Source organism: Zosterops lateralis (genome assembly GCF_965231275.1).
Source record: "Zosterops lateralis genome assembly, chromosome: 1".
Classification (NCBI taxonomy): Eukaryota; Metazoa; Chordata; class Aves; order Passeriformes; family Zosteropidae; genus Zosterops; species Zosterops lateralis.
Window position 1 is genome coordinate 70081804 of NC_139762.1, and position 71544 is coordinate 70153347.

General features: G+C 40.2%; 3 protein-coding genes across 3 annotated transcripts in view; 1 reads left to right on the forward strand and 2 right to left on the reverse strand.

The window, feature by feature from the left end:
- Positions 1-9232, reverse strand: part of LOC310919822 (serpin B12-like) — a gene marked incomplete at its 3' end in the record, with an annotated part of 9723 nt that extends 491 nt beyond the window's left edge. Inside the window, exons 1-8 of the mRNA XM_083879375.1 lie at positions 9014-9232; positions 5807-5886; positions 4089-4269; positions 2588-2701; positions 2101-2232; positions 1099-1216; positions 409-551; positions 38-208 (exon numbers count right to left, since the gene is read on the reverse strand). Of these exons, the coding sequence (XP_083735501.1) occupies positions 38-208; positions 409-551; positions 1099-1216; positions 2101-2232; positions 2588-2701; positions 4089-4259 (849 nt within the window). The 5' untranslated portion in view covers positions 4260-4269; positions 5807-5886; positions 9014-9232. The remainder of the gene's footprint in view (positions 1-37; positions 209-408; positions 552-1098; positions 1217-2100; positions 2233-2587; positions 2702-4088; positions 4270-5806; positions 5887-9013) is intronic.
- Positions 9233-12653: 3421 nt separating this feature from the next.
- SERPINB5 (serpin family B member 5) lies at positions 12654-27336 on the reverse strand. The gene is made up of 7 exons (XM_083879385.1): positions 27240-27336; positions 22046-22220; positions 19317-19454; positions 18210-18327; positions 16950-17092; positions 15362-15529; positions 12654-14135 (listed from the first exon to the last, which is right to left on the reverse strand). Exons 2-7 carry the CDS (start codon positions 22217-22219, stop codon positions 13743-13745), a joined length of 1134 nt encoding a protein of 377 aa, XP_083735511.1. The 5' UTR covers position 22220; positions 27240-27336; the 3' UTR covers positions 12654-13742.
- An 11409-nt stretch (positions 27337-38745) lies between these two features.
- VPS4B (vacuolar protein sorting 4 homolog B) lies at positions 38746-57636 on the forward strand. Its single transcript, XM_083865004.1, has 11 exons — positions 38746-38852; positions 41508-41619; positions 42991-43141; positions 44417-44484; positions 46162-46281; positions 46505-46661; positions 48101-48249; positions 48421-48502; positions 50540-50759; positions 53379-53516; positions 55334-57636. The coding sequence occupies exons 1-11, from the start codon at positions 38826-38828 to the stop codon at positions 55433-55435; spliced, it is 1326 nt and encodes a 441-aa protein (XP_083721130.1). The 5' UTR covers positions 38746-38825; the 3' UTR covers positions 55436-57636.
- Positions 57637-71544: the final 13908 nt, after the last annotated feature.

Here is a 71544-nt window from a genome sequence, read left to right on the forward strand (position 1 = left end):
GTCTCCCAGCTCTAGTCCATGACATGTACTGCCTTACCTGCTCCAGCCCACTGACAGATCCATCAGCCGCATCACCTGGAAGGAGGATGATCATGCTCAGTGACTTCTGAGCATAAGGGAGTTCAAGGATCTGAGCCCCCAGCTCCTCAATGTAGCCAAATTTAAATTTGCCTTTCTGATACATCATTTGCACAGGTTTCCTTCTGTTCTATTGAAAAGAAAATTACACAGTCAGTTAGGCAATACAGCTCTTACCCACACTTCTACCCAACAGGGGAGGCAAATTAAGTTCCCAACACACCCACGGCTTACTCACAGGGCAGCTCAGCCCTGGACATCATCATGCTTGCTGCAATGCTCACAGTATCTAAGGTGAATAATGTTAAGAATTTCAGAATGCAGAAGTACCTGATTCAGTTTAAAGTCCCTCTGAACTGTTTTTTCTTCCTCAAACTTGTGTTCCCAGGATGCTTTGAAGTAGATTACATTCACAAGCACCAGCAATGCATGGACATCAATCACGCCAGGTGCAAAGAGTTCCTTGATTTTACCTAAAGGGAATTTTGAAACACAGAAGAATTTGTTAGCTGTCATTAAGGGTCTGGACTGAGATTCTATTAGTGATCTGTGAACTTAGTTTTGGAAAAGCTCAGAAACACAGTTCTTGGTTTATTTGAAGGACAAAAACAATATTGGTAAACAAATGGTAGATTGCTGTGCCCTGTTACCAGCCAGGAAGGATGGGGAAACTGGGGGTCACCAAATTATCCCCTGGTGTTCTGAATCTGCATTTATGGCTGTTTGCAGGAGTAGTTTGTCTCTTCAAGACTTATAGGTATTATTGCAATTATCAGGCTAGGCATAAGGGTGGAAATAAAAAATATTTTACAGCAAATATATCTTAACTCATAAATCATTTAGCTGGTAACTTACTCTAATATTTCAAGAATGGATGGGAAGACAAACTACTGTTAAACAGTGTAAGAGTGAACACACAGAAATGTGGACAGGACTTTGCTTTTCCTACCCTGGAATTTCATTTGTTGAACCCATGGAGGAAGGCAGTGATAGAATGGCTATGGTTTTGCTTTGTTTTACCTTGTGTCTCACTTTCAACCCAAGCATTAATTTTTCTTCTGGCAGCTTCAACAGCACCATGAAAGTCCTCTGTTTGCAGCATTGCTCCATACAGTTCCTTGCTACACGTTAGAAATTGCTGTAAAGCAAAATAAAGATTATAAATTGGTCAAATCTATTAAGCACTTACTGCCTTTTAAAAGAAATCAATTGCTTAATAGTATTTTAGAAATGGTGAGGGACCTGCTGAATCCATAAGGCAAAAATTTCATTTTGGAAATGTCAAGTATCTCAAGTTTATTCAGAAGATCTCTGAAGAAGAGATAATTATTCTAATGCATAGGTCAAAAATGTAAATAAGTTAAAAAGAAAACTAGAAGAAAGCATCTTATCATGGAGAACTGCATAACTGAGGTTCAGATAAAAAAATTAAAGAAACAGGAAAAGTCCAAGATGAGTTGTTTGATGCTTAAGTATCAAAATACTTGACAGAAATAATTGACAGAAAAGCAAAGATGTGACTAACAAGTTAGCCATATCAAGAAGTCTCAAGACCACTCAGTCATTCTGTAGGAAAGGAGCAAGAATCTCAGCAGAGCAGTCCTGTGCATGAACCTGTACAACCTTGCTGGAGATAAACCCTCTCCAAGGCTACTGCTGCCCCAGTTGTCCCACTTGCAAGTCCTGAAGTAGGTGGTTTACAGACAGCTTGAATAGGCCATTTTCAGCTGTAGGTTCTCCTCTGGCTGAGTTCACACAGATGCCAAAAATGAAAAGATCCGTGCTTTATTTTTGCTCTATAGCCTTTAATATTCACAGTGTGGTTTGTTTGTGGTGTTTTGGGGTTTTTTTTAATAAAAGCATGGAAAGTTGACAGTCTTGTCTCTTTCCCACCAGCCTCTGGAGCTATAGCTCCATGTAGCACATCATGTGCTCTAAAACACTCACAACAGGGGCAACAGTGAGGCTCACAGTTACAGGGAAGCTTGAGGTCATGGCCACAGCAGTTAGCAAGTGACTTACCTGCAGGAGTTCAAATCCTTCTTGTATAAAGAGATTGCTGGCCAAGGTTAAAACATATTTTTCACCAAGGTTTTGTAGTTGTAAAAGCAGCTCCTGGAACACTTTATGGTTAAGGTCTCCCTCCTTGTTACACTGGGAGGAGCACAAACACAACAATTAAAATGATTCCTCTGTATAGCTTTGGTTGCTAATTTGCATCTTCATTAGCTAACACTGTAAGGTTTACTCCTGCTGTACTGATTTTTAAATCCAGCTAGTCCAAGCTTTGTAGCCTGATCCTCCTTCAGATAAGCTCACTGAAGGCTTTGGTATTGACTTACTGGCCCTTAATAAAATAAAACAAAACCTTTTATCAGTCATTTCCTAGAGGATTAGGCAGACTCCAAGCATGTGATCTTGACTCCCTCCAGTGGCAAACCCTAGTGTTTTACCCGCACTAACCTACCACGCAGTGAGGGCAGGCAGGGCTCCCCACCCAAGGACACACCTCTGACAAGGAAGGCTGACCCTCCAGGCTTCCTTCTGGCTCCGTTTCTGGGGCTGCACTCTCGTGATCATATCCAAGACTCATTCTTCCTGCAACTTTCCTGACATGGAGCACCTGCAAGTGAAGATGGCAAGTTATATCAATTGTAACTGGGATAAAACCATAATCCTTGTTTAAAAGCTTTGCTGTGCAGTATTGGATAAGTAGAGTAGATTCATGAAAGATATTTTTTCAGCTTCACTCATCAGCTCAAATGACAGACTTGAACTTGTTCATACATTCATGTTCAGACTCACTTTTCTATGTTAACAAACCAAGAAGATCTTGCACTTAATCCCTCAAAATGTTACTCTTTGCTACCTCGGAATGCTTATATTTGATTTGTGTTTTCATTGCTATGTTTGATTTGTGTTATACAGTTGTCTTAAATTTCAAAACAAAAAAAGAAAAGAAACAAAAATCTATTTTCTTTAAAAACATCAAAACTAGCCTCTTGCAATAATTATGTTAATTCTTGACATTAGCATCAGCTTAAGAAATAGATCAAAAATCACAGTGCTCTTAATCCTTGCTTCTACTGTGCAAATACATCACTGAAAAATTTTCAGCAGCTTTTCTATTATAATAATGTTGCATCATACATAGACTTTCTCAGGGTTTTATGGTTTTCATTTTATGGAGAATACTGATATTGAGCAGCTCTCATTGATTTTCTAAAATAGGCAGGAGTCCCTGTCTAAAGGATTGATGTGGCAGGGTTCTGGTAGCCAGGGGGCTGCAGGGATGGTCTCTGTGTGAAGAGAACAGACTGAGACAGTGTCTAGACGGGCAGAGCAAAGGTCAACCCACCACACCCTGGTGAGAAGCTCTGCCTTAGGATTATTGGTCTTTTAGCACTCATGGTACAGAGAAGAAAGAACAAAAAGAAAAGATAAGAAAGGCTGAAGAAAGCAAAAATTCCACTGCAGGAAGTAAAGGCACAGTGGCTGGAGAGGTGACCTTCTTCACCTCCTCCTTGCCCACCTCTCTTTGGATAAGACTTTGACTCTTGAATGTCATAAGGGACAAGTGAGCTAATGCTTTCAGCCACCCAGGTGCAACCCCTTCAGGTGTCTGCAGTTCTCCCCTCTGCCCACCCAGACTCCCACTCTCAGGATTCTCATAGCAACCACAAGAGGAAGTGCCTGCCCATAATTCTGAAATAGAGCCTGATATTCTGCCAGCAGGCTTAGGGAAAACCAGAGCATCCCACTGTGCTATATCACCTCCCCTCAGTCAGCCCCTGCTCTCTGCTCTTGCAGGGGGTATGATGAGACTCACACCAGCAGATGGCAGGGATCATAGTGCTCCAAGCACAACTGTGAAGGCAGCACCTGTGCCTGCTCTTGTGCAGGTTTCCTGTGAGACACTTGCATGTGTGCCATGCTGGAGTGCCCAACATTTCCATTAAGGGAACAGCAAGCAATGTGGGAGCACCTCACCGTGGTTCATTCATACTCACTTCTTCTATCTGAGCAGCAGTGTTGTTTTTTGCACCAAGATGGATCAGGGCCAGGGCAACAGAGATGCTCATTGGAGAGAAGACAATATTTGTGTGCTCTGCAGTTCTGTTGAGCTTTTTGTAGAGATCGAGGCAAAACTCAGTAATTGGTCTAGAAATGGAATCCATCATGAAGTGGCTGCTGAGTGGGAGTACAAAAGAATTAAGAAATTTAGTGCAGCTGGTCTAGCTAGACCACACTATGAAGCATATGTCTGCCCTGAGATAGTCCAATAGCTGGTTGTTGAACATAACAGATGTTTTCTAAATCCTGAAAGTTTTAATCAGCCTTGCACAGATCAGTCTATGACGCACAGCAGGAGCAAAGACACAGAGGGTCTGCAAAAGGGACCCATGCTCACAACATGTGTACATTCCTCAGAAAGGATGCTTTTCTGCCTTATCCCATGCTGTGTCTTATTTCAACTTATAGTATTGAAATTAGACAAGTATGGATTAACAGTTTCATTCTCCAAACTAGTTTGATTCATCAACTCTCTGCTCTCTGCAGACCCTTTGACACTTGCATCAACTCTTTCCTCTTAACAGCATACATTAGTGATAGAGACTTGGTGACAGAAACTAATCCTGCATATAACAGGTATCTGTACCTGCAGTATCTGTAGTAACCAGAGCTGTGGCAAGGGGGTTTCAAACAACAGGTTTCTAAAAATAAAATCACTATTAATTAAATGTCTTCATACATGAAAAAGGGTCATTAACAGCTAGGGAAACTGAGCTACATATGAAAACACTAACAGTTTGAAATACACTTGTAACTTCTCATGAATTTTCCAGGAGTCAGAGATTGAGGCAGAATGCACAAATAAAATAAAATAAAATAAAATAAAATAAAATAAAATAAAATAATAAAAAAAGCCCACATCACTTTCAATATCAAACATTTTGGACAAATAGCACTGGTCTGTGTTCCAGAATGATTCTTTATTTAGGAGAAAATACACAGACACAGTATGGAGACACGTCCTTCATGTCTCCTGTTGCACAGATCTGGCTGTCTCTACCTTTCAGCCTGCACTGGGACCAGCATGGGTCAGGTCCAGAGAAAGCTGCCATAGTTCCTGTCTTTTGGAAAAAGGAGTGAATGCACAGCCAGGTGTTTCTCCCCAGTGCCCACATATAGCACAGCAGGCACTCTTCCTCAGCCCTGCCTGCCCTGAAAATGCAGTCTGCAAGGAGAGGTTACATGAGGGGCTCCAGTCTGTGTCACCAGAGGTTAGAGGTGGGAAGAGGCTGGTGCAAAGCTGAACTTCAGGGTCTTTGATCAGCAGGGCACTTGTGCCGCCTGTCCTGGGCTGTTGGTTCCCCTTTGAGACTTGCCTTGAGCTCTCTGGGGAAGGGATTGCCTGGTGCTGGAGACCTGCAACCCATTCCAGCCAAAACTCTCTTGTCAGCCTCCCACTGAGTCCTCAGTTCTTCTGCCACAGCTCCCTCCCTTCAAAGACAGCCTGACCTTCACGGAGTTTTCTTTATGCAGAGCTACTCAAAATGCCTTGAACTGTTCTCAAGATGCAGCATGCACACTATCTCCAGCCCAGCCATGAGCCAGGTGTGACTTTGCATGGAAAGCTGGGACTCAGGTGTCAGAAGCTGCCAGGGCATTGGGAGTTGATTTGGCTCAGCCAAGACGCAGCATTTGTCTGTGAAACCATTCTCACCTGCAGCAAGTGCCAGACAATGGGAATGAACTCAGCCCACAGGAAAACAGACTGAGCCTAAAACAAACTGCTGCAGAGGCCTGGAAGAGACGAAAATGTAAAGTTTCTGAATATATGAAGGTACAACATGTGGCAAATGCAGGTGCTTCTTGCCATTTGACTAACTTGAAAAGCACTGCAACAATCAATGCTTCATCCAGTTTCTAAGTGATGCTCTGTGGAAAGAACCTGTGATGATGAAAGAAAAGTTCATAGATATTTCATACTGAGACTTCTGTTTTACCCTGAGTCCAGAAGTACTTCACATAAAGACCTAACACAAATGGACAAAACAGATGAGAAACATCCAAAGGTTTCTTTGCACAGACAAATTAAAGATGGGGTTTATCTCACTAATTCTAAATACAATTGGTTTAGCTCTGCTATTAGTGTCTTTTTATGTAATAAGGTTTTAATTTTCCTTTTAATAATGCAGTTATCTTACCACAAGACATTGCACTAAATAATTTATCTTTCCTTCCACCTTCTTATCCTACTATCCACAACCTTCTGAAAAGAAAACTCAGCGCATCCTCAGTGCTGAAGTCTGTAGTGCTATACTTCCACATCTCTTGAAAGATCTGAAGTGGAGCTGTGAAGTCAGACACAGTGAATGTAGGGCATGAGGCACTTTGTAGGTGTGTCCCAACTTCAGAATGAGTCAAGGAGAAAAAAAAAAGAGTTAATAATCTTACTCAGTAGGAAGAAGGCAGCTCCACCTTGCCCTGCAGGGAAAGAGCTGAGTGCCAAGAATGGAGGGAGAGCCCAGGATCTGGGAACAGGTTTTAAAGTGAGTGTCTGGCACACTGATGTGGCCACTCCTTTAGCAAAAGCAGCTGGCTGTCACCAGGGAAACATCCAGGTGCAAACACTACAGCCAACTCCATGGTTTTGTGAGCGGGAACTACTTAGAGAGCTGCCCTAGAAATCCAGAGGAAGGGAGGGCAGGTGTGGGCTAGTGGAGGAGCTTTCTTACTGCATAATGAAAGGATTTAGTGAATTTTCTTAATCTAAAATGAGGTGAGAACGAGTGTATGAATGATTCCACACCACAAAGCCTTCTGTGTAATCTGTGCAATAATTCAATCAGACTTGGAGCTACTGCAAGGACCACAGCATTTGGAGAACATCCACATGGTGGACAGCAAATGGTAATGTCACTTTTAAATAATCTCGGAGTGGTGAGGAGAGATGATACAGGATCAAAAGAAGTGTTCCAGGAAGTTCCTAGCTGCTGTTCTGCACTAGCCAAAGCACTTGCACTGAGCATTATTAGTAGTGCAGAACCCCTGATGACTGGAGATCCTTTGCATGATGGTTCAGCAGCTTTTAACATAGTCTGGCAAATGAAATCACTGGCACTGCAGTACGTGAGCAAGAAGCTATCCAGGAAAATTGCTTTCTTCAGAAGAAACCACTGCATACCACAGACCTTGTAAAAATTACAAACTTCCTCCATGGCTGTGTGAAATGATGAACACTCCTTTTCTGTAACTATTCATGATCTTTCCTCTCTTATTAGTTTGTTTTTGGCTAAGTTTAGATGAAATCAAAACAAAAACTATCAATGAATAAAGAAACCTGTGCTGAAAGCTGTTATAATTAATGGTTATATTAGATTATATTATTCAGTCAACAGGAGGAGGCAGTAAATAGGGTGGAGAAGGTAAGAGACCTTGTAGCCTTGCTGTTAAGGTAATTCTGTATTTCATACAAGTTAAGTAAGAAGGAACCTGTTTTGCCTGATGCCACATGATAATTCCCATTGCATGTTTTAATTTTTCAATCTGCATCCCATTAAGGTGCCTTAATACACATTCATTTCTCATACACAGAGGAAAATAGAATTGGCAGAAATTACATGGCCTATCCTAGAAAAGGACAACATGACAGATAATGCTGTCTCCTCACATGAAAATTGGTAGAAGTTACTTTCTTGTTTTTCATGACCATTCATACAAAAATACGTTTCCAAGTGTTTCTGTGCTGATTTGGAGTGAAAGGGACCAACAGCACATAGGAAAAATTAAATTTCCTACAATACAGCAATTCTGATCATCCCTAAGTGGCACAACACATGCTTTAAATTAAAAACCAATACATTTCAGTACAAAGCAGCTTTTCAAGTGAAATGGTGCCAAGTTCATTTCACAAACAACCTTGCCTCTCAGGATGCTACTTTTATGCCAGAAAGCTTTTTCCTGACTGCTTTTGTTAGTTTGCATCTTCTATTAGTTAGTTTGTATCTTCTATTCCTCCGTCTCAGCCAGTTATTTCTGCATAAACAGACATGGATGTGCATTGGCCTGTTACAGGCTGTACAGTGGCAAGTTATTTGCTGTGCCTGTGTGCAGCTGCACAGGCTCCTCTGCAAGCTTCTAAACAGCATTGCCAAACCCAGGAGCTCATATTTTAATAGCAAAGACTAGCACCCCCACTAACAAAACAAAATCTGAACACCACTCCACCCTTTCTCTTTTATAGTGTCATCGTTTAAGAACATAAACAACTTCCCTTGTAGTGGGGATCAATGTAAAGGGGAAATGCCTTAGAACCCAGTCAAAGAACTGCCTGCCCTCTCTCTCATCTAGTGAACTTTTCAAGGCTTTTTCTTGGACCATAGAAACATGAGTAAAGAAGGAAAATGAAGCTGTATCTCTCATCCTGTGGGTCAGGTTGCCCAGGTCACCAGTGCCATCACTTTATATAAAGCTTGTTTCTACCAGAGTGAGTAGAGGTGCTGTAAAAGAGCCTGTCCTTCATCCTTCAGCCCTTCTGGAGATACAGGCAGAAAACTATCTACTTTCTTGTACAAGCCACTGAACTCATTAGTCTTGTGGCAATTAGACTTTACTGGGTGGACAGAGAGGTTTGGGGGAAATTTCAGGTTCAGAAGCCTGTGAAATTTAAGCAAGAATCTTTAGATGTGTCCCTACAATCCTCATTCTTGTCCCACTGAAGACCAGCTAGCTTTGTGTGAGCTCTTGAGCCACCTGCATTTTAGCAGTGTGTTTTGCTGCCTGCAGCCTGTAAAGGTATCTCTCTCTCTGCCCAACATGTAAAAATCATGTTTACTTTACCAGCCAGTAGAGTAATTTGAATCAGAAAAAAAATTAAAAATCACAGTTATTTTGGGAAAAAAAAAAGAAAGCAACATAGAAATTTTACCTTCTTGCCTGAAGAGGTTAAATGAAGAAGACAATAGCTGAGTTCTGGAGCACGTTCCTGTGAATACTATGTTAAAAAAACCTCCCACTCTCTTGGGAGAAAGTTCAGCCTCTAACCAATAATTGCTGATAGCAGCATCTTACTGTTTCATGCAAATGCTATCAGCATGAAGTTTCCCCACAGAAGAACGGGAAACCTATATCTAGCAATATGCTATTAGCATTTCTTTCAAGCTGCCCAACAAGTCTGGCAGGCAATATCTGCTGGCAACATCTCCTGATTGCAATGCCAAGTCACTCTCAGCTGGAAAACTGGTCATTAACCCTAAGAAGACCCATGACTGCACTGCTGTGCTTAGTCCCTTTCAAATCTTGATGGGGTCTGGCCTGGACAAAGGTATGTGCAGGGCTCATGCCAAGATTGCTCGGAGCTGAGCTTGCTTGCAGACATAGAGCAAATGAATGGGAAATGCACGAGCTTTATGTTGCCTACAGCCATCTCTCCCTCTCAGGTAAGGAGTTGGCTTTATGTGCATGGAAGGAGTTTAATTAGGGAAGGGAAGGAATATTTCCTTGAACTGTAACAGGAATCCCCAGCCAGGGGGTATTCTTTTAAATCGCTGGAGTTAAGAATAAAAGAAGGCCAGGAGTGGTTGATCACTGAGGTTAAGTCTCCAGCATAAAGCGAAAAGGAAGTAAAGAGATGGGAAGCACTGAGCCAAGCTAGCACAGTGTTTGATCTCTAATCAGTACCACTGAACTCAGCTGCAAAACTGGGTTATGGCAGCTGGACTCTGAGGTCAGAGCTAAACTAGGGTTGTATATGTTTGCAACACTGAAAATTTTGTTTTCTTTCTCACCTCTTCTTTCTTCCTACAAAGCATAAAACTGGCTTTGGATTCATAGGATAATTATGCAATCAAACGTGGTAAGCAGGAAAGAGGAAGAAGGCCCCCCAGCACCATCTTTCCCTACCCACACTTTCCTTCTAGTGCAAAAACTGGACCACCCTCTTCTTTAGGCACAGCACCATCCAGCTTTGCTGCTCCCCACTCCTCTGCCAAGGTCTCAGCCCAGCTGGCCAAGTCCCAGCCCTCCAGTACCCATCTGAAAACAGGAATCCATAACCAATACAAGATACATAAAATGATCATTCTCATTACCTCTGTTCTTTTCCTTGGATTTTTGTTTCCATTTGCCATTCACTTTCTGGTTTCTGTTTTTCCCTCCTGCATGTTTCTGTAGTGCTCCTTAATCTTCCTTCTCAGTCTATTTTTAAATTTATTTGTTTATGAATGTTGCCTTACCATGTATCTTCTGATGCTTTTCTAGTCCAAGCTTCTTTTCAGTGACGACCTAAATGTTTTTTAGTATCTTGAAATACTTTCCTTCTTCCAATTTCTGTGGTTTCTTCTTTCCTCCTATATTGACATCATTCCTCCACTGATTTTTTTGCTTGCTCTGTCATATATTCCCTCAGCACTTCCCTGACATCAGCTTAACTGCTTTGCCTCAGGAAATGTCAATGTAGGTGCAAATTCTGTCTTTTCTGGGCCCTTAGGATAGTATATTCACAAAAATATACTGCTTTTCCAGTGGGGCGAATTTGCCCTAAGTTTCATTTTTCAAGTTTCAGAACTTCTCTACAAACCACTTTTGCTACCACAAGACATTAAGATGTGTCCCTTCTCAACCAAAAGCTGGGAGTAAGGAGCAGGCAGTGGCTATGCAGGTGAATAAGTGATGAGGTGAGCAGGCACATAGACCTGCAGTTTGCAGCTGCCTGCCAAAGCCAGCCACAGCTTGTTGTTTTCCATCGGGGCATCATCCCTCACTGGATAGTAATGCCCTGTTGAAAGGTGAGGTGGGGCACCTTGTCAACCTGAGCAAGTCCTCAGCTATGCTCACTCTCTCCATTGTGACCAACACCTTCCAGCACGTAAGTTCCTACACACAAACTCCCACACACGTTTTCCCATGTCCTCCCATGTGATTTCTTGGCTAAGACCCAGAGGCCAGCAATGGGTAGAATGAAAATCATAGATTGTAGCATGGTTTCTCAGAGCAGCAGGAGCCTCGTGGATACTCCTCCCTCACAGGTGGAAAACCTTCAAACTGGGACTGGCAGAGAGAAGAAGCAGAAGTGAAAAATGAACCTGAGGTTTTCATGGGCAAGCCACCCTGTTGATAAATGACCAATAAGAGGGTTTGGCTTATGTGGGCCAAGACAGCTTTGTATCTCTAACATCTGCTTGTCTTGCACAGGCTGGGATACCTTGGAATTAGTCAGGAGGTAGAGAAATACGGGCCCCACCCTGAAGCAGTCTTTCTCTCTGCTTTCATGGGATAACCCTTCCTGGCCAAGCTATCACAAGGAGAAGAATGCTGTCATAAATTTGTGCTGTTATAAATTGGATATGCCAAATGGTCTTATCAGCATTTAAACAGACTACAGCCTCCATTAAATGAAGACTGGCTCCTGAACTGGAATGATTTTGGAACCTGAAAAAGTTGAGAAAGCAATGATCGAGCTTTTCTCCTTTAGGAAATCTCATCCAAGAAGGAAAAAAGGGTTGGGACAATCTGCCAGAGGTTTTCACCAATCTAGCAGACCAGCAGAGCTGTAGCAGTAAGTGTGAAATAGCTCACTGGACAACTGGAACCACCTGACAAAGAGTCAGAGCCCAAAGACAAACTCTAGACAGAGGCAACCAGTCCCTCTTCTCTATGCATGGACTGCCTGTGCTTAGTCATCACCCCCATGCATGATGTCCTGACCCACCTCCTACAGCAGAACCAGTAGAAGCCGCAGTGACAACACCCTGGTTACATCTGACCTCCCAAGCAGATGAGACAATGATGGGGTGTATCAATCATTTCCAGTCATTCAAGTATCACTGAAGTTAAGTCAGTAAAGATCTTGGCATCTATGTCCTTCTCAGACAGGATGGGCTCACTTTAATTGTGGTATTTTTTTATTTTTCTGACCACTATCCTTGTGTCAAAACATGGGATACACATCAGCAAAGACCGCAAGAAATCTGCATGGTCTTACCTCCCATTGTTTTTGATCCAAGTTAGTCTCCTCAGTACCCTCAAAAATATGGTTCAAAGACCCCAGTTAACCCTCTGGCATTAAAATGCATTAAAAATCATTGAAGGTCCTCAGAGGAGACTACTGAATTATAGTGACTAAAGGTTTCTTATGGGCTGTTAAGTTCAAGAATCAAAACAGAACTCTTGTCTCTAAATTCACAATAACCAGTGCTCTGATGCGGAAACTATGCATATTAGGGGTTGTTGCATGTTCTCATTTAGGGAGCTCTTTCCAGTTTCTTTCAGACCTCAGGCACCAAGAGGACTTCTCAAGTAAAATGTTTCCATCTTTTGAGGATACAGAATTCTGCATTATATCCTGACCACCTAGTAACATAGTCCTTACTGGGAACTATCATCATGTAATTCAGAAGAGCAATCCAAACATTCACTTAGTTGCTTTTTTTGTTATTTTGACTTTGTTGCCTAAGTGAATCTGTTTATTTCCATTCCTATAATTTATTGGAAGTCAGGCGTGAATACTGACACTGTCAATGAACACACAGACTGACACTAGAGGTATTGTACATTTAACACAGGTTTTATAGTGCTTTATTCTGAACAGTAATTAGGTAAACGAGTACTGAACATATGCAGCAGGCAGCCTTTAGATAGAAATTAAACCTGATTACCATAATCTCGTGTGGAATTTGAAGACTAGTAATTACAATGTTAATTTCACTGAAGTCGAAGTCCTTATTTCTTTCTCATGCTTTAGACATTAAGTAACTGTAAGGAGTTTCCTTAATGCTAAATCCAGAGCTAGAAATGGCAGATAATCTGTGCATGAGAAGTGTGGCACTTCCAATATTAATCCAACTGTGTCCTATCCTTGATTTGCATAATGTTCTTTTCCTTAGGGTATATACTACAAGGTTCCTCGTAGCTGCAGTGAACTTGTCCCATCTTTCATGGCTGAAGGGAATGAGTCAAAAAAGGCCACAGAGCAGAGTTCAACCTCCCCAGTCTGGGAACTTCATGCTGAAGAGTCTTCTGGGGACACATACTGTCCCCACAATTTTTGCCTCTGGTGTCCATAGACCTCGGTGCAGCTGCTGTTTCACAGATGCAAATTTTGATGCCAGCCTGAACTGTTGTAGCTACACTGCAGAACTTGTGGGTTCTGGCAGGGTCTGGTAGAACACCCTGGAACACCAGAGTGTGGCCAGGTACAGGGGGAGAGCTATCATACCACATGTCCACATTTCCCCTTTTAGGCATTAGGAATCCAGAGAGTGTGAGTCATGAGAAAAAGAGGTTTCACTAGGGAGCAGGAATGCAGCTCTTCCTCCTAGAGCCCTTTCCAGCTCCTAGGCTATCTTAAATCAGGCTCTCAGTTCACTTCATTTGGGGAAAAAGGTATCACAGAGGAACAAAATGTTCTTGTTGCTGAAGCTGGGATACTTCTCAACAAAATACAGTGTGTTCTTCACAGTGGAAATTATTCCGCTACAGAGGACAAAACAAAAGGAGAGAAACTAGTTCTGCTGCATATGTGGAGTACATTGTATTACTCAGCCAATATATGAACCTCTTAGGTTTCCTTTCAAAGGTGATAGTCGAGAAGAAAAGCTTTACAGGATTGTGCACCACCACAAATGTAATTGTGCTTTTTTGTAATAAGCGTGCCTCACTTAAGGAGAACAGAATCGACCTGAAAGAATCACGTTGCGAGTTTTGTTGTGTCTAAACAAAAAGATAAATGGATGGTCAGCTTTAAATTCATCTTTGTGCTGCAGAATCCGATATCCTGGTACCTCTCGGGAGTCGCCACCTTGTTCATTTACTTCCAAGGAGACTTTATGGATGACCTTTGACACGACAACACCTTTTGTCTCACACATCTCAGAAAAATCTGATGCACTTTCGTTGAAGATATTTGTCATTCCCAGGCTTTCCAGAAGTGGTTTCAGGTCATAATCACCTTCCACACTAAACTTTGGAAGAAATACATTCACTTTGGTGTTGGCCATCATGCTGGGATTTGTCCACTGTAATAATGTCTCAGGGGTCAGTGCGTTTTCCAGCTGAAAACATAAATGAACAAAGGAAATTAGTGAGCAGTCCGAGGAAAGTGAAAGGAGAAAAAAAAGAACATTCCTGAACTCTGCACTCCCATCAAGCCTCCAAAAAATAAAGTCCAAAGGCAATTTTTGTATCTGTATTCACAACCATAGCGTTCAGGCTTAACATACTCTCAGTTACATTGATTCAAGTATGATTTAATCCACAGGACAGGCCTCTGGAGGAACTCTTCTGCATGTGCATGCTCTGGCAAGCTTTTGATAAGCAATTCACCTCAACAGCCATATGAAGGAACCTGAGGAAGACAGTCCCTACCCAGGTTACACCCGGCCAACTGGCAGAGGTCCAAAAGTCTTTATTCCTGACCCTACAGAGTAATGAAATTGCTGGTGTTTGGGACAAAAAAAACCAAATCCAGAGCCTGATCTCAATCAAACATGCAGCTGTTCAAGTAATTTTTTTAAAACTGGAAATGGAGGAGGCAGAATGTGGGACCACAACAAATTGGTATCAGGAAAGGCCTCACTTACATTTTATGATAGGCGTGTTCTGTAATTTACTCCAACATATAAAAGTATCTTACCACTGCAAAGACAGACTCTTCCTGCCTTTAAAAATTGTGGCCAGTTGCAGCAAATTACAAAGGAGACTTGAGTGATCCTTAAGTAACTTTTAATTAATATCTATTAATTAATATTATTAATTACTTAGTCCTTAATAAACTTTGAAGAGGGGTGGAAATATGTAGTAAAATTTTCATAGAGAAATTACATAAGAAATTGTTGATCTTTAGGGAACGCCTTATTAATTTTCACGTTTATGTGCAATTGTAATAAAAAATGGCTCATTTGCAGGCACCTCTACTCAAAATTAAAATTTGGAGAAGTGTAAGACCTTAGTAAAACAAATCATGGATATGTGTCAATTGAAAAAAAAACGAGGATACCAGAAATATGGGCACCTTCTGCACTTTACTCTGTCTTCTGTGCACTCCCTGTGTAGAACAAAACCTCATTTACAGCCTCACACTGGACACAGTGAAAATGATGATGCCACAAATATGAGAGGAGGAACAGAGAAGCAGAATGAGACGGTCAATTCACATGAAAGTTAGTTTTTGTCTCCTTATGCATTGCTTCTAAATAACAAAAACCTTCCATGAACATATGGCATTATATGAACTGTTTCCAAGGGAAGTATCATAGCAATTCTATATTTTTTCTCTCACCTTCTCCAAGCCAGTGCTCTCATCTTCAATCTCTTTGGGCAGGAGAATGAGCATGCTTATATGTTTGTTAAGGCAAGGGAGCTCAAGGATGGCAACATTTAAATCTTTTACATAGCCCAGGCAAAAAGTAGCTTCCAGATTCATCATCTGCACTGGTTTAGTTTCCGTCTGCAAAACATGGAGGAAACAATCCATCATTTCTTTTCATTTACAAATAATATGGTGACAGAGGAAAGTTTGTAAGCTTGCATGGAAGGGATACATTGAGTTACCACCAGAGAATTTGTTGGCTTTCACGGGTAATGAAAGAAGCAGTGAGATACTCTGTTGGCTTTTTACAGCTGGCAGCTTTCCAAAGAAAAGTGGAACGGAATTCTCCTTAATACAATAGCAACATATGGGGGATGTACCTCAAAAGAACAATTTATGTAATATTGGTGGCCCTTCATGGCTTGTCACTGAGTGCTACCAACTATACTGTCTACAGGGCAATGTAATGCTAGCAAGTGTCAAGCACTGAGCACAGCTCAACAATGAAGGTCCAGCTGTTCATACCAGTAGCTGATTTTTTGGTTCAGGAGTTGAGACAGATTCAGAAGAAATTTCAGGCTTATCTAAACCTCTAAGTCTTTGCTTTTGAATGAAATGAAACACAACAGAACAAAACAAAACAATTTCATAGGGAAGACTTTAAAACTGTTCAGTCCACATGAAAATGTTCAAAATTCAAATTCAGTAGAAAAATGTTACTTCAGGAAAAAAAAAATCTTGAGATGTTTCACTTAAGAATTTTAGTGTTGATTGTGTGACTTTAAAAACTTTTTTAGCTGGAACTATTGGCTGATGAGGTAATTTATGAATATTTTCAGTGAACCTGAAACTCTGACTTTGCTTATGCATCTCTATATGTATGTGTGTGTATATTTGGAACATAATCGCTAAATCTCGCAAATGTTCTGCAGCTTTGTATCTTGGCTGTAAGTTATCTGATTACAATATTCATCACTGTCACAGACTCCTGAATGCATCAGCCACAGGTGCTGCTCCCACTCAGACCTCACGGCTAAGCAGGACTGACATGCAGAGGACTGCAGTCCTGAGCCTGACTGGAAAGAGGGAGACTGATGGGATGACATCTCTGAAGAGGAAAACACCAGGACCAGGCAGCTACAGGATGTTCTCAAAGAGGTGACACCACTGTACACATTTCACCACCTCAGGAAATGCAGTGTGCTTCACTTCTGCTGGTTTTTGGATGCAGCCCCTGGTACCTGCAACCTTCCAATCTCTTGGAAAAACCTGCCCATGAGAATTTGCATCTCTTTGCAGACAATGGCTGCTTCTGACCACTTGTACTCATGTTATCTAAACATACTCCCAGGACAGTCTGGGACCCTTGCAACACTGTGTAAGATTAGATAGTCTAAGAATGCCATGGTAATAAATATTTCTCATTTTCTCTTGCTGGGATTTCCTTAGCTAAAAGTTTGCATTTTCGTAAGAGGAAACAGTACCTTCCTTCCTTCTTCTTCTTCCTTTTTTTTTTTTTTTTTTTTTTTTTTTCTTTTTTTTTTTCCCCAGAACATACCTTGTTGACTTTAAAAGGACATTCTTTGATCTCTGCCTCTGGGAACTTCTTCATCCAGTTTGTGACAAAATAAGCTGCATTAACTAGAAGGATCTGAGTCTGGTCACTTACACTATCTTCATTCAAAACATTCTCCATTTTTCCTGTGAATGAGGTTAAGATGGTTGTTAATACAAAAACCCATTAGCAGTATATATAAATTGCTTTAAGTGAATATGGTAACATTTCACTGAACTAAACACACTTGTGTGCTGCATCTCACAGATGAAAGATTTTCTTTCTAATGGAAAACTTCAAAAATGAGCACTTACTTAAAACTGCAGTTTAATTTTTGATGTGGGATTTGGGATCAAGGCAAATCTTCCAAATTACACATTTTGTTGGCTTATATTGCACATAATCAAAACTACATCTCCTGCTTTTGTTCAGTACCTTAAAGAAGGTACTGAGTTTTCAGTGAAAAAAACACTTTGTCATTTGGAGAGCAAGACTTGAAGGGAAGTTTCAAATGAGCAGCTACTCTTTCCTAGACTGATACATGAGAGTAAAATAACCAGGATAACAAAAAATGCTGCTCTGATTATAGTTAATATCCAAATACTGCTACAGACTTCAAAAGAGTTGAAGCACTGCCATAAATGACCCTGAATTCAGAGGACTGGGAAGGCAAGTCGTGTCTTGGAGCTGCACAGGCAGGGTGAGGTGCTTCCCCATGGAAGCCAGCCTGGGAAGGACCAGACTCCAGCATGGTGTTTTCATACTTGCACCACACGAGGGCAACAGGTGGCAACCAGCCCAGGGCCACCTCTGCTGGGGCTTCCACAACATGGCAAATGAGAGACCCACATCTACCTGCTTGTGGCACCCTGGCTGGTAAAAGCAGCTGAGATATTAATTAACAGCCTGGAACTCAGAGTCCAAGGAGTACTTCCCATTACAATGAAGCTTTTGAAGGAATTAGAGGGTTCGATGTTTTGGTTTTACATGTTGTGATGCTTCACAGCCAGGACCTGTCATTCTCCCAAACCATCCTGCTGCAGTCAAATGTGAGCAGCTTTCCTCAAGGCTAATGCAAGGTCAGTCTCACATTTCCACCTTCAGAAGTGCTGCAGCAGTGAAATCAGTGCTGCTAATCCTCATGAATCCAAATAGTAGGCCTAGTCCTCTTTCAGTATGTATTTACTCCTAAAGAGGTGTCACAAGGATAAAGATCCTTCTCCAAAGAGGCAAACAGCATTCCCAAGGTTAAGCTGTACCCACCATCAGTCAGCTCTGAAAGGGATTTGTTGATCTTTTCTCGGGTCTCCTCAGTTTTTTCTTTGAACTCCACTAATTCCAGTTCAGATGGAAAAGGCCTCTTTGTGGAGTTGACAAAGTCCTGGAAGACACAAGTAACCACAATCATGCTTGGTTAAGTGCCATTGGGTAGTTGAGAAGTCCATTACTATTTGAGGAAAGCTATTAAATAACTCCAGGAGACAACAAGGATGTACACCTGCATCCAGAACATCACTCCCAAGGTCGTCTTAAGACCAGTGGTGTTACATCAGTAAAGTAACTTTGATATTGCAGGAGTGACCACGTTGCCAGAGTTTACAGGATAAAACAACCCTCAGTCCAGGCCTGAGCAAGACTGAGATAGAGGCCACAGTCTGCTCCCATCATGTCTGTCCTCACCAGGGAAGACACTTATTGCTCTGGGCCCTGGCCTTTGCTGTAGCAGAGGCTGAGCAGCAGGTGATCTGATCACAGCACCACTGCATATGTTGAGTTTTCTTTTAGGCTGATGTTATCCTTGCCTGGGACTCTACTCAAGGACAACTTTGAGGGGAAAAAAAACCCACAGACAGAGCATTCTTCTCAATTTTTTGCAAAGTTTGTAAGTTAAAAGGCCAAACACCACCTTCTTCATTTGTGTTGTTTCATAGTCAAAGTTCTGCCTTCTCAGGCAGATTAAGAAAACTGAAGCTTATGCAGTAATTACTTGGGTGTGTGAACTGGACACACACTTGCACCACCAATTTTTTTACACTCATTTTCACTCATACATGCAATGCAAAGACTTTGATGTGGCATAGAAGTTATGTTACATTCAAAACCAAACTCGCTACTGACCTAAAGCATATTAATGAAAGAATTAAAAGTGTTGTAAGAGTTGCACAGCTTGGAGTCAAGCAGCAGACTCATCCATCCTCCTACAAACCTTTATGGCAGCAGACAATATTATGCTGTTTATCATTTGAGTCCAGTCAACCAACAGCCAAAAGTACAAGAACTAATTTTAAATAACATTGCAGTCTGATACCATAATCCATCAAGATGATGGCCAAGCAATTCATAACACCAGGGTGTTCCTGCAGTACTTACTGTGGTAGGATTGAGAGACTTGTCTACAAAGAGCCGTTTGACCATTTTCAGTGCAAAGAAAGAGCTGAGTTTGGAAACATCTGAAGTTATTGTTTGAAACCCAAAAGAAACATCTTTGACATCTTGTAAATGCAACACCTGTTAAATGAACATGACAAAAGACTAAGCGTCATTTATTACTATTATTATTGTCTAGACATTCCTAACAGCTAAGCAAAAAAATAATGCCAGTTTTTGTGAGCTGTTGCTTTTTGTATTTAAGCTAATGACAGAGCCTTTCATTGTTGTTATTTAAAAATCATTTATGTATTTGACATGCTAACATAAATCTAAAAACCTGATCCTACCAGAACTTTCACCAAATGCATTTCTTTCCTACAAGCAATCCAAATAAACAACAGAGCTGTTCATGCTGGTGATGTGACTTACTAAAACTCCATAGTATGGAGTCATAATGTTTTTGCTAAACTTACATTCACATGCAGAATCTGAAGATATATGAAGGTCCTAGATAATCTCCTTTCTAGAAGTGGGCTACACCCTTAAAAATGCTTGCCAGATCATCAAGTTTTCTGACTGCTGTGACTAATACATGACATCACATGACATTTCAGCAAAAACTGATCAGATAAAGATAACTGTGTTTGGTTTTGTAGACACAGTAGAACTATGGGTAGGGCTGCTGACCAACACATGGCCACCTTCCAGCAAGTCCAGTTCTAAGAAATACTGGCTAATGAAGCCTTTGTTTGAAAGTAACCCTATAAATATGAATTAAACTTTTAATGCCTACTTATTACAGGATCTTTGATGGTGGCTGTCTCATTACAGAAAGCCTGTCCAACCCTCCTCACCTGCCTCAAATTCCTTTATGAGGCACAGCTGGCACTTGAGACCTTCTTTTCCTTTTGTACATCACTGCTGCTCTTTCTCCCAGAACACACCTTCACAGACAAAATTGCTGCTCTGCCTTAGTCACCCTTCCATGTCTTCCACTATCCTATTGCAGAAGGCAATAAACTCCCAAAACAGTTCTAGAAGCACAGCTCTCATAGACAAACTCCATTTCCTTAGAAAGAATGATCTCAACTTTTTTCCTTCTCTTCCAACAGTTTTATTTCTTTTCATGTTACATGCAGAAGATTCTGTGCCTGGGAACTAGGTTGGAGGAGAAAGCTACTGCAGCTTCTCTACCCGGAAGAATTTTCAGCACAAGTTTGTTGACTGATGTTCCAGACTACAGGGGCCCATCTGGCTCCTTTTTTATCTAGTATTTAAAACCCAAATACAAACTCAGGGGAAGGCAGGAGCTAGAATAGACATGGAAAATAAGAGATATTACACTTAAAAGCATAGCAAGCTCTTCTTAGCATCTGTAGTCAGCACTTTTTAAATACCACTAGAGAAATATGAAACACCAGTGTGCTTGTGTAACAGAGCTCCACTTTTGGATGTGCAGGTTAACTTGTTATTATGGAATAGTTCAAAGCAAATTGCAGACACAAGTGAAAACAAAATAAGGGCAGGGTAATATTTTTAACTTTCCCATCATAAAGACAACACTTGAATTTTGAAATGCTGAGAGAGCTTCAGGGTACCATTTAAATTTTAATATTTTTTTAAAATTATGTGTGGAAAAATGTGCAGTGCTTACAAGATCCATCCCTGAAAGCCTTCAAAGCCAGGTTGGGTAGGGTCTGGAGCAACCTGGTCTAGTGGAAGATGTCCCTGCCTGTGGCAAAGAGATTTAAGGTCCCTTCCCACAGAAACTATTCTAGGATGCTAGGATTTTCATGGACATATTGCTGTGCAGCTCTGTGAACAGCACAAGACTCCCTGTAATCTGTGCCATAAGTAGGGGCACAGAAGGCTGTGCTCAGGGGTACTTTCAAGTGAAACTACATGGAGGAATTTCCAAAGGAGGGGAAATACATTCAAATATGTAGAGAGTCTTTCAGAGCCAGGTGATAATCAGCATACAAATGCATACTTAATTTGCATTTCATGCACCTTGAGGAAACTGCAGAAACCATGGAGACCCTCACTGGGATAAAAAGAATCCAGCTCAATCTCTGCTTACACAGAGGCAGCAGACAGGGCTGGAGGGCTGACTCCCTGCTCCACAGGGTGAGCTCTACAAACTGATTGAATCAAGACTGCCATGCTGGATCATCATGCTGGAAACCCCTTGAACATCATGCACTGCTTGCAAGGAGAAACGTGGATGAAATTGTGCCCCTTCTACTTCATCCACCTCCTCCACGCAGTATTGTGGGAGAAAGGGGAAAAGTCAGTAATAGGGCTGCTACACATACTTGCTGCTGACAGCAATGGCAAAATAATTTTCAATTCTATAAAGCTTAAGCATTCTTGAATAATGGAAAAAACAGTTATCTAGAAAACACAGTGATCTGGACAGTGACTCATAGCCACGAACACTATGCTAAAAGGAGACAAGGCTTTAATGCTTGTCTTTAATGCTTGTAAGCACTCTGCTATGTCCACTTCCACCTTATACATGCCTGCAAAGATTTTTCTTTCAGAGTTTCAGCCTTTTTTTGTGCAGGGCCATGGAGTGTGGAACCATTAAAGAAATTTGGATGCATGGTTTGAAGTCTGTCTTACAAGAGAACCAGACATCCAGGAGAAGGTTAACAAGAGTTAATAAGAAAGACACCTATAACAGCCATATAATTTTGCAGCTACAGAACAGGTTGCTAACAGCTTACCTGTTTCATCTGGTCTGCAGTATCACCTTTCGTAGCTTTATATGCCAAAGCCAGAGATGTTGAGGTACACAGTGGAGAAAAAATAATGTTGGCTGTTTTGTCCTTCTCACATAGCTTTTTGAACATATCAACTGCAAAGGCAGTGTTTGCTAGTTGCAGAGCGTCCATTGTCATCCTGAAATGGAAAAGTGAAAAGAGAGATGACTCATGTTGTAATTCTAGTTCCTGCTGTGGTGGGGATGGGTCAGGGCACTGAAAGAGGCTCGCACCAGTATCTGGATTGGATTTCTGAGGAGAGAAGAGGTTCAGTAATAGCCATCATTTTCAAGTGACAGCAGGCAATGCTATGTGTTATATAGAGCCAGTATTATCAGAAACACTTGAGAAAATGTGTGTGGGTCAGGGTGACCCACACACACTGAGTCAAATTGGAACATATATGAATTTAATCTGGTTTTAATTGTTACTCTTAAAATGTGCCAACTCAGAAGATAATTCACTTATGCTCTGGGCTCTCCTGGCTCTCAGACAGGTCTTTAATGGTCTCATAACTTCTCTATCTCTTGCTTCATGGCTAATTGCCCATTAGACCTTTAGCTTTGGTACATGTCTGTCCTCTTGGGGTTGATTCCCATTATCCCTGGCCTTGCTAGAAGTTTCCAGAAAGCTGCCTCGTCCTGTACATTGAGATTATTTTAGAAACTTGAAGGAAGCCTTCTAAAAAATACCAGTGTGCCCACCCATCACTTACACTGTTTTAACTCAAAGGTTTTCCTAGCCACTCTCAGTAACTGCAGTTGCCACAGGGTTGTTACATGACCTGTACAGTCAGGAAAGGCAAGGCACAATCATTGCTGTCCATGCTCTGGGAAAGCCAGAGACCATTCCCATCTTCCAGGGTGCTTTCACATACCCAAAGTTGCACTTCAGTCTAAGCACATTTGTGTAGATTCAGGCCAAGAAGGGTGAACCCCAGAATGTCTGTCAATAGCACAAGTCTGGCTTTAGACCAGCAATCACACAGAAGATGACCCCTTTGGCACAGTGAATTTCACACTTACTATGCCCCCAATACCATGTATCCCTAAAAAAAAGGAAACTGTTGAAATTGGTGCTAAACAGCTCCATCTAAGCTATTGACAGAGACAGAAAGGAAATGGAAATTTTTGCATGTGTTATGCTGCCCAAATGTAGCTGACCATCTGACACCATTGTACAGAGACACTCTAGAGCAGCTGTGGTACTTGACAGTAGTAATGACTTCCAAATAATTTGTGGTAGTTATAAATTTTTATAACTATTTTTTGTGAGAGTAACAGAACAGGCAGGTCATTTGCCCACAACGCGGTCAAGAAAACACTTTTATTTACTCGTATGACCTGTTTGACTACAGAAGGCCTTTTACAAAATAAATGCCTTCATTTTTATTTTAATTAACTTATACATGTTCTTGGATTTACTAGGTAAGTCAATTGTTTTACTTGACAACCAGTTTGTTTTGGGCTAAAAGATGCAGTATAAAAGGTTAGTGAAATGCACTGCATTTAATCAAGTTTAAAAAAAAATATATATATATATATATACTGGCATTAAACCAAGGCTTTTTAAGTCAGCATTAGAAAAGCACACCTAACCAGCCCTGCACTCTTGCAAAATAATGTGACTGCTGGTGTTAGCAACAAACTGTTTGCTAACAAATCCCCTCCCACTGAGGGAAGAAAAAAAAAAAAAAAAAAAAAAAAAAACACAAGAAAAAGAGTTATCTTGAAGACAGCAAACATTGAACATATTTTATCCCCACATGAAAATACAGAGGAGTATGCTTTGCAGCATCCAGAGGTTTTGTCAGACTCAGAATTCAGAATGGGTCTGGCTAGATTTGTTTCTCTTCCAGTACTCTGGCAGTCTCTGGCAGCTGCTTGGTAAAGAGAAGTTTTCCATGAGAGATCCCATTTTACAGCATCAGCAGGTATCGAGCTGATGTCACATCGAGGTTCAAGAAACATCTGAGATCATATGGGTGTAAAGAGAGGACCAAGTGCCAGCCTAGCACTGCAACAATCCACCTGGTTTATGTAGACACAATTTCTCAGGCATGAAAGCAACTAATTACCAGAAAACTCAAGCTTTTAAGGGAGGAGAGCTTTAGGCTGGACAGTGGCAAAAGACAAGAACAAGTTTGAAGGACTGAGACTGCTGATGAGGGAGTAACTTGGAAGAACAGGGCAAAGAAGCAAACATAAAATCATTCCTTAAAATGCCTCCCTGCAATTGCTCCTCACAAATGTGATCTTTTGTGCTTGTGCATGTCTTAAAAAAAATTCCCCTGCATAGGCTACCGACCTTATCTTTGCCATTAACTCAACCATTCTCACATGAACACACAATACACTCCTGTACTGTGTCTGCTTCTCAATCTCTCTCTCGCTGCCCCACCCCACACCATCACCACCCCCCAAAATTGAAGGCTTGGGGCAAGTATTAACTTCACAGGTATTTCTTACTGAGCAACCGATGGAAAATTACCCAGAGAACCAAGAATGCGTCATTCAGAAAACATCTACCACCCTCAAAAAGACAAATCATACCAAAAAAATCTTATGAGTCATGCACCTGAAAAAAAATTTAATTTGTCAATAGAGTATATATATATTAGTATTATCTGGCATGATATTGTTCTATTCAGGCCTCTGGATCTTCCTTACATGCTAAAAATCAAAATGAAATAATAACCAATTAAAAATACCCCTTGCTTTTTTCTGGCTTGATCTTAACTTTGAGATGTAGATGTACTACCTGTGTTTCACTTCCTTGCGTTGCAAGACATTCAGAGTAAGAGAATAAAATAGGAAATTTTGCATAACTGAATTAAATTCTTCTTTATGCCAGTTAAAAGCTGCTCTGACCTCATTAGTATCTCTGATACTGTTCATATTGGATCATTTTTTGTAAAGTTTCAATATTTCTTTTCAGTGAGAGAAACAGGAGGTATTTCATGGTAAACTTTTTATGTACTTTTGTTCACCCAGTAACTGCTGATACTCCCAAAGCTTCTTTGGAAGAGAGTGAAACTGCTTCTGGTAGTGGCAAAGCTGTCCATTTTAATTTCTTTATTTTAATGGTACAATTGAAATAAGGACCATTCAAAATATTTTGTTGGGGAAAAAAGCTCAGCTGCACCCTTAACCTTAAATGATTGGCTGGATAGCAAAGAATAATCTCTATTCCACCATTTTTTCAACTGGTCAGTCAGTTTTTTATTCTTCATTTATTAATTACTATTCTATTCTATTCTATTCTATTCTATTCCAACGTTCATATTACTGAAAAGAATTTACAGTATTGAATATTAAAAAATCTTAAATCTCTTTAAAGCCTTGAGCACCCCAAGCCTTGCAAGTCCAGTAAAGCCAGTTCCAGGCAAGTGAGAAGGGTTGAGGCTCCCAGTGAGAGCAAAGCCCATTAGCTGGCCATTAAGAGTCTCAGAAATCAGACTTAGCTCCTGAGTCAGTAATCACAGGGAACCCTCAAACAGGGAGGAGTCAAAAAACTGAAAATGAAATTTAAAAAAGGCCTGCTGCATGGGCTCTTATTGGGTCCCTCCTTTCCCAGGAAAGCAGGGTGTCAGCATTTCCAGAAAGGCCCACAGCAGTGGGGCATCTTCTAAGCACTGGGAGCCTGCGATCCATCCAACTTTATTTAAAACTGTGACTGTCACAGCGTGAAAGAGACATTTTCAGATACAGAAGGGAGCTGAAAGGTTATGGAACCAGTTCAGAAAAACGTGATTTAAACTTGTTTATTGGTATAAGACACCATTTTTGCTTAGTCACTCTTGGATTCAACAACTACAACAAATTCCGCCCAAAAAAAAAACAAACCAACAGAGAGGCTTTTTTTCTATCTGCTTACTAAGGGAAAATCTAAATATAGCTTATATTTTAAAATTTAATCACAAGAATAGCAACATCTGTGTGCAAATATCTGACAAGTCAAGTTAGTAGTATGGTAGGAATATCTGATAAAGCAGAACAAGTATTTATTTTATCCTTGTCTCGGTTAAGCGGTCTTTCCAGGAGAAGATACCTGTGGCAGATAAAACACAGACAATGCTGGCCATCCAGAGCTGAGGGGTACTTTGGGTTTTTATTTCAGGAGCTGTGAGTGCCAGTGCTGTAGTCTCTCCAGTCCAAACAAAATTCCAAGAGGATGAATTATGTGAAACAACCCACATGCAAATTTCACAAGTGAGGCATTAATATTGAAACTAGATCAAGAGTTTAACATGATCCCACTTCAGTTCTTACTCAGCAAACACAAGATATAAAGGAAATAAAAGATTTCTGTGAGCCTTTTCTTCTTCTACAGAAATGACAACTCTCCACCTGACAAAACACCTGGATTAAAAAAACCAAGACACAATTTCCTCTGAACAGACACCGAGGAATGCAAGACAACAGACTGATGTGGGACCAGAGCACCTCATATGGCTGAGGAAAAACCACTGTCAGCAACATAGCAGGGAAAGTCACTCCAGGAAGGAAAGACAAACAAGCCACTACAATATGCTTTGTTGTACTTCAGTGGCCAATGAACTCTTCAAAAACTAAATGGTCGCGCTGAGAATAAATTTGTAATTACTAAGCCTAAGCTCCTGTCCTTCACTTTAGACAAGTGTGGATTAGTCATTTGGTTATTAACTCAGATCAAACAGAACAGAGCGTATACACCTCTGCAGAAAAAGAGAATATTCCTCTCTAACAGAGGCTTATAAATGAAACTAAATCCTACTTTGGCACATGGAGGATTTTCATGGCACCATACACAACTTGCTTTTTCTGATATGGGAATAGCCATTTGCAATAAACCACCATATTTTAATAATTTCTAACACCCTTGCTGTCTCACCTGCCAGATCTTTTTCACTGCTTCCAATGGATCTTTTGGAGAAAAAAATAAAAAAAAATTTAAAAAATTAAATATATATAGTATAGCAATTAGAGCAGTTTTGAAATGCAACCAAAACACGGTCGTTTGGGAAGGCAAAAAAGCTTCTTTAATTCCACGTGTACATTTTTTGTACAAATTTCCTTATCCTACTCCCTCCACACAATTATATTTCACATAAGAGATTTGTTAACTATTATCTCAGCATAAATTAAAGTATCAGAGAAAGAAAAAATGCCGTACTTACTTTGCAAGGCTATAATCCTGGTAAAGGAATCAATGAAGTGAGCCCAGCACGAAGAACCAGCTGCCCGTGCTGAAACCTTGCTGAGCAGAAGACTCTGTTACTTGCCTAGTCATTGACACCACTCCCACTTTCCCAACCTCAGTTTGTGCACACACACACTGCCTCTCACTCTCGCTTTTTTTTCCCCTCCCTTAATCATTCTTCGTGGCAACTCCTACATTGGAGGAGCAAAATGATTCACACCAGAGTTGTCTTTGCCTGCCCAACCACTGAAGACAGCAACAAGCTCTGGCAGGAAAGAGCAGCCCTGTGTGTTGCCTTCAGCAAGCGCAGCACAAAGGGCACCAGACAAGAACGAACGAAGGAGCGAATGCAGGAGTTGATGAGCAATTAAAAGACCTTCTCAACAAAACCAGCACTCCAAGAAACTCCAAATGGGATTGCCGCTATTTGCAGAAAAATTGTAATAGTGAAAAAGAGATCCAGAAGAAAACCAAAACATGTAGAAGTGTGTGGCTGGGCACTTTGCATCTGTATATGCATTAAGACAGTATCTTAACTCTGCCTACGAGGCATATGTGTGTGTTTGGCTGCCTAAAAAGCCCAAGGTCAAACTGGAGTTAATGATGAAAGGAAAACATCTTCATGTTGCTGTAAAGCAAAGTTCCCTCCCATAAGCAGCCAGGTCCACTGCATGGGATGAGCCCTCCCTGCTGCCAGATGTCCCCAGAAGTGGCAGGGAAACAGAGAATCTCACCCCTTCCCTTCCCAAATGGGCACCACTGGGTTCATGTACAACAGCTCACATTAGTACTGATGAACATGTCAGGGTGGGAAAAGAAAGGGAGAGGGAGAGGTGCTGGTGCCACCCACCATCACCAGGTGTATTTTCTATAATTTGAAAGATGTATGCAGTCCTTACCAAGAAAGAGATGTCCTACTCCTGCTCCACACAATCCCCTGATTGGACAGCCAAGCTTCCCACAGTGGACAACAGCAGCAAGTACCCCCTAGGAAGCCATGGCTGCCCCTCAGTCCCCATGAGAAAATGGCCCCACACCACAGGCACAGCTCAGGTTCACACCTCAGTAACCCCAGATAACCCTGCACATTTTTAGACCACAAAAAGCATAAGCAAGATAATTGAATTTGCTTTCAGGTTTGAAGTGCTGGTGTGCCCAGCTGCCCAAATGAAAGGGGTAGGACACCAAAAGATGCATTTTCACTAGCTTGGTACTTCCTTGGTGACAGTGGGAACTGGGGAGATGGTATCTCCTTCTGGAATAACATGTTTCTGTGTTGCTTTGAGCATAAATCAGGCCACACCACTGCATCCTGATCATATCCTACCCATGTTTCCTTCCAAAAGACTCCTGAGCTCTTATTACCCAAATGATTTTTTTTTCTATGATGCAGATGGAGTTCACCTTCCATCACTGCCAGACAGCAAATTTAAAATTCATATCCTTTTCCATAACTGAATTCATAACAAAGACAGGGTGTGGATGTGTTTAGGCAATTAAAATAAGATACAAGCCAGCTGGTTAAATTGTGCCATCTGGGGCATCATTGTTATGTATCTAATTAAGCCTTCTGTGAGAGAAATGTTTATGAAAATACACAATAATTTTTGGCTGCCAGACTATTCTCAGATGTCTGCAGGTAATCTAAAGCCAAGTGTTGTCATCTCTGCGGAAGCAAACCTTTTTTCAGACCCAGGTCTAACAAGTATGGTCACTGTGAAGTGGCTCAGAAGCTTCTGGATAAGCTGCAGGGAGGTGGACAACAGGCAGTCTGCCTTTATAGAGACAGCCCAGCTCACCAGAGCCATTTCCTTCTTACTGATAGGCAGGAAATACAGATACAAGTATGTGCCTCAAAGGGCTGGACAGTGGGAAAGGGAAAGGGCTCTGCATTGCCAAGATAGAGCTGTGTAAACATCACTTACACTCCATTGAGTAACTGCTCTGCAATGGCTGAGATATGGCAGCATGTAGCAGTACAGAATCCTTCAGTCTGACCTAGTTAGTGCTGAGAAATTAATTAATTCTGATAATGGTGCCATGAAACTAGTAATTACTGCTGCAATTGTTATGCAGTGAAGAAGTACACTGGCTCTGGTAACTGACTCACAGGGCAGATTTTCTTCCCCTAAAAAATGGACAGTTTGGGCTCACTTGCTCTTGGAGGCAATGTTAAAATAACTGTGACTTCCTGCTAGCTACTTATTCAGATATATGGGAATTGCTGGTATATAACTGGGTGTTACTTACAAAGAAGATGTGTAAAAGCAGAAGATGCTAACTTGAAAAATAAGAAGATGCTGAATCTCGAGTTGTTGAAGTTTGTATAGGACAAGAAGTGATGCAGTTGTCACTGTGTCCATGAACACTCTTCCTCAGTCTGACTGAGTAACAGCTACTTGTATCAGCATCCCCATGTCCTTCATTTACCTTGCACTAAATTGGTTCTGTTCAGTTTAATCTCAAAGTATTTTCAACTCACACCAATTATGACCTGTTTTTCTACCACCAAAATAAAAAATAAAAAAAAAAAACCAAAATGAAACAACACAACAACAACAAACCCCAACAAAACCAATAATGGGATTTTTCCTTACAAAAAATAAAAACTATTTTTAAGCCCTCTGTGAATTGGACACCTCCTATAAAAAATAGGTAAGACGAATAAGGTAAAAGAATAAGGTAGAAACAATGAGGATGTAACATGGAACACTTTGAATCTTAAAGTGTGAATCCTCTAATACAGACAAATTACAGTCTACTGGCAAAGTAATAAATGAACTGCTGTCCTCCCTCTTCCAGGTCTCAAGGAAAAATCCAAAGACATTGCTGAATGCTAGGATACAGCAGTTACATTTGTGTGCCAGACTCTATTGCAGAAGGGATGCAACCCACCAGGTGACTCTCCTGTTACTCAGCCTGCTCTCAGTCCTCACTCCCCTGGCTCTCCCTGCCACACCCTCCTAGGAACGCTGTTCCTACATGCTGCTGGAAAGGAAAAAACACCAGCTGCCTTCTTGCCACGCTTGAAGAAAGCTCATTTGGCGGGGCGGGGGAGGGGGGGGGAATATGCTTGCTGCTCAGTACAACATGAAGAACTATTTCAATTATTTCAGAGGCTCATAGCATCCACTGTAGTCTTTATTTTTCCTTCCTCCTAATCACTCTTAGTGCACGTCTGATTGCAATTAATGCCAGCATATTTAGAAGACCACATGTGAACTCAGCTACAAGTGGGATTGAGTAACGAATAGAGCAAAACTGGTGCACTCTTTCTATGCTTTCAGTCATGAAAGATCTTCTAATCGAGTTACAGCTTTCACAATAAGCTTTGGATCTTGCAAGGAAACCAGCAGTTGGAAGTTATTTGTACACTTTTGTTTTGATTTAGTGCCCTATAGCTTTAACACAATTAGAAATATTCAAAGCGTAAGAAAGACTGCAGTGTCTGTAAACAAGTACACAGCAGAGCTTTTCATCGTTTTTACATAGCATAGGTCTATATTACTATTTAATAACACGAATAAGCCAAAGTATTTTTCATTTCATAAGAAATGCTAGTAAAATATCACATTAACCACAAGTTAATTTGAAATTAAAGTAACACAGTAACAAAGCATTACCCTATGGTTCCATTGAAAGAGACATAAACTGAACAGCAACGAAGAGCCTATTTTGTTTTCCCTCCCAAGGCATCTTCACCAATGCACGTAAAAGATGGTGTCACGTAGCAACACACAGAACCAACACATATGGCAGCAGAATAGTTTTCTTCAGACACCTCTGCTGACGTAAAAGTATTACTCATCAGTGGTTACTTCTAATAACAGACAGGAAATTAATTTCTTATACTTTAATGCGTTCACTTTTGTGCTGAGTTTTTTTGGTTTGGATTGGTTTTGTGTTGTTTTTTTGTTGTTGTTTTTTTTTTTTTTTTTTTTTTTTGGTGAGGCTCTTCTGAACTCAGGTATACGTTTCATTGGGGAAAAATAAAACTTAAATAGGCAACCAAACAGCTGACAGATTTCAGTGAGTACAAAGCCCTTAATTTGGTGAATAGGAAATGAATTTTTGTATATGCTGAGATAAGGCTGTCGAAGATTTGACTATTTTCCCTAAAGGTGTTGCTCCCACCACATAGCAACAGGCATAATGCTTAGGGTAAATCAACTTAATAAAGACACAGATTTGACTGACTACTTGGAATAGCCTTGCAATATAACTAGGAATTGGAAATAGAAGGGGAAATTAATATATGTAAACCAGACTAAAAACTCTGACACATTACTCTGAAACTGTACAAAGATCAACTTCTGTGAAACAAAAGCAGAAAGATAATGCTTTGGATTAACAACTTCTCACCAAAACACCTGTGATCCATTCCTTACATGAAAAAAACCCACCTTGGAACCCTGTGTGCACTGCTGGTTCAGGGTGCCATCTCATGGGGACAAAGATAATTGTCTGTTTCTTTTATTGCTGGTGCCCATTGTTATTGCATCAGCTTCTTTTGCCAGGCTGAAACTCTGATTCAAAATTATCTGACCTATGTTTGTCCCAGAAAAAATGCAAACACACTCACATTTGTCATGTTTTCTCAGTATGTTTTTCAATTTGGTTATATTTTCAAATGTTTGAAGTATCACTCTCTAGTATTGTTTAGTCAAAATCACTTTACCACAGGAGTGCTGTTATTAGGAGTGCTTTCCCTACATATCCTCAATTTCTTGTGCTTGATTATAGGTTCATGGAAGACCTCACTAGTGAATTATTGGCAGCACAATAATCCATCAGTAAATTCCAAATGGAGCATAGGAGCAATTTTAGAATTATCTGCCTTCAAATAGCAAAATAAAATCTGTATGTGGATAAGATTACTCTTGTCAACGTGGAAACTCTAAAGAGGGAGGAAATCACATTGACATAAGGTAAGTTAGCAGAAGTATCTTTCCCAAAAGAAGCTAAGGGACCAAGCAGCTCCCTCCCCCAGACACTAAACTAGCTTTAACTCAAGATTCAGCAGATTCTGGAAGGGATTACATGACCTTCACTGCTCACCATAGCAGACCTGGACTCTGACACACAGTTTCTCTTCAGTTCTGGGGTTTTTTGGGTTTTGTGGTTTTTTGTTTGTTGGTTTGTTTTGTTAGGGGGTTTTTGGTTTTTGTTGGTTTGTTGTTGTTGTTGTTGTTGTTGCTTTTTGTACTGCTCCCTTAAGTGCCTCCTTATCAGTATAGAGGAAGGAGGAATGAGACTTAGGGAATTTTTCCCTCCTTTTTTTAATCCATTGTCATCTGTAGATGAGTCACTTTCTTCTGTAATCCAAGTAGTTAACTCTGTGTGATTAATGTAGGTGACATATTTTCCCAGACTTGCTCAGTTCAGGTTCGCAGCCTGAATTTATGCACATTCTAGGAAAATAACAGCTTAGAATTAATATTTGCTGAATATTCCACTGGAAATGGGTGTGACTTCACAGGCTGAATTTACTCCTCTTGTGTTTTCAGGGTAGGATAAAGGTTTATCCTTGCATGCAGCTAAGACAAGGGGTGAACATGTTAATTCTTGCTTCTCCAGGTGAAAAGCAACCAAACCATCGTGTGGATTCTTATGCAGAACTTGGAGAAACACACCCTGCATGTTGTCTGTGTGATCAGTAAATTACAGAAGTTATACCTGCAAACCTATCTTGAGTCCTGGTTTTAAAATTTACAAATAATGGTCCAAAACTCCAGCTAATGCAAAATGCAAACTTAGTGCCCATGAAATGAGGCAGCTATTCCCATAGTCAGTTAATTCAGTTCCTATCACCACTGATCCAGGACTGCAGGACTTGCATCACAAAACATGTAGAAAAGAATATTATATTAGCCCATGATAGGAAAAGTATTAAAATGCTGTAAAATGTGAGATTCAGTTATATATTTTACAAAAGGAAGTTCTAGGACTTGATAATACAGGTCTTACTTTCCCACTTATATTTACCCAGGCAATAGATAATCCACTGAAAACTAGTTTTCCTCAGTCCTTCTGAGATGTAATGGTCTCATTAAGCTCTATGGAAAAAAAATTCAGAGGATACTGTATGTATAATACAAGCTAATAAACTTACCAGCACAATAACATTAACATTTATATAACAGGAGTAGGGCATTAAATTTAATAAGACTAAAATGTAATAAGGTAAGATGCCATTACTTGTGGTAATGCAAATACTTCCCTATTTGTCTGTGTAAGGCCAACATTCAAAGTCCACTGCAAATGTGGCTACTGACTTCAGTAGGTTTTGGGTGAAAAAAGGGCAGCAGACTTCCTAGAGACGATTGTATTGAAAGGTGTGAAGAAAGCAATTGTACATGTGGAAGCTCTCTAGACAGGTTATGGTAAAATAATAGCCTGGTTCCAAGAGCTTCCTGCTTAAAATGAAAATTATTCTGCTAAGAGTGTCTTGGATCAAGAGAAAGTTAAATGACCTCTCTATCCAGTTTATTGCTCCTTTCCATACAAGACCTAATTAAAAGGTTTGGGGATTAATAAACAGTGATCCAGTAGGGAAAATCTAGGCCAGAAATCTAGCACAGACTACACAGCTAGTGTAGTCCCAGACCAGTTCTCCTTCCCTTTATCACCTTAATCATTTAGACCACAAGCCATTAAGTTATGTTGGAAACACTGCTCTCTACAGTCACATAGGCAAAAGCCACTTTGAATTTAGCATGATAATAAAGTCTGGAAGTAGAGGCAGCCCATCGGTTTTAAAACTTACTCATGCAGATGAATCTCTGCTTTGCAACAGCCAAGTTCAGTTATTCTGCTATATATTGGAATGGCAAAAGTTATTCCCTTGTCATCTGTTTAGAGAAGTCTGGTAATACTTTAAAAGAGACCTACTAGAGCAGAACTACTTTTATGCTCCTCACTGCCTAACACAATTCAGATTTCTGGTACTCTGGCAACAGTAAACACTACAGGCTTTCTATTGCATAGGAGATTCATGGAAAGAAAATCTGAGTCAACTCACAGATTTGTGTCTTTTTTTAAGACAGTGAGACACATGCTGTGACAACCAGCTGGCTTGAACCCTTTCATAACACAGGTTGTAGAACCTGAACTACCAATTTTATGAGACCCATGATTTCTCTTTGGGTTACAGCATATATTTTTGAAAAATCTGGCAGTGATTAAAACAGACCCCCAGGTGATGAGAGCATCTACAATATCCTTAGGAGTTGTTCCAATTCTTCTACAGGTCATCAAAATTTTAAATAAAGGCAGTATGAAGCCATCTAAAGTGCACAGTCCAAACCTGAACATTTCTAAACTCAAAGAAACATTGGCTGGGGAGCACTTTTTAAACTTTTAGCAATAAAATCTCTGAGGTGAATAGGGCTATATAAGGCTGTTAAGTCCTGTGACTATGAAAACATTTCAAAAAGAAATGCTGCTGCACCAAACTCAACAATGCATAGCACAAAATCCCTGAACTCATATATGTGTAAAAAGGCTGCCAGCTTCCAGCTGGAAAAATTGTGTATTTTAAATGAAAATAAGTCAACCAATACAGCCCTGAGGCCACATCTGCTCCACTGTACAAAAAATCATCATCGAAGAGATTTTATTCCATCCAATCTCAACAAGTTATCAAGACATAACAAATGAAATGCTATGCAGAAAAGACCTAGGTGAAATGTTTGTCCTTGGTCTCTATATAGAATGTCCATGAGTGTCCCTGTCTGCTGAGTTCAAGATGAGAAAAGCCTCAGAAATCTTATGCTTATAGAGGGCAAGTATTGCCCTTGATGATAACACATGCAAAGCTGAGAAAAATACTGTTTCGGATTTCATTTTTATTCATGACAATTTCTGCTGGTACTCATGTAACAATAGGAAAAATGTCCTGAAATTCACTATGCTAAATGTTGTTCAAAAAACATAGTAGTAGCAGTGGACTGTGTATTTCACAACTTAAGAAAATAAGCTACATTTTTATTTATAGGTTCTGTCAAAAGATCAAATTAACAGTTTCAGGATGTGCCCTGAATTATACCTGCAATAATTTTCTCAGGCTATTTTCATTTTGTGCTGGATTAATCTCACCATGAACTGCAAGAATATACATCCTAAGTCATTCCATTGCCTGGAATAAACTAACTTAGTCCAGAAGACAACACATTTTGTATATATACACACCTGATTTGAAATCAGTGTGCCTTCAAGCATTTACATATTTTGAATTTCCAAGTCCAAAAACTAAATCAGAAGTAGAGTGAAAATTAACATAATTAAGAAATATGAATAGTTTAGATCAAATGTGACAAATTTAAGGGGTTTTTTTCCCAGGTAGGCACCACCAGACCCATTACCGTCCGATGCCAGGAAATATTGTCACCATCCACCTCAGACCCATGAGATGGGGTAGAGTTGGAGGACCATGAACTCCTCAAAACCCAGTGCTTCAAGTCTTGCCCCAAAGCTTATTCTTGTCTCTAATGTCATAAATGTAACATGGTTTTATTTTGTTGTCAGTCTTTTTGGTCCTGAATACAGCCTTGATTCTTTCCTTCCTAGGCTCCATGGCTACACAACACCCTCTCTGCACCCAGAGCTCCGAGTGCTTTAGGAATAAGAGCTCTCAGTGGACAGCTCTCCTCCATAAGGCTGCTGGGGTTTCAGTGCTACTCAAAGTGGTTGAGTATGGCAGCCATCTACCTGGGAATATGACAGCAGCAGGACTCCCACAAGCACTGTAACAGGCAGAAAGATTCCCAAAGAGAGCCGCTGGCTTGAAGTGCTCCTGCTTTTCAGCCCAGCATGTTTCCCAGTGCAGAGAAGGGACACAGCTGCACCACGAGCCCATTGCAGGTCCTGTCCCAAGCAGACGAGCTCATTATGTGTACAGCAAACTGGATCAAGGTGCCACAATGGAATTTGGACAACCTGAATTTTATTTGCTAGGGTTGCTACTGACAGCCTTTGTTACCTAGGTCAAATTTATCTAAGCAGATTCAGCATCACTTCATCAGCTGAGGAAATACAGGAAAACAGAGGCTATATTTTCCTACCTTCCTTTTCTTGTCTGTCTGCCCTGTTAAGGTCTCTAAGGCAGTGACCTCCCTTACCTGCATGGCTCTGGCGCCATTTAGCTGATGCCAATCTCACCCTGATGGTAACATTAGTCATCCCTGGCCACCCCTCAGCTGCCACGGTGGAGGAGAATCATAGATATGACACCCAGTTGTGCCGTAGGCATGATTGGTTTTATTGACGTATCCATCTACTCTTGGCCCAAGGTATCCAGGCAACATGCACTGTGGGCCCCTTCCCTCCAAACCAAGGCATGGCCAGCAGGAAGCATTCTCCACAACAGCTTACTCAGCCTTAGGAAACACGGGACATCCTCAGTGCCGGTGCCACGTAATGCCATAGCAATGTGAGCAATAATGCCCCAGGCAGCTATGGGATGAACTTAGCTGAGGCCAGTAGGTACCCATATGAACATCTTGTTTTATTTTCATTATGTTTTATTTTCTTTGCACTTGGTTGTACACAATCATTCTTCGAATATGGTAACACAGAAACTTCGGCACTGGGAAGTATTAGATAATGTGACTGTACTTGTCCCTCAAACTGAAGTAATGCCCTTAACATGACACTTCATTAGCTTCTCAAGAAATAATCTTGATGTCATTACTCAGCATTCATCTAGTCTTTCCTCAGGCAAAACTAGCTTCAAAGTCAAATTATAGCAGGAATATTATATGAGTAAGACTTAAGTAAGGAGTGCAAGATTTAGCCTGTTATCTGTAAATGACAGAGGTGTCTTTTCTGATTTACTTTCTTTAATCACATTTGCAGAAACCAGTCATTTTTTCTGGAGTTTCAGAAGGTAGTTCGGTGCGACTGGAGAGGCATATTTGCACTTTTGTGAGGTACTTATTGTTTTAGGCCTCAGTCTAAAACCTAAAAATAACATTAAAGAATTAAAAATCATAGGTACAGATGACACAGAATTACTAGCATCAGGAACGTATTTGAGAATACTCTGTCATTCTAATCAGAATGAGAAGGTAAAACCATAAAGGAAATGATACCCAGAGGAAATATCCTGTTTTAAATAAAAAGGAAGTTAGAAGTAGCCCAAAGGCTTAATGATGGCATAATCAACCATGAAAGAGTGAAAGGGATGGTTTTGCCTAATCCTTTGAAGATGGAATAAGAAAGAAATGGATATATGATATTTAACCCAGTTTTCTTGAGCCCCTCCCACCGTTGATGCTATGCTTGAATCCTTATGACTACACAGCTATAAGGTTCCTTTAGAAATCATCATTTCTCCTTTCACTTTGGCCAATTTCACTTGTCTTTAGAGCCAAACTCTCTTTTCCCATAGCCCGATTATGTGACTTTTTCTTTCCTACACCATATCTTTACATGTTTGCAGTCCATCCAAGGAGAACAGCTGTTACTGACCATGTCTAAAAATCAACCAAAGCATCCTCAACTCATGAGGACACTTACCAAGAGATTCACCACGACCTTCCCTGGTACAGGGGGAACTGTGGATGTGCCTTTTCCCCTTGTGCCCAGAGTACACAGCCTACCAACCACATCAAAAAGCTTCACCAGACTTTTATTACAAAATAAAATCAAAAAAGTTACACTGGAATAATTAAGTCAAAGCTGCACTGTAGTAACTTGGAGGTACTTGGAAGAATGGGATTTATTACCGTGAAGTTTGCCAGATACTTTTCTTGCCCTAAAGGAATTAATGTGCCAGAGGGGAAGATGTGGCACTTATTTATCAGACGTCCCTCCGTCCGTACAGCAAGGTGGCTTATCCAGAACTGGTTTGTAGCTGGTTGTGTTGAGTCACTTCCTCCTCCCCACTCTGTAACCATCGCACGTCACCTGATCTGCATTACTGACCCACGGCTGAGTGACACCGGCTCATGACTGTCATGACTGATAAAACAGGATTGGGCCTGTTTCATCCGGAGAAAAGAAGACTGAGAGGGGATCTTGTTTAATGCACATAAATATCTCCAAGGCAGGTGGCAAGAGGATGGTGCCAGGCTCTTTCGGTGGTGCCCAGCGACAGGACGGGGAGCAGCGGCCCTAAACTAAACCACAACCAGTCCCACCTCACCATGAGGAAGGACTTGTTTACGCTGAGGGCGGCAGAGCGCCGGGACGGGCCGCCCAGGGAGGCCGTGCACTCTCCTGTGGAGAGATCCCAAGCCCCACCTGGCTGCGCTCCGGTGTCACCGCTCCAGGTGGCTCTGCCTCGGCAGGGGGGATTACACTGACCGCCCTGCAGCCCCTCCCCGGCCCGACCCCCCGGCGGCGAGCGCGGCCCGGGGCACCGGGGGCGGGCCGTGCGCGGGGCGTGCCCGGAAGCGGAGGCGGAGGCGGAAGCGGCGCTCGGCGCTGGGTGCGGAAGCGGCGGCGGAGGCCGCGGTTTCGGTTCGGCGGGCGGCGGGGCAGGGGCGCTGCGCCACCGGCAGCCGGGCCCGCTCCCCGCGACCGTCTCCTCCCGCTCCTCCCCTCCCCTCGCCGCTCCGCCATGGCGGCCAACACCGGCAACCTGCAGGTACAGCGGCGCGGGGCGGGGCGGGCCCGGCAGGCGGCGGCGGGCGGGGGGCGGCGCCAGGAAGGAGCGGGGCCGGGGCCGGGGGCGTCCCGGGCCGGGGCTGCGGGCGGGGCCGGGGCACAGGGAGCGAGAACGCCCCTGCTCGGCGGGCTGGGAGCCAAGGGTTAACCCGGCCCGGGCTCGGGGCGGCGGAGCCCGCGGGGACGGCCCTCATCGCCCCGGCCCTGAGAGCCGGGAGGGCCCCGGGAAGGCGCTCTGCGGGCAGCGGGGCCTAATGCCCGCCCGGGAAGCGCCGTTCCCTCTTGCGGTCTGGCTGGTGTTGCCATGAGGCTGCTGGTGGCTGTAGGAAGCCCTCGCCTGCTCTGCTGTTCCGCTTGTGTTAACCCTGGGCTGGGGAGTGCGATCCCTTGTGCGGCCGGCCGGCAAAACTGAGCCCGGAGTGAAATAAGTGCGTTCCGAACAGTCCTTTTTTCCCTTCAGCTGTTTGAACCGTGCTCGTTTCTGTATGCAGTGTTCACACTGACAGTTTGATGTTTGCACTGGTGAAGCTAGAGGAGATGTTATAGGGTCCGTAATAAGCAGGAGAAGAATGACACCTCTTTAAGCTGACATTCTTGCCTTGGGTGATGTTCATCAAACTATAAACCCACGGCCTGATAAAACATAGTTTGCGCTTCAGGGATAGTTAGAGCTGCTCATCTATGCCCTAGTTCATACAACTTTCTAATAATGACTTTCTGTGTGATAGCAGTGGTGTTCTTCACAGTAACAGGCTGATGGAATGAAGTATTAGAGCTGAGAATCTAATAGCCATGTAATAGTCTTTGGCTGTTTGCAAAAGGAGAGTATAGCAAAACCAGGTAATGTGATGCAGGCTTTTGCCTACTTCAGAGGAGCAGGTCTGCAACGTGCTGTGTTTTCTCACAGTTCTGTTTTAGCAGGTGATCTTTGACATTTATTCTTTGGAATTAATGTCACATGTGTCACTGTATTTGTTGTACTGGATCCAGGAATTATTGGGCTGCCCTGTGGTACTTAAAGTCACTGACGGGACTTAAGAACTTTAATATGGAAATAGCTTTTTGGGGAGTTAATTTTTGCCCTGTTGCTAGATTTGAATGGTGCACAGAGGTGCATAAGGGAGTCAGCATAAAATGGGCACCAACGAGGCAGCTCTCCATTCGTATCTGGGAAACTGCTCTTCTGCTCCTGGCCTCACCGAAAAGGAATGACTTCGGTTCTGTCTCAAAGAAACAGATGTTTACAGTGCTCCAGCACTTGCCCCAGCAGAGCCATAGAGTCTGTTCAACTGGTTCATTGTTTTTAAATACCTTTGATTTCAGTTAGACCTGTTGAGATGATCTTTGCTTCCAAGACAGCAACACAGAGCAATAGAATGCAATATTTTGTTGTTTATTTCATGGCTATTGTTTACTAGCTTTGTTCAGCCTGAAGCACAGCAGAGTGTAGGTAGTGGCAAGAGTATCTATACTGGAATATCTAATGGAAACTTCTTGCTGCAGTTCAGATTCCCAGCCTTGCTCCCTGACATTACATAATCATCCTGAGCCTACTAGCAATGCTTAGGAAAGGGAACCACATGGGAAAAAATAGGTGAGGGACAATAGAATATTTAGTTGATATTGGTTAACTCTGGCTGACTGCTTATTTTCAAATTACATGAACCAGTGGTCAAAATGACAGTTTTAATTGTCTCGAAGTGGTATGGGAATTCCAAGGAGAAAAGTGTTATAAAAAGTAATGAGCACTTAAGAGCAGTGGAATAGCGGTGCAATAAATCCACAGGGCAGTGTGTGCAGTGCTGTGGCTTAGATCACAGTGAGATTTATTTCAAACTAGCTGAACAAATGAAGTAAAAATCCATTCATAGCTTCTCATAGAACTCTTTGATGCTCGAGATTTGGGTATATTCTCTGTCTGTTTTGGGAGGTTTTTTTCTCCTCTCCCATCGGAGTGGTAATTAGAATTTCACACTAGATTTAGAATCTAAATCCTCCTAGAGAAGCCAAGCAACTGGTCTTTGAGGATGTCTGTGAGCACAGTGCTTGAAGAGTGATAGTGCTAGTTTCAGTGATTGTAATCAAGTACTTCCTGTATTGACTTTGCTGTTTATAGGGTTTACTGATGCCATCAGTCATAGAATCATAGAATTGTTCACTTTGGAAAAGACTGAGTCCAGCCATTAACTCAGCACTGTCAGGTGCACCCCTAAACCACGCCCTAAACATCACATCTGTATCATAGTTCAGCGTGTCTGGGTCTATGATAAAAAAACTCCGAGCCTGATAATGGATTTCCAGATCTTTCCATAATAAATGCAAGAGATTGGTAAGACAGACTGCATGGACAAAACAGTAGTAGTTCCAGCTTGGTACACAGAAACTTGTTCTTCTCACTTGCCCTTTTATGTGTGCTAGTAAATCTCAGCAGTTTGTAAATCCTGCTGTTCATAAAAGGATGGAAATGTTGTGTCTTGTACAAAACACCACCTAAGACAATCAATTGCCTTCAGCTTTGAGGGGGTAAATACTGAGGAGCAGAAAAACTGCCCATCAAAGAACAGTAACAGCGTAAATTGTCTCTGATCATGGAAAATGCTCTTGTACAGCAATTAATTATTTGTTTGTGTTACAGAAAGCAATAGACCTTGCTAGCAAGGCAGCACAAGAAGATAAAGCAGGAAACTATGAGGAAGCTTTCCGCTTGTACCAACACGCTGTGCAGTATTTTCTCCACGTTGTTAAATGTAAGTGTGATGTGTTGGATGATTAAGCAGAGCTTAGTCGTCAGATTGCACAAGAGTAATCTCTTATGTTGACATCAGTATTTAAATTTTTGCTCTCATCAACAGTTGATACTTGCTAATTGTAGTTTGACTGAGGTCGTATATTTTGCAGCTTTTACCTCTACTGTGTTGTGTGCTTGCTCCGTTCTTGTAAGAAATCAGATTATTTTTTACTTGTGTTTTGTTTTAGGTTTTTTTAAGACAGGAGGCAGGTGTTTGCTGTCTCTCCTCTGGACTTTTGTAGCAGTGTTTCAAGCTGGCCACTGCACGAGGAAATATGACAATAAGTACAGGGATCCCTGTATTTCTGTTGTGCTGAAAACCGTGTTACACATGAAGTCTTTGCTGTATCTGCAGAGTGTTTTTTGCTCCTTTAATTCATGCTGCTTGCCCTTCTAAAGCCTCTCTGCTGACATTTTTTTGCTCCTTAATGTCATAGTCTTGCTGTTTATCTTGGCCGAGAAAATGTATGAGATTGACATGTATGTAATAATTTTTATTCAGTTTCCATACTCTCATTATTTTATGCCTTTTCACACTTCCGTGTACCTTTTGTGCCACATTCAGTGTTTGTATGCAAGGAGTGGGCTTTTTTTAAGTGGGCTAGGGTTCCTTGCCTGACAAAAGTACGCTTACAGATCTTAATGACTTGAAAAAAATAGGTTTTTTTGTAGTCCTTTATTATTAGGATAATCTGTGTTTATCACTTCCTGTCCATTTAAATCTTACAGACTTTCTCAGAATATCACTTTCTGTACTTTCAACTATACTGATGTACTTTTGGAAACATAGCTCACAAACCTGACATGTTAAATTTTGATTATTGGTTTGAAATACTGTAATAGTGATTATGAGAACAGCGTGGCTGTTGAAACACACCTAATTCTTTCAGATGTTTTATGTAATGATTCTTTATCTTTTAAAATTAGCAGGCTATGGAAGAATCAAGTATGGTTCTAAATAAAAATTCCCTAGCACAAGCAGCTTCTTGATTAGCTATTTTAGAAAAGCAGTTATTAAAGCAATGTCTAGAAGCTTGAAAGGCTGACAGAAAGGCATCCAGTGCTGTTGTCCTTAATCCTTTAGAGTCAAATTTTAAGCCAAGGCAATGTTCAGGTGGATATTTGATTTCTGTTACATGATGTCATCCTTCTGGTCAGTTCTTTCCAAGGTATAGTGGAAAAATAAGTAGTTGAGATGTTTGGTTATGTGGTAAGCTCTGAGAGAGGTATATTGACAACAGATAAAGCAGACAGATTTTTAGTCTTGTTTTTTGATTGATGCACATGTATTTTGCTGTTAACAAAGAATTGTTTCTCTTCAAACTCTTAGATGAAGCGCAGGGTGATAAAGCAAAGCGCAGCATTAGAGCAAAATGTACAGAATACTTGGACCGAGCAGAAAAGCTGAAAGAATATCTGAAAAAGAAGGAAAAAACTGCACCAAAACCAGTTAAAGAGTCTGGTCCTGCTGAAGGAAAAGGGTATGTTTTTGGAGAAGGTAAAGCAAAATACTTCCTGAGCTCAGCTTATTCTAAACTTCAACTATTCAAAGATCATTTTTAACTTGTGTTTCTGAAATGCTTCAGATGACTATTAATGCTGAAATACAGTGGGCTAATAAAAATAACTTGAATTACCATCACAAGCATTTCTGTGCTGGTTTACTGAAATGTGAACATTTGAATAGGAAATCCACTGAAGAATGAAAGCTGCTTCAGACTAACAGCTGTGTCCAATGATTATTGGATTTAATGGCAAGGACCCTGATGACCTTTAAAGGTTTTCTGCATTTAAATACTTGATAACTAGAAAATAATTTCACACTGGTGATTACTGAGGTAACTGACTTTGATCTGTCTCACACACGATAAGAGATGAAAAGCCCTATGTAGAGTAAAGTTCTGTAAGGTGGACTGAATCCCTCTAATGTGTTGCTGCTGCCTGGTCTCTCCACTGCTTCCTTTCTCTTGGATGTGTTTCTCACTTTGAATATCAGAGAGCTGAGCAAGCAGAGCCACCCAAACAAGCCCAGTCTCTTTTGCATTTGCTACTGCCTTTATAGGGATAGGAAGGATTCAGGACTATACCTTCTGGTGGGACTGCCTTTTCTAGGAGCCCTGAACAGCTGAAGTTGCTCAGTTGTCTCTTAGAACTTCACCTGACTTTCAGTCTTTTTCAATGTCTGCTCATCTCATCAGCCTTATTTTTTTGAGCTGTACCGTCTTCTGCTTATTTATAATAGAAGGAAGTGGTAATACCACAAAGGCTACATGTATTTGCTTGACCTCCACTCCAATTGTTCACTATCCAGTCTCTTTCCCTTCTTTAACTTCCAGTTTCCTTTGCTCTAGTAAGACAAGAGTTTCATAGTACTAGATGGAATTTGGCAAGTCCTGTTGCATGTCCAGATAGAGGAGAAGTGCCAATGTCTACAAACAAACCATTCCAGCACCTCTGTGTTGCTGGATGTAAGGGCTGTGTTTCCTAAAAGCTGGCTCAAAGCACATAGAAGTGTGTCAAGAGGGCTCAGACCCGTAAGAGGAAGGTGAAATAGCAAAGGAGGGTAAATTGGAAAGAAAGCATAGAAAAGTCTACTTCTGCTTTTCTACAATCATGTAAACCTGTAGAGGTCTGAAAGCATTTCAGTGTTTCTTTCATTCCTCAGCCTGATGGGTTTTCTGCTTTTTGCATTCTGATTTTTGTCCTAAGACAGCAGTCTCTCTTACTGTATTTCAACTTTTTTTTTTCCAAATCAGGAATGACAGTGATGGAGAAGGTGAATCAGAGGACCCTGAAAAAAAGAAGCTACAGAATCAACTTCAGGGTAATTTGAAGCATCCTTTTCTTTAAATAGGGATCACTTCAGTTAAGCAAGTTCCTATATTTTTGCCATCTAAATTTTACGGGTTAAGTTAATGTCTGTAAGTGGCTCAGCTAGTATGTGTAATCTTCACATGCAAAAGCATAGTCTTTATGGAAGTTAAAGGGCTTTTGTGCCATGAACTTATACAGTGACTATATTGAAATTTATCTCCTGCACCCTGTGCTTCATATTAAAATTGTATAACCTATCAAGCTAGCATTTTCCAACAGAAATTGCAAAATCCCAGATAGCTATTGGCTAAACTGATTTAGTATTTTTTACTCTGAAGTGCACTAGCATGTTGCCTAGAGGCTAAGGAAATGATGATACAAATACTTAGTGTAAGCAGGACTGTTTTCACAAAAAGACTGGTGTTCATGTTTAGGAGTAAGAAACATGGATTCTTGCGCATTTATAATAACAGACAGCATTTTCTTACATGCAGTGATGATGCTGTCCCAATTCAGTAGCATAGTTTGGGTTTTTGAACTCAAATACAGAGCACAGTCAGTGAAGCAGCGTGTAGCAGCTACCAGCAGTTTGGTGTGCAGTAAAAGAAGGCTTTTTGATATTTATTTCCCTTTAATAATGAAGAACTATTCAGAACTTCCCTACCAGAAGGTGCTTATGGATCTGAAGAAACCTCATTGTTCTGTTTTTGACTGTAACAAAGATCAAATACATTTACCAGATCTTGTGCCTGTCTAATTTCAGGATCTGTTGTATCACCATTGGAAACTGTGCTGTGCTTTTTCTACTTCTCTGCACATTATTTAATCCTATGCAGAGTTATAAGGAACAATTTCCTGGTTTTTTTAAAAGTGACAGAAAATTGACAAGCGTCGAACTCCTGTCCTGTCTCTCACTGTACAGACTTTGTTTCTTCCCACATGAATCTGACCTCAGATAGTAGAAGTAGTGGCTAGAATTACAAGATCTAATATTATAGATCTAAAAATCTATTACTGCCTGAGTTCTGAGTTTTCCCATCTAGAAGTAGTTGAGACAAAATTTTTAGCATGTCAGATTAAGCAGTCTGAAGAAAAGGCTAAATTAGAGCTCAGGCAGCTGAACTCATTGAGTGAGGGAGATGAGACTTGATGCAAAACTTTGAATGTGCCTTGACTAAGAAAATACTTCTTTAGTTAAGCAGGATGCATATAACCTTTCTGATGCTTTCAGGCCTAGCTCCCAAACCTCTTTTCCATTAGATGATCCGTTTGTTTGCTGCATGTCTGGAGATACCAACAAGTTACTTCATCTGATGGAGAATCTTAAAAAATCGTGACCTAGTGCAGCTACACTGTTTGAAATGAAATTTCAAATTTTTTGGGGAAGTGCAGCGGTGGTTTAGTGATGAGATGGTGCCGGGACTTCTACTACAATAATACTCTGATTATCCATGGTTCATTGTGGTAAAAAAAAAAAAGTGACAGATTTCTGTAAAAATATCATCCATTTGACTAATGGAATTCAATGTTTCTATCATATTTTATTTTATTTTATTGAACAGATTTCTAGAATGCCTTGGTTTTATTCAGTATAGACATGGGCATAGATTTCTTTTATCACAAATGGAATTTATTGTAATCGTGAAAAGATATGTACATCACTAACTTAGATAATCTTTTCTTACAGGAGCAATTGTTATGGAGCGACCAAATGTCAAATGGAGTGATGTTGCTGGCCTTGAAGGTGCCAAAGAGGCACTTAAAGAAGCAGTCATCCTTCCCATTAAATTTCCACACCTATTTACAGGTCAGGATTACAGCATTTATTTGCTATTGGCCAGTCAGGACTGGCACTGGGGCCTGTGAAGTGTGTTGTGCCAATGTATCACAGACTTAAGCTGATCTCTTGACAAAGAGATTTTGATCCATCTGACAGAAGTTTCATGGGTAGATGTGGAAAACCTGTGAGCACCCTAGAGAAGCATAATCAAAAAATCATATTTTGAAACCTGCTGGTTTCTCTCTTGCAGGCAAGAGAACACCCTGGAGAGGGATTCTCCTATTTGGACCACCAGGAACAGGAAAGTCTTACTTAGCAAAAGCTGTGGCAACAGAAGCAAACAACTCTACTTTCTTCTCAGTATCTTCATCTGACCTTGTCTCAAAATGGTTAGGTGAAAGTGAAAAGTAAGTTGGAGTTGCCAGAGGTCCGGGAAAACATTGTCAAGAAGAAATTATTATAGAGTGAGATAAGTTGCTGTAAAGAATTTGAGGGAATGGTCTTGTCTTTTTAAAAAAGAACTATAGGTGTTTCTATGCTGCAGTGCCATGTAAAGATACCATTATGTGCTGCATTTTGAGAAACTCTATTCAGTGCTCAGAAAAATTTTGGGAGCACCACAGAGCTCATTTTCCTTCTGAATTCTGATTGTACACTGTATCAGTCTGATGTGCTAAGGTACTTTGCTTCTTGGCATCTCCCCAGTCATCTGTCCCACCAGCTGTGCGGCATTTCTTTGTCAATACAGAGGTGGGTTTTTGTTCATCCCAATTTCAAGCAAAATCTGAAAGAAATAAGAGACTTGCAAAGATAAGTTGAAGGAGAGGAGCAGCCGTGAAAGGAAATTTTGTGGGTCCCTGTGCTAACTCTTCATTTGTTACTATGTGATGTATGAAGAAGACCAGAAAGCCAGAAGACCAGGAGTGACATGTTGGCTGCAATCTAGAAGTCCAGGAATTTGTCCATCTATTCTTCCAAAAACAGATTTCCTGAATTAATAAAAAAGCTCTAGGTTTATAGGGAAAGGATTTTCATATAATGATAAACATGCTTGTCACAACCATGATTTAATAGTTTGAAGTGTGGGACAACTGAGCAATGCTATTTAAAGTTGATAGAATGAGAAAGAAAGGCTATTAGATAAAGTGTTTGAACTGAGATATTTTTCCCCAGAAAGCTGGAAACCTTAAGCTACTTTTCTTCTGTTGCAAAAGGAGTACAGAACTAGAGACTAGCTTGGCATTAGATTTTATGCTTGACTTCATTTGAGACTATTGAGTGAGATTTAGTGCTGTAATATGAAGAATTTCCCAGCGTGTTCCTATTTATTTTTCTTTTTTAAACTAGTAAAATTCCTGAGAGATGCCTAGGGGTATACGGGATTTGTTTTAGGTTGTTTTGTTTATTTGATTTGAAACCAGTATTTCTTGTCATACAAAAATTATTTAGTAAGTAAAGTTGTATAAGGATACATGTTATTTCTTACAAACTCTCTAGAATTAATTTAAGTTAGAGATGTTAAGAGAGAGCCTTTTTCTTTTGAATCTTTCTAAATTGGTGGGTTTGTACAGTCCAGGCTGTCATGTAGAAGTGTAAACTGAAAAAGGGCTTTATCTTGCAAAATCATGCCTGGAGCACTCTAAGGTTTTTTTTTCATCATGCTGGGCTCTCTCATTCAGTATAACTCTGAGTCATGGAGCTGGAAGAATGTTGTGTCTTTGAGTAGCTTTATGTTAATGCTTTTTCCCCTTGTTTTCTCTAAAAGAAATGACTATATCACAATCTGAAGTTGTGTGTTTCTGCTGTTGTAATTATTAATATAGCTGAAGCTGTTTCCTTCTTTAAGATTAGTGAAAAACTTGTTCCAGCTTGCCAGAGAAAACAAACCTTCTATCATCTTCATTGATGAGATTGATTCCCTCTGCGGGTCAAGAAGTGAAAATGAAAGCGAGGCTGCTAGACGGATAAAAACAGAATTTCTGGTCCAGATGCAAGGTAAGTTTATTTGGCTTTCAAAATCAGACAGAGAAATTAAGACATTTTTATGTGTAGCTTGCATTAGAACACTAAAAACATCTGCAGTTCCACTCCATGAATTTCTGGTGACTTTTTAAAACAGTCTCTGTTTATCGTCTAAACTGTGAAATTATTTCTGCCCTCATATAGGGGTTGGTGTTGACAATGATGGAATCTTGGTCTTAGGAGCAACAAACATACCCTGGGTTTTGGATTCTGCTATCAGGAGAAGGTATGATGGCTTTTTTTTTTTTTTCATGGTGTGCAATTCACAACTGGTTTGAGCTTTCAGTTAGAGAGTGCTTAAGGTGTTCATCCAGCTCATGTTTGCAGACACAGTTAATATTCTGTAACTCAGTTCTGTGAAGTGGACTTACCTAAACTGGTAGTCACTTGCTCCTTTAGACAGAGGTGGGTTGCTCATGCTCATATTGACCCTGTAGTTTATCTGCTTTCTTGGCTAGATGATTATGCTTGAAGAAGCAGAGGAGTTTTTTGCTTGCTTTTTGGTTTTCTGGGGGACTTGGGGGACAGGTTAGAAAATACACACCTCAGAAGGGCAAGAGGGGGTAGAGTTTTCCTTCTCAGCTGTTAACAAACTGGTGAGTAGCTTAAGGTCTTTTATGGAAGTGTAATCTTATGGAGTAACGCCATGTTTTTCTTCTGCTCAGGCATAACTTGTGATTTTTAACTGCTGTTTTGCAGATAAAGGACTTTTGCAGGTACAGGACTGCCTGTACCTGATTATTCGGATCTTTCTCTGACCTGCAGAGCAAGGTCAAATGGTGGACAAATAGTGTTATGTGACAGATAGGATTATGTTGTGATGAGGACACAGTTTGGATAATGGCCATTTTTGTTGGCTAAAGAATCATTGATTTTTCTTTTTTTGTGACTGACACTGACTTTTATTTATGTACTGAATTCAAGCCAGCCATACATACTTCAGTTTGATTTGGGGTTGGACCAGGTCACCTCCAGACGTGGCTTCCCATCTGCATGATTCTACTGTTGTGTGACCCAGAGTAGAAATGAAGGTGTTGCTGAAAAATTCAAGTCATTCTTGAAACTCCAGCTTTGTTTGGGATCCACAGTAAAAGACACACATGGACCTGATAGAATATGTTCAGAAGGGGGCCATGAAAATGATCAGAACACCTTTCCTCTGAAGAGAGGCTATAAGAGTGGGTCTGTTCAGCCTGGAGAAGAGAAGGATCCAGAGAGACCTTACTGTGGCCTTTCAGTATATAAAGGGAACTTATTAGAAAGGTGGAGAGATGTTCCTTGTTTTTTTTCTCCAGGCTTGTTATGCTAGGACAAGAGACAGTTGTTCAGACTGAAGGAGGATGGGTCTAGATTGGGCATGAGGAAGAAATTTTTTATCATCAGGGTGGTGAGACACTGGCATGGATTGCCTGGAGAAGTTGTGGATGTCCCATCATTGGAAGTGTTGAAGGCCAGTTTGGATGGGGCTTTGAGTAAGCTAGTCTAGGGGAAGGTGTCCCTGCTTGTGGCAGGGGAGGGTTGGAACTAGCTGATCTTCAAGGTCCCTCTCAACCCAAACCATTTTCTCACTCAGTAACATGAAAGAGAAATTCCCTAGCCCTTGCCCACAAGACTTAAAGGAACTTGTACAACAATGGCTATAATAAAATTAATTTTTTATGGATTTGGGCCACTTTGTCATGTATATCAGGTTAATTGTGTTCAGCAGAATTTGGAGTTGCTCTTACTTTGTTGGTGGGAGGTAATCTCCACTATGAGAACAGATGCTGCTTCAAAGGAGGAACTGCAGTTACCAGTGTTTCCTTGGGAATGACGTCAAGTTTACTTCCATCTATGGTGTTTTCTTAATTTAGTTGGAGACTGTAGAAATTGTTGCATAACTGTGTTATCAGGCAGTTCTTTCTTTGAGTGTGAAATCTGTTTAAATACACTCCAACACTTAAAGACTTCTTCCTCTCATGTTTTTTCTTTTAAGAAAAACTCTGCTGGAAAAACGACCTCTTCAGTCTGAAGAAGTGGTTTTTGTGATGTAAAGGAAGCAGTTGTTACATTATGGATGTTAGCTTATACTAACTTAAGTATTATTTATGAGAACAGGTTGCTGAATATTTGCCTCAGATTTTTTTTTTTTAAGGTTTATTGTACTGAAACTGCTTCTTTCTAACATTGCTAGGAGCAAACTCATTTGCATGAGCTCTTTCCACTGTGCACCTGCATGAGCTGGAACCTTGGGAACACTTTGTTTTTGTGTTTTTTAAACCAGGTTTGAGAAGCGTATTTATATTCCTTTACCTGAAGACCATGCCAGGGCTGCAATGTTCAAACTTCACCTTGGGTCAACTCCAAACGTCCTGGAAGAATCCGATTATCGAGAGCTTGGGAAGAGAACGGATGGCTATTCTGGTGCAGATATAAGCATCATTGTCCGTGATGCACTGATGCAGCCTGTTAGGAAAGTGCAATCAGCCAGTCACTTTAAAAAAGTAAGTTGTTATTCAAGTTTTTTCATCCTTGAGAACAGTCTTAATTTGAAAACTCCTTGCAAATAAACTGAGTTTGGTTTTGGGTAATACTGCATGTTTATGAATGTCCCTTTTACTGACTAGAGAGGACTGTTCTTCCTTTCCCTGTAGCGCCCCCCCCCCCAGTCCTGCTATACGTCTGGTGGAGCTAATTTCTGAATATTAATGCTCTCATTTTCAATGTCTCTAGAGAGTGCTAAAAGCATTCAGTTTTCGGTTTGACTTTAATGGCAATGTTGCAGAGGTGCTCTTTTTCTATTCCAAGTTAAGTGGTTCTTAACATGCTGGGAAAAAAAATGCATCCCTCATCCACTTGAGAACAGATGGATTATACTTAAGCACATTCTGTTTACTTGGCATATTTTTCAAAATGAAAAATTAAGGTTCTTGTGGAGTTCTGGTAGAAATATTGAATCAGTTACAGTAGTAAGGATGCAACACAACTGAGCAAGGTCTGTGTTTCATTTACACTGCTGTAATGTAAAAATCAGTTTCCTTTTATATAGGTGCGCACCAAAGAGCCTATTCAAACTATATTTTTTGTCTTATCTTCCAGTTACCTCTACATGCTTTGTCATGACTTAAGAAACATTTCTTCCTGATATTTGGATCTCAGAAACTTTATCTGAACGAGAATCAATTGGCATTCTTTACCACCAGTCTAAATCCTTTAAATCTGGAAAGTCTGTCCCTTGGAGAATTTGCACAGATGGGCCTTGTTCGGTCAAATTAAATGTTCACTGTAAACTGTTGAACTCAAATAGAAAAAAAAAAAAAGAGTGGTAAGAGTGTTATAAACAGAGGTTAAACTCCATACAATGTGTATCAGTTGAATAAAGTCTTATTTTGTTGTGTAACATATTTTAAAGTAGACCCAGACTAAAGTACTTTTCGTTAATATTTTTAGTGCAAAGTTCGATTTTTGCAGAAATTTATGTATTCTGGGTGAAGGTGGGTCAGGATATTCTGCAGAGGTGCTAATTGCTGTAAAAGGAGGCTTTAATCTGTTGCTTCTTAAAAGAGCAGGTGCGGTAGGAAAAGCTTTAGATCCCAAGGTGTAGAGTACCATGTATGTTGTGTTGGCAGCAGTTCTTTGTCATCTCAGTTACAATTACAGTTTTTTACCAGTAACTCAACCTGACATAAAAGGGTTAATGGCCCTGAACCGAACAGCTACACTCACTTTGAAGATAGGCTCCTTTTTTTCAGTGTGGTTTCTTCCAATGAACCCATTCAGCTTAAGATTCAAAGATTCAAAGAGAAAGACACACTTAAATTCAGTATGGTCCAGAATATGAGAGTTTAACTTCTGGGGACAAGTCACAGTAACAATGTGATGTAAGCTGTATTTGTTGATAAATAAACAGTGACTTTGATATATCAAGGATTTTCTAGATGCTTCCTTCCCTTAAGCAGTGATGTCTGAAGTATTTCTCTGTTGTTAACTTTACATGACAATGGCATTTCTGGCTAAAGGGCTGTTAGCTTTTAGCGTTTTGTTCAAATTTGGAACAAACTGAGGCATGTTTCAGCTTGCCATGGAGCAATGAAATAACCTCGGTTGTCACAGTTTGCTGAACAACTTCAAAAGTTCTTCTTGCATCTTAACTATTTTTGCTAAAAAAAAAAAAAGGAAGGAAAAACCTCACAACTGCAATACTTTGAATACTCTGACATGAGCCACGTTGATTCCACCTCATTGTTAGTGCTTTAATTGGATGTGATTGTGTGTTTTAATAAGCAAAACCTTAGCGTTATTATTTGCGGTATAACACACGGCTTGCCTCAGTTCAGCAGAGCTTTCCTCAGTTGTCGGTAATTAACTGTAAACCTTTCCTTGCCATATGTGATAATGGAGGTTTTTCAGAGTGCATTTTGACTATTACAATCTGCTCTCCAGCACCTTGCTCTAAATACAGCTTGGAATAGCAAATCCAGTTCTGCCCATAGGCAGTTAGTGTGTTGTCCTTCAACCTCTGCGTATGCTCAGAGTTCCCGTGGGTGTGTGGTGCTGCAGGTAACAGTGTACTGCAGAAAGGGAGCAGACACCCAGTGCAACGTTTGTCGGTCGGTCGGTTTGTCTGTCTGGGACATAAAAAAAAGGCTGTTTTGTTCTCCCGCTTGGTGGCGCTGTTTTCCATGGAGCGCTGCTCAGGTGGTGCCGGGAAAGGTGTTGGGAGCTTGGGAACGCGGGATACCAGAGCGAAAAGCACTGGGAAGTTTTTGGAGAGCTGTTCACTAGTGATGAATGAACTCCTAAAGTGACCAGGGACCAGGAAAGGTGGTCTTCACCAGCAGATTTCCTGGCATGTCAGTTTTCCACAGAAAGCCTCAGCCTTAAGAGGATGTGGCTTCTGGGATTTGACCTGATGTGAATTTAAGTATCTGGCTACAGCTGCATGTTTTCAAGGTGAATGATACCAGTACAGTTGTATAATTTCTCTTTCACAGGACATGCGTTCCCAATGGGTAGGGCATCTGCATAAAATCAAGGAATGGTTTTGGTTGGAGTGCTGTTAAGCTTCTGGTTTCTGTCTTCAAAAAATAACTCCTATAAACTCAGTGTTTTCTTATTTTTAGGTAAGAGGGCCATCATTGTCTAATCCAAATACGATGGTAGATTTATACACCCCTTGCTCTCCAGGTGATCCTGAAGCCATAGAAATGACATGGATGGAGGTCCCAAGTGATAAATTACTGGAGCCTAAAGTTTCCATGGTGGGTATTCTTTGTAGCATTTCTTTATTGTTTTGCAGAACTCTGAAAAGGCTTTAAGGTAAAATGTCTTTTTCAGGACAATTGGATGAGATGCTTGTTTTCAGAAATGCTAGACATACCAGATAACATTTGAATTCTCAACATAAATCACTACAGTATGGCATGCTTATGAAAAAGACAGCTGTCCATCCCTGATAAGCATTTCTTATCCTTGTCTGCTGGCATGCAGCTGCCATCCTTTCTTCCATAGACAATATCTGGCTCTTGCACTGTTCTTTCACTTGACTTTTATTCATTCAAAACCTTTAGGGTTCCTGCACTGTGATACTTTCTTCTCATCACTGTGGCATTAATACTGGGAAATGGAAAATTACATTCACTGCAAATTGGGAAGTGATGTGCTATAGGTAAACATTGCCTATGAAATAGATACAAGTATAAAAATCAAAATGTAGTAAGATTTTTGGATGTAATGGTAGTTTAAGTTAAAATTCATCATAGGTGATACATCTCTTTCTGCTGTTTTCTTTGGGCATATGAAAATACTTGCTTTGGCCTAGGGAATAAAATATGTAAGACAGTTTTCAACTTTAGTTCACTGTTTAAGAAAAAAATAATTGCTGGAAACACACTCTATATTTTTCCCCAAGAGCAGCAGAAGAACATTTTGAATTTAAGTACCGAGTACCAAGTTTGTGGGAAGCACTTAATAACAAATCTGTGTTGCTGTAGTTTCCTGTGTGCAAACAGTTCTGTAAGGAATGAAACATCAATGCATTTCATGGGGATCACAGGCAGTGCTTAGTAAATAGAGCCATCACTGTATTTCAGAAAAGAATTTCCTGTGTGTATTTGCATACTGAAGAAGCAGAAAAGGATTTATGCAGGTGCAGGCCTGCCCTAAAACTTCTCCCTGCATGGTCTAATTGAATTTTTAATCAGTCTTTCCTGGAATTAAAGACAGCAGTTCCTTGTGTGCTCCTACTGGTACCTGATCTCTGATGCACTACAGGCAGATGTTTCAGTGTCCAAAATAACTTCTTGTCCTTAAAAGATAAGGCTTTCATTCTTTTTGAGCAGAGTGCCTCTGCTCTGATGAGACAAATACCATGTGTGGAAAGTCATTATACTAATTTTTGGATTTTACCCATAATTTTATAGTAATATGAGGTGTTGGGAATCTACTTTTTTCAGTTGCCCTTGGCTGGGAATTGATTAATTTTCTTTACCCTTTTTATTCATGGTGTATTTTAACTGCTGCTTTCAACTTCATAGACCTATGAATTTTTTTTTCTAATTTTCTAAACTCCATTTCCTAGCATCTAAATATTTATCTTGGAAATTGAAGAGACAGAATCTAGCAGTCATGAGCAGTAAAACTTTGCTAGAGATGAATCACAAACTGCTGTTCTACATTGCTGGACTGTGAAGAGTACATGGAAACATCTGATTCCACTTATTTTTATTATTTTCCACTTAATCTGCTCTAGTTAATCACAGGTTGATAACAGTAACTGACCAAAAAAAAAAGGAAGTTCAGTTCTTTTGAAAAAAGAGCTGAATAAAACTTGAATGGATGAGTGGCTTAAACCTAAACCTGAGGTTATGCTTTTGTTACTGGAAAACTCACTGACTGTTGTTTGTATTTAAAGGGTTAAAAGGCTGCCTCTCTGCAGAAGTGTTCAGGCTTACTTAAAGTTTTGTGTTAATAGGAACTTTTTAAGGTTTTTTTTGAAATACGTATTTGTCCTGGCAGCAGAATTGCAAGCAGTGGTACTGTACTTGTTTCTGAAAGCATGTTTGTGTTTTCCTGACAGGGTGATATGCTCAGGTCGCTTGCTAGCACAAAACCAACAGTTAATGAACAGGACCTGGAGAAGTTGAAGAAGTTTACAGAAGACTTTGGTCAGGAAGGCTAAACCAAAGATATGTGTGAAGCGTTAGAACTTTTTTTTTCTTTTTAAAGTATTCTCGTGTCTTTATTGATGGCACTTCAAATATATGCCAATAAAATCACCCCTTTCTTACTTTGCAGAAGGATAGAAGATACCTTTGCAAGGACCCTTAAGCTTTTGTATTGTATTGTTTTCCTCAGATGTCTATTAAATGTCTTCTATTGAAAAATAATACAAAAATGCAATTTTAGCGTGAGACAGCAAAGTGATGTGGTAATGTCTAATAAATACTAGAAAGCTTTAAATTACTAGTTCCATTTTAGGTAGTATATTAGACCTGGATACCACTGAGTTTTAAACTCCCAGTAAGATCAAAAACCTTTTTAAGGGGTGGGAGAGAACATACTTGTCAGGTATTTTCAGTATCAGTCAATCAGCATACATATTAAATGCTCTCATTTAATTTAGAAAAATGCAACAAAATTTTCTAATCAAGCATACTACAAGTGTTTGCTGTTAAAGTGAGAAAGAAGACACTGTGAGGATAAGACTACATTGGCCAGTACTTTGATTAAATATTGATGGACTTCTTATTTGGCTTTTTTCTGCTATGCTGTGTTAAAATTTTGCCTTAAACAGCAAGCTTTTGTTTTTAACTCTTTACTAGCTGGTACACACTGTCACTATGCAATTTAACACAAGTTTGTTAAATGCAAGTAGCTCAGAAGATGTTCTGCTGGCTGGTTTTGGGGGGTTGTTTGAAACTGTTTCATTTGTTGTTTTGGTTTTTAAAATCTGGATTCTCTTCCTGGTGAAGTTTTGACTAAAGTTAGAAAAAAGCATTAGTAATGTCCTCTAAGATCCCACGTGTTGAGGCTGGCAAGGTATATGTAGTCTTTGGAGAATATCTGGGAGGTATTTTGGGAAATAGCACACTTCCACATGCAAGGAGATTAGAACAGATGTTTTAGCCAGTCTTTCCAGTGATAAATTATCCCATAACCCCACTGGTAACTGTAGCATATAGGTTACATCAATTTAGTGCTTAAACTGGAAGAGAAGGCTGGCAGTTTAGTATAGAGGTAGCACTTCCATTGCTCTTTTTCTGCAGAACTGCAAATGGAGATGTGCCTGAATGTAATTAAAACACTACAGCATCAGCATTGAGTTTGTGCCTTGTAAGTTTGCACTGGCTGTAGATATGAAACACCATTAGGATATCTAGAATACTTTATCTTCCATTATCATTGTACAACTCTATCCTGCAAATGTTTTGTTTAACTTGCATTAAAAGAAATTTGCACATTTTAGGTGTGTATGTTCTATGTACATATGCACAAATATGATCATCTTTTGATGGGGTTTGGTTTCTTTTATGTATACATATTTTGTGTACTTTATAAATCATAGGATGGGTGACATTTTCTGTACTTAAATGAAGTAAAATGTTGTAGTACAACATCAGCTATGTTATTTGAGTATTTTTTCAATGTTATGTTCAAGTTTTTACTGCTTTATTGTCTTCTTAGACTTTTGTTTCTGTGTTTAATAACCAAACAAAATAGTTAAATATTCTTTGATCTGCAAGGTGCTGAGCTTTTTTTTACTAACATGATAAGCATTTTTTCCAAAATCTTTCAGTTACGTAGCTTTACCTTTGTCTTATATCAGAATGTGTCAATGTGAATCAGTGGGCTGCAAATCTTTCTGTCAGCTTTTGTGGAGATGGCAGGAGAAGAGAGTGGGTGAGGGCAGGAATTCCAGTGTAGGTACAGACAACTCTGGTTAGTTAACTTAATCCTCATTGCAACAAGGTCTCATTTGTAGTTTTCTCTAGTGAACACTTGAGAAGTGAGCCACATACTAGCATGACTGTCATTCAGAGTTTTGAAGCCACTGTCTGAAGTGTTTGCCTCTTGATCATTTGAAAAATGAGAGTCCTTACTGCAATCCTGCAATCTTAAAATTCTCAGGAACGTTTTGTTTTTTGGTTTATTTTTTCCTTTTTGTGGTAAGCTGATTTGTCCCATGGGCTTCCATGTGCTTAACCGTGTGATCTCATATCTTTAATGCAAAAGAAAAATTACTGTATGTTTTAAATTTGCATCTTGCTGCTTGCTCAGATGACATCTGTAACAGAACTTCTACTATTTGATGTTGAAAGTTGTTTTTAGAAATATATTCCAAATAAACTTTGCTGCTTAGAATTGCAGCTACAAGGGCAACTTTTTGGTTTGCTGTCTTTGTAAAATTATGTTAAATTAATATATATATATATAATCACCGAGCTTCTTAGCCAAGTTATCCATAGCAGACACTACCCAAATGAGGGAGCATGCAAAATCACTTTTTGGTTACCAGTGTTAATTGAAAATACTCTAAATCAAAGAATTCATGAAAGGCTGTATTTGCTCTGAATAATCAACACCTCTGTAAATACTGAACAAATTTGTTGTACATTTTTAACAAATCTGAGCTTACAAAATTTTTTCATACCTTCTGGTGTTATTGCTTACTCTGACTGCAGTATGAAAAAATGTCATTTTCCTTCCTGTGTGTAAAATAATTTTTCAATTAAATCACTTCTGTATGTGGTGCTGTCCTTCGCAGATGGTTTCTTCACATTGACATTGAGTTTTGGATTTCTTACCATTTGTGGTCTATTTCTTGATGCACATACTTACAGAGTTAGAATGGCTCAGTAAATCAACTTCTTATATTTTTTCCTGCATTCCCTGGCTGACATCAAGTTCCAGAGTTGTTTGATTTACATGTTGCCTTTTTGTCCTTTTCTAGAATAACAAAAGCATACAAATCTTTTGTGTTTTCCATAAAATCTCTGAAGTTTTTCATTTGGTTTGGTTTTTCAAGTCTTCTGGTCTTCGAATATACTCATATGCTTTTGTTTTAACTAGTGGAGCAGTACAAATGTAGCTGGGGGAGATGCTCTGGAATCTGGTTTTTTCATTTTCCTACCTGTCAGAATTTGCACTTTTTGTCAACTGAAGCAAAGAAGCTGCTGAATATTCTCTGGTCAGGTGTTTTGATCTACTTTTGGTGTTTATTTAGTGTTCTTAATAAGAATATTCCATATTTTTTGTTGTTCTTCTGAGGATTATCTTAACAGGAAGCCATTTAATATTTCTGAGTTTGTTGAAATACACAGGAACGTCTTCATTTTGCTGTTTACTCTTTCCTTCCTCCAGAATGACAAGCTTGTTTCAAGATTGGCTTCCATGCATGTTTTTGGTCTTAACCAGATTCACCCTAGTAATCATGGCTGACTTAAAGCCATTCCTGTAACTTACGTAAACTATTGCAAGAACTCAGTGGACTGTTTGTTTCACACTGTGCTGCTGTTCCAGCAGATAATTAATTCTTATCAAAACATTGTTTCTTTTTTTCTTGAGCAGGCAGCTTTTGTTGTAGCTCTTGTGGTGTAGCTTCATTGCTTACCCCTTCAATTTTTCTTTAGCTTTTTATTAACGTACTAATCTTGGGATTTTATTCCACAAATCCTCTGTCATCATAATTAGCTGCGTAAAAACTCTTTTAATTGGTCGTTCATCCTCTATCCTGGCATTTGTGTGGTGACAGCCCAGGTATTAGATAAGATTGTCCTGTTTTTATCTTTTGGTCCCTGTGACCTAATTAGAATTCTTCTTCCTCCCTACTTCTACATGCACACACACCCTTCTGATGGGAGCTTTTCAATTGGGTTGCTGGTTTGTGACATTTTCTGTTTACTCGCCTTTGCAGCCTTCCCATCTGAGAGGCTCCAACTTGATGAACAAACATTCAAGGATACTTCTTTCCTTTGTCCTATCCCAAGTTTAGGGATGCTGGATTTTCATCCATCCGTGTGACCTGTGCATGATACCTGCCATGTATAGAGTCTGCTAGTCTTGTGCAGAAATACTTGACATTTTTGCGTTCATTTAGCTGAACTTCTCAACCATTAGTTACGGAAACGCAATAGAATGTCCTATCTGCATCATAGCAGGAGCTAGGTTTCCTTCTAAATAGGCTTTGGTTGTGTTTTGAGACATCTCCAGGAAATAAGTCACTGACACCTGACACAGGCCTGATGCTGATAATGCAGCCAGAGTTTCCTTTCCTGCTTGGTGACCTATTATCAAGCACTGTAACATGAATTGGCTGGACTTGCTTTTGCTTGCCCTCACTCCTCCTCTGCTGCCTCAACTCATTTAAATCTGAGCTATTCAAGGCAGGGACTTTGCTTTCAAACATGGCTCAGTGTCACATGCATTCTGTCAACTATAAACAGTAATTTCCTCTGACTCACTGTGTTGTTGGCCCGATGACAGTCCACAGGCAATTTGTTACAAAAATCTCCACTGGAGTAGTTGCTTTCTGCTGCTTCTCTGTCCACTTCTCAGCAGTAGGAGTCAGCTAAGCAAGGAGCTGGGAAAGTGTATCACCATCTCATTCAGGAAATACAGTAGCAAATGGAGAGTGTTTCTTGCAGCTGTGACTTGGGCTCTGCCAGAGCCAGGTGAATTGTTTTCCCAATAGAAAGTTAGGAAAAAAATTAAAACTATATGAATTCAAATTATCATTTCTTCTTCATATCCTCCTTGAAGGCCAGAGACTGGGCTGTAGCACAGAGACTTTTGCTCTATGTAAGATTCTAGAAAATCTGGAAAAATTAGCTGATTACTGTTTTCAAATGTCCCATTTAAGTTGCCAGGTGAAATGTTCATGCTCTTGCCTGACTGAGTATGAGCTCACTTGAAGTTTTAATGATGTTTTAATTAATTAATCACAGCTATTAGTTGCTCCATAGACAACTGAACAGCAAAGAAATTATTAGTGTTTTAATCTTTATATCTGCTCTTGTTTTGCAGTGGACTGGTATGTTTGTGTCCTGCCTTGCTCTGTCACTATAATTTTAAAATGTTTTCTTCTTTGTTGTTGTTGTTCTTACCAGCCCAAAAAGCTCATGCCCACAATGCACGTGTCCCCTGACAGTGTGGGAGCAAGCAGGGCACTGTGCCTGCTGGTTTAGCTGCAGCATAGCCAAAGTTTCCACAGGAGCCACAGGACCTGCTGACAGAGCCTGAACCTTTCTGTCCACCTTTTGTCTTCACTATCCCTTCACCAGCTTCAAGACAGAAGAGGTGCCCTTATAAAGACACTGCCATATGCTGGAGTGTTTATAGGTTTTTGTTTCTTCAACAATAGGACCAAGAAAGTTACTGGTAAATACAAAACACCTTGATTTTAGGACTATCCAGCCATTAAAAAAAAGGCTCATTTCCTTCTTTGGGTCATAAAGGAATCATTCTGAAATAAGCTCATGTGTACTTCACATCAACTTGAAATACAAGGAGCCATATATCATCAGGCATTAAATATCAGGCAACAACAAGGGCAGGCTGCTTCTGGGAGGGACAAGAAGGTTAGCATGGCAAGGCAGGCAGAGCCTGTTGTCACACTGACAATTTATGATCTTTCAGCTAATGAAAAACAAAGGCTTGATGCAACTATCTCAATCTCTTTGCTTGCAAATTGCTTTTCTGTGTAATTTTGGGTTTTAGAATATAATTAGAAAAGGAGGCAGAATTTTAGTTCACAGAAGGATGGAGTGATTCAAAATGTAAAACACAAGACTTTCAAGCAGAAGTAGGTTAAAAACTTCCCCTTCAACAAACCAACACACTTCTGTCTTATGCTGCAACTCATCATAATTTTTTTAGGAGGAATTTATAGGAAACACTTTAAGTGAAATTCATATGCTGAATAAGCCCACTGTTTTGTCTTCTATTCTAAAATGAAAAGCATAGTCGAAGCTATGTGTTGCTCACAGAGAAATGGAGGGGAAGGGAGGGGAGGGGAGCCTCCCTCTCCAATACCTTCCATTTCCAAACTGCTCTTTGTATTCGAGAAGAGGGAGAGAAATGGTTTATGACAGAATTTATTCCATAATGCCCTATCCTACTTCAATATGAATGCATCTTGTCTCTTATGTATCTTAACTAAATGTATCTACTAAACGTCTTGTATCTTAACTAAATACAAGATAAGAAAAATCTTAAAGCATTAATACCCCTTTCTAATAGAAAAACAATTACTTTTCATTTTAGTTGATGCAAACTTTTAAAATAGTCCTCTGTATGAGTTTGGTTGCTTTGATGCTTTGTCCCTTATAGTATCTTCTTAGTCTTGTGTAATTGACCAAAGGAGGCATAAAAGTGAGTCACTTCACTGACTGAAAAAATTTCTGCAGGTTGCTCAGTTCAATTTCTTTCCATGTTTTCATTATTGTCAGTATTAATCTATGCCAGCAAAATGCATAAGATTCATTTTCTTATTTTCACTTTAGGAGGCAGTTGAAGAGATACTGAATATTCAGAATTTAACCTTTTATGTAATGCATTTCAGCTTCATGCATCAGCAAACAAAACTGATATTGATGTACTTAATCATTGCCAGTGCTATTTTTATGTAGTTTTCATGTATTAACTTGTTGGAAAGACTTGTTTATTCTTACAGCTAGAGTTCACTCTTTCCTTGAAGAGCAGTTCTACAATCACAAACAAATGCAAGATAAATGGTGAAGTTGTATGTGGGTAAGTTTGAGCTGTAGGTAAATTGAAAACTCCAAGTAGAAAGAATGCTAATCCCCATAAACTGCTCATTTTACTTAGTGGAAGTTTAAATATATGTAGCATGACCAAAATACTTCCATCAGTTTTCTCTGGGAAAAATCTACATCAGTTGTGCCTTCACATTAGTCCTGAAACAGAACATAAGGAAGACAATTTGCTGTTTGGCATCTATCTACTCTCCTTTCAATCTGGACAGAGTAAGGGTGCAGGTTAGCTTTCAATCTGCTATCCCTGATGCTCGGTACAAACTAAATAATTTTCTGAATATAATTTTATAGACCTCACAATGAAAATAATTTTATAGACCTGACAATGTACAGACACTTAATGTTACAGAAATCTTCCTGTTCCCCTCCAAATTAAGTTGCTATAACTCCATCTTCTCTAAATCTACACATTTTCACTTATTCTGCCTCTCGTCCCACAGGCCAAACACCTAGATGAGCAATAAAATCCATAAATAACAGTCTTGAAGACTGCTGTTGACTAAAGTTCAGCTCAATTCCTTCAGCTGTATTTTTTGCACTTGGCACAAACTATCCTTCTCGTAACACAATATGTTCAATATGTATGTAATTTCTCAAAAAATCCTTTTACTTCCTTTTATTGCAGTCTTTTCACTTGATCTTGGATGTTGCCAACATGAATGGCTTTCAGTTTTGAAATAGTTTTATTCTATATTTGCTCCTTTACAGAACTTTGATGTATGTTACTTTGCAGTCTGTTCATTTTTTAATACTCTCAGTGAGTGTTCATGACAGTTTACACAAGGTTCAAAACCCATTATTTGAACAAATGTGTTCAGTAAAGCTACTGCCAGTGCTCACATTTGCAGAAGACAGTTTGATATGGCTAATTATAACAATCTAGATTCTTTCTTCTAGTAAACCTTTGACCAAGGACTCGATCCTAAAATTAATACTCATTCTTTTGAAGGTTTAGATTAGACTAAGTGATAATTTAATGACTCTTCTATAAAATATAGACTACAATCTTCTCTCTCCCTGAGATTTCTTTTTGAAAACTTTTCCAAAAACACTTCCAGAGACTTTGAAAAGATTTCCTCTTTTTAAACCCATGTTGGCAGCTGATGATCTCATTCCCAATTCTTTTTCAAATATCTCATCTTAATATCATCATGGATTATAAGCCTTCTCTGATACTGAAGTCATCAGCCCATAGTTAAAAAGAAAAAGCTTTTGCATTTCACCTTTTTTTTTTTCCAGATAGAACTCCCAGTAGGTTATACATTTAAAAAAAAAAAAAAAAAAAGACCAAAATTGCTGTATGGTTCATTATATTAAAATCTTGAATAACTAAACTGCATACTCAAAATGTTGCACAGGTTTTAATGCTAAAAATGCTGACATATTAATTAGAATTTAAATGTCAGTGAGTGGGACCCATTCACATGGGGGGGAGGATGAAGTGAAAGCCGTGGGTGATCCCAGCTCACCAGCCAGGACACAATAGCACAACAGCTGAAAGCTGTGAGCAGAGCACGGTGACAGGTTGCACTGTGTCCCAGACAAATTGAAACACTCAACTGGGTTCACAGCCCACCTAGGGAATCTAGTCAGGAGATGGGGCCAGAAACATGATTGGAAACATAATTGGAAACTATTCATCCAGAGACAGAACTTGAGAAAACACACCTCCAGCATGGTTCTGACAAGAAAAGGGCACCTGGCCCCACACGCAGAATCCAAGGGACGTTACTCAGGACAGTAAATATGTCATGGTGCACTCTGGGTCCTGATACTTAACGAAGAGACTTTTTCAAGCTTCTGTATCTGTTTTGGTATTGTGACCTAAATGTTCTACCATTCCAGGTTCAGTTAAGATTTGCATTAAAGAAAACCCTAAACATAATAAATCTTAGCTGTCAGAACCAGATTTTGAAAATAAAAATGCAAAAAGAAATAAAATATAGGCATGCAAGTACAAAGGTTTCTCTTGACCTCATTCACCAAAGTTATTTGAACTGGAAGTTTTCATGTCAACTTCTAAAACATTCTCTGCTATTGAATTTCTTAGCTAACAAAGAGAATATAATGACATTAATTTATGCCATTATCAAGCTGGGTATTTGTAACACCATTTCAATTGTCTTTACAACTTGAACATTTTCTTTTCTCCACTAGAAATCTCCTGTTTCATCTTATGATTATAGTTTCCCTTTCAGTTAATTTCTTTAAACTCATCAAAAAATTATCCAAAATTTTATTCATGTTACATAACAACCAATCAGACTGCTTTTCTGTGGTCTTAGCTTTTAATTCTTTAAAATATGTTCATCTTATAAGTTTTGTATCACTTGGGACTTTGCATGCAGTCTAGAGAGCCATTATAAGTGTTCTGTATTTGGGTTTTCTTGTTTGTTTTGTTATGTTTTGGTTTTTCCCCCCCTCCCACTCTCTCTACCCCCCTTTCCCCTAGAAAAACCACAGGCATACTTTTGTATAAAAGAAATAATTTGACACAGTTTTAAAACTTAACATTTTGAAAATATCTACAACTGGTATTTATTTAATTGATCTTACTGTTATTTTATTTTTAGAGCTGTTTATTTATATTTTTTCCTGATCTTTATCCAGATAAAAATTTCATAATGGAAAGAGTGTAGAAATTATTTTGATTACCAGCTTTGGTAGATAGAGGTCTTGCAAGTGGCACTTGCAAGGGCAGTGAGACATAGTGCTGTTGTTTGTCCTGGGCAGCCTGAGGAGGCTCTCTATGGGGTAAATGAATCCACAGGAACACGTGTAGGGTCTGTGCTTCAGATCCCCTGGAGCTGGCACAGGATGGAAGTTGATTGGTGAACAAGGGCAGCGATGCTGACACTCAGGGCTCCTATGGGGTTTTGTCCTAGTTGTCAGCTGTGTAAAATGGTTTCCACAAAGCTTTGAGGCTATTTGGCTTATTCTCTTGGGCTTTCTTTTGTGTAAAGCACACTCGCTTCACTGCAGCACATACTGGAAATGCATGATGCTTCTTACAAGAAGAAGAAGGTTTTGATGAGGATTTTCCTTTGATGTGAATGTTAATTGGCAATTTTTGCCTGCCTCTTTCCTGTTGCTTTTGACTAATTTTCTGGGGGTTTTGCTTTTTTTTAATTTTGGGGTTTTTTCTTTTTTTTTTTTTTTTTTTTTTTGTCTGACTTACCCTCTGTCCTTCACACCATTTTTTTTCCTTTCTCAAACATAAGATAAAGCACAGATTTCTTTTTAAATCCTATTTCAAAACTCTTTATGTTCCGATATTTCTCCAGTGTTTATAGCAAAGCAAGTTTATATCCAACAAAGCAGAAGATGACAGAGTGTCTCTGATTTCTGCTTTTCCCTTCAAAGCAACAGGCCCATCTGTACACTCGGTCCTTTCCCAGGCTGAGAGCAAGAAGGCAATGGGCTGTGCTGCTGTTAGAGGATGGAGACAGACTTGGAGGAGCACAAGCAACTCTGATGTACTTGGTAGTAGTGCAAGGGGGAGGAATGGTTCAATTGCTTGTGTTCAGCAACCTGTTTTGTACTAGTTTCTTGGGTTAGGGGGGGAAAACAGAGCTACGTACAGGACATCTTCTAAATTTCCATTGCATAGCAGCAGCTTCTCTGCGGTGCGTGCCAAAGTTAAATTAGCAGGGACTGATGGCAAGGGCAGAGGTTGCATAATTCCATTCAAGAAATAAACACCAACCTCTTGCCAGTGCTGCCAATATCTTGTGTGTTACCTGGAACTGGAAACAGACTTAATTCATGTTAAAAGATTGAGCAAACAAAGTTGTCTGAATGACTTTGACAGAGGACCTGGCATGAACCTGGAGGAGGTAATTTCAGTTCTTCCGGTATTTTTAAGAGTGCAGCTACAAAGCAAAGAGCAATGGCAGAGTACGATGCTGTCCCACGCAGCAACGTGGGGTAAGGCAAGCAGCTCTAGAAGCAAGAGTTGTCAGTGAGAGGCACAAAGAAGACCTGAGGAGCAATGTGGTGGTTTGCAAGCACAGCAACTGCCTAAGATCACCTATAAAAGGTAAGTTTTTGAGAAAACCAGAGGCCTACCAAGACGGCAAATCATTAATTTGGCCTTTTGTAACAAGGTCGCGTCATATCAACATAAGCCTAATAGACATGGCTTAACTGGGGTGGTATAACCGGTAGCTTAGTTTTGAAGCAGAGAAGAATCACAAAAGTTTAGGACCTGTCAACCTTTAAAGATTACGTGGAGGTGTTTCCAAAGGCATGATACAAAGCAGAAAATTATTCCTATTTTTGAAAAACACATTAGCAGCTTGGGTGAAGCTACTTAATCACCAAGTTGCTGAGTAGATATAGGCCAGAAGTTGCTGCAAGTTAAACTACAAAAATGTTCCCTATCTGGCTAAAAAGTGAAAGCATTCATGAAAAGGTAATGATGACTATAATAGGTAAAGACTGTCTCTGAGGAAATGCAAAACATGAAACAAACATTGAGCAAGCAATGCAGTAGCTTCAATGGTAATTCCTAAGGGACATAGTTGAAAACAGCCAGAAAAGGCTCCCTCCTTTAGCTGTACACCTAGAGTTTCTACCTGAAAACCTAGAATAGTATAGTGATCAAGGAACTAATTTCCCCATGGATGAAATTCTGTATTAATGCTCTCTCTGTCACAGTATCATAATAGGAGCTTAGAAACCATAACTGCAGCAGCTGTTGATGAGTAGGGGCCAAAGGAAGGTGAAGCCATGGCAATCCTCACATTACTGTCTTCTGAGTTTGTTAAACAAAGGAGGAGGGGGGGCTCTCAAGCCTGTGAACCTCTTTCCTTTCTCTCATCCAGTTTCCAGCAGCAGGTGCGTGTCACCCCACAGTAAGCACAGCACTGGCATCTCCTCCTCTCCCATCCCTCTGAAGCACAGATTCCCAGGCAATGCATATTTTTGATCCCTCTGGTCAGCAGAACCTTGGTTTATGCACTCAGCCATTCAGCTCTTCCTTAGGACACTGGGGAAAGGGGGCAGCTGCAACCAGCTGGAGAACTGTGAGGCAGGATAGGAGCTGCAACTGATTTTGCTGGGAAAGGAGCAAAGGCTGTATGGCAGTGCTGACAAGTGGAAGGCTGTAGGGGGAAGCGGTGGAAAGCCAGAGCAACTCCAGAAAAGGCCGATATATGCCACATCATGAAATACTGTTGATTGTAAGAATGGCTCTACAGACCAATTTTATGATGAAGACCTTCAAAACACACAAACTAAGCGTTCTCCAATACAGACTATGGCATGTCTGTGTAGTAGAAAAAGGATTGCTTTTCACTAGGAATAAAAGAATCCCCTTACCCAGCACTCAAGGCACAATAAGTAATTGAGAAAATCGTTCTACACCTGAAAGGAAGATGATTTTGGTGGAACTGCATTTTCAAACTCCTCAGTGTATCACTTCTAATCATATAGTGCATTTTCCTGTACATGTTCAATGATTGTGGCCCAGTAGAGTGTTCCCAGGGGATAAGTGCAGTAAGGTGGAAGGGACAGTGAGGGACTGGGGGTATTGTTACAGTGTCACGTGAACACACAACTGGTGTCTCTGGAGCTTCATCTAGTCAGATAACGGCTGTTATCTGTAATACCAGCTGTGCTATCTTGTAACATGAACTTGCACTATAATCATCTGCTTAAATATAATTTTTGAGGTGATAAGACCAGTTGAGAGTGAGTGCTCATGTCAAGAGACAAAGTGGATGTCCCTGTGTAAAAGGCCTGCATTCACTTCTTGCTGGTACTTATGTATGTTTTAGCTCTGAACCTTTCAGTGCAGGGACCAGCCACAGCCTCTTCCCTCCTGTGCCTGTGCCCGCTTTCAGCAGTACTTTTCCATGCCACCTGAGGAGAAGGTAGGCTGCTCAGCCTTCTCTTCCAACCCACAATCCACAGCATCCCTAGGAATATTTAGCAAGCTAAAGGAGTCTCATGTCCAAGTGTGAACAGCAAATTGTTCCCGTGTGAAGTCTGGTATAAGTAGGTGTACCAAATGTAAAGAAACACATACTAAATGAAGTTCAAGATCATCACGGTCCAAGTTTTATTTATGTCTTTTCAAATTAGAGAGTAAATATTTGCTTTTACTACTGGGTTGTCATTAATTTTATTTCAATAGATCTAGTGCTCAGCATGCAAAATATCAGTGGTTACTTTGTCAGCATAAAATAAAAATTGTAACATATAATAGTTCATCATTTACAAGTAGTTAATACTGAATATTGTTTTCCTTTTTTTCTCTTTCTAACACTATGCCAAACATGTCAAGCAGTTAAATAAGTTTTGAAGTACAGTGTGAAGACAAAATTCTGACTCAAAGTGCTTTGAGCACTTTCGTTTCCAGAGTGTTCCTCCCCAGGCAGCTGCAGCAGGCCTAGGGAAGCAGGCTGGTGCCTGGGCTATATATGTACATGTCACCTGCTTTTGCAGCACACGATCAGCCACCAACACCTCCTCTGCTCCCAGCAGGCAGCCCCGCTTCCACCTGAGCCCCGGCTGCCCACAGGCACCACCTGCCTGTGCGCACACAACCCTGGGGAGTGATTCTGCAGCAGCCCCTGGGCCATCAGCCCCGCCCGTGTTCATGGTGGCCAGGGCTGGCAGTTGTGAGAGCACTGGGATCCAGCCCAGCTTCAAGCAAGCACCTCCTGGGAGATACAGAGTGCAGCAGCAACAGGGAATTTCCTTCCAGGGAGACCCTCAGGGTTAGGCTGACCTTTTTCCGGCAGAGAGGGTACCTGGATAGGGTGCTGTAGCCTGAGCACTGCTCTGGGAGCTCTGTGGCCCTGCAACACAAAGACAATTCTGTCATCTCTGCCAGCATGATCACCAACAGGAGTTGTTGTACAGCTACAGCGGAGCCAGTTTTTGGTCTGGGAAAGCACAGCTGAGCAGACAACTGGGTGTGATACACATTTAAGTTGCCCTACATTTTTCACCACCATATACTGGCCATCATTTCATTCCTCTTTCCCAAGTATTCTCTACAGACAATGGACAAGGACAGACGGTATGTTAGATAGACCCTTTTCTGATGGAATACAGCAGCTCTTGTGCTCCCGTTAACTATTTTTCTTCAAGAGATAAGGGATCATGAAAGCTGGTTGGCAGGAATCACCTATTTACATTGCCATTATTCTAAAACCTTCAGTTTCTAGGAATCCCAGAATTACTAATATGGCTCTTATCTCTTGTAACCATTAATGCTAATTTCTTAAGAGGGCTGTTAGATGCCACATCTATGCTTGCTACAAGGAAAAAAAAAAAAAAAAGGAGGGTTGGGGAAGGCTAGAAAAGAAAGCAAGTTATTTCAGAAAGAGAAAAGAGAAGTTTTTTTGCTTGGCCATGGATGTTACTCTCCCACTGATATTTCTTTTTCTAAATGCAATAGGAGAGTTTGGATGGAAATCACACCAAGGCATCTCCAGCTTTATCACAGTGTAGCCTATGGGATCCTGATCTTCCCCTGCCCTTGCCAATAGGGAGAAAACACAACCAGAAATTCAGCAGATGAATAGTCAAGCAAAAGTGACTCCAGAGGCTGGAGGCTGTAACCATGCTACCCGCTCTTCCAAAATTTCATCCCCTCTCCCAAAGGCTTCTGGAAGCGCGACATGTTTCTTTTACATGCTGATGTGTTTTGGGAGCAGGCATCTTTTAGATCAAAAGGACATTTCTAATATCAGCCATTTGCCCTGCAATATTACCTATCCACAAACTTGTTTCCACGTTTAAATGACAACTTTGATTCTACAGTTGCCACACTTCAGTTCATATTGAATATCTCAACGCACAAAATTGTCACTGCAAAACTCTGTTGAAAGATTTAAATTAAATTTGAGGAAGCAGAAAACCACAGCTGCAACAGCTCTTACACTTTGCTTTCATCTACTTGTATTGTATTCCCTATCCTTCTCTAAACACATCACTGTTGTATTGAAGCCTCTTCTACAGATTAATTAGCAAAGTAATGAGTATGTTTTACCCATTCCTCCCTCCCCATCCTCAGGGTATATACAGACATTGGCCGGCTCGCTCTTGAAAATTATACACTTTGTGATGTTATTTATGAAGGTCAGATTAATTAAGTATTGCTTTATGTATAACTGCAGTTTGGAGTGGTGTTATGATGTTTATGTTAGCATTCAGTTTCCAGGTTCACAGTCATTGAGAAAACAGCTCTATTGTAAACAATTCCCCTGTGCCAGGAATGCATTTCCTCCTGAATGAGGTCATGTGAGATGAATACAAACCAGGTAGCTTGGGGAGGGCAGACTTCAGTTTCCACTGGCATTATTTAAAAGAATCAAAAAGGTTTGCTGGGGAATTCATTGGTAACTTGTATGGAGTTCATAAGGTCTTCCCCTTTGAATGCCTTTCTCACACAGAAGTCAATGCCACTTTACAAAGCAGAGAGCAAAACAAGAGCAAACATTATCACAGATCCACTGTCAGTCCCAAGGTTGCTGAAGTGGTCTCTTAGCCAGAAGAAAAAGCAGTACGGATTTTTCCATGAAATCTGCTACAAGGGAACTTCCCCATTAGACTAGTAAGCTGTGAACATTTAACTGTGATTGAACAGCGCAATATCAAAAGTTCAAGGATTCTGAAGGTCGCCTACAAATGTTTAACCTTCATTTTACTGGGAGCTTAGTGCAGATGATTTTTTGCACTCACATCTTCCCCTCACTTTGATCTTGAGAGTTATATAGTGAAAGATTTACTTCCATCAGCTTTGTTCTATCTCTATACCGCTGACATTTGAGTTTTGAAAGCCTCAACGTCGTTTGTGGTGGAAGTCTAGAAATAGTCTATAGTTATTATCTGATTAATCTCCTCTTTTCTGTCATTTTGATGTTGTTGGAAAGACAGCACATATAGACTGTCTTATATGTAAAAGAGGAAATTAACATATTTGGTTGCTGCTTTTTCCTGTCCACATCCTATTCAGACTTTTGCTAACAACATATTTTACATACTTAGATGGCTCACTAATCAACTTCCGTGGATGCCACCCTAGCAGCTAGCATTTTATTATGCACAATATCTTCCTCTGCCTTCCTTGTGCCTCCACCTCTGAAGCACTGGACTCAAAACGCCACCAAAGACATATTCCAGGTCAATCCCATTTCAAGACTAATCCTTGGTTTTCTCACCCTTTTACTGCATCAAATTCAGGTCCTTTGTTCTCACCCTGAAAACGGCATAATCGCTGCCCACAACTCTGTTTTCATTACCACCTACTCACTACTTCTAATCTCTACTCCTATACAATATTACTTTCAACGCCCTTCTGCACACCCTCTTGCCTAGGGGATTTTAGCTTTTCCTTTGTTTTGGTTTGTTTTTGGTTTTATTTTGTTTTGGTTTTTGGGGCTTTTTTTGGGAGAGAAACTATTTTGTACAAGCTAATGACTGCATATTAACTAGCAAGAAAAGATAATCTGAGTGAGTTTTTAAGTTGCAAACGATTATAACTTAAATGAAAATATGG

Excerpts from the sequence above, each read along its gene's own strand:
- SERPINB5 (XM_083879385.1), bottom strand. The coding sequence starts at position 22,219 with ATGACAATGGACGCTCTGCAACTAGCAAACACTGCCTTTGCAGTTGAT. Across the intron at positions 18,328-19,316 it reads AGTCTCTCAATCCTACCACA|GACTTTGTCAACTCCACAAA; the intron begins GTAAGTACTGCA and ends TGTGTCTTCCAG. Across the intron at positions 17,093-18,209 it reads CCTTTCAGAGCTGACTGATG|GAAAAATGGAGAATGTTTTG; the intron begins GTGGGTACAGCT and ends CCTCATTCACAG.
- VPS4B (XM_083865004.1), top strand. The coding sequence starts at position 38,826 with ATGGCGGCCAACACCGGCAACCTGCAG. Across the intron at positions 38,853-41,507 it reads CCAACACCGGCAACCTGCAG|AAAGCAATAGACCTTGCTAG; the intron begins GTACAGCGGCGC and ends TTTGTGTTACAG. Across the intron at positions 46,662-48,100 it reads TGGTTAGGTGAAAGTGAAAA|ATTAGTGAAAAACTTGTTCC; the intron begins GTAAGTTGGAGT and ends TCCTTCTTTAAG.